Raw genomic sequence first — 72089 nt, 5'->3', positions numbered from 1 at the left:
CACTTCCTTGGATCGAGTCAAATTTTAAGAATATGAACTGAAAATACCTTAGATTGTATTCGAAATCACAGGTTATAGGTCAAACTTTGGTGAAACTTATGAAAGTGATCATTTTCCATCATAAAAATAACATTTAATGATCATTTTTCTAAAAGTACTTACACTTTGAGTTAAACCATGAAATTTTTATGTGTTAACATATTCATAAGAAATATCATTTTTCCATAATATGAACTTCCAATTCAAAGCTTAAGATGGTTTTTAATTATCCAACCCAAAACAGCCCCCGGTTGCACTCCGACGACGTAGATTCAGTTTTTAAGGTGTTCTTTGTAAAACCAAGTTATATCTTGTTAAGTTAGAATATCATTATGATATATTACAGGTCTTGAAGTATTTTAAAAGTCAAGTTAGAAGGATCTATTTAGTTTGCGAACAAGTTTGAAATCATTCAAACTATGTTCTTGTTGTTAAAATTTTATACCACAAAATAAGATAGCTATATGAATATGAATTGAATAAGAATATGAATAAGGTTACTACCTCAAGTTACTTGGACAAAGTTACTGTAAGAGATGAGAAAAATCCTAGAATCAAAAGAGTGGTGGAGTTGGATTGAAAGGTTGGAAGTAAACTTGTTTACTTGGAAGGATTTTTGAAGTGTTCTTGAATGGATTTTCTTATGATGATTAAGGGTTGTTTTTGAAGCTAGATCTTCATGGTTATTTGCCGAGATTGTGAAGCACACTTAAGGTTCCTAAGAGTGTGTTTTTGGTTAGAGAAAATGTGTAGTAAAAATGAAAATGGAATGGAGTATAAATGGTGGTGAAAAGATGTATAAATTTGTAATATTGTGCAAAAGTCTTGTAATATGCCAAATTGATTAATCATGCATGCTAAGATCCAAAATTGGCTGACTCATGGCTGCTAATAAAGTGATTGTGATGTGTATATACCAATAGTAAATACGTATAGAAGCTGGGTATGATACGGGTACATATACCCTAGATATGCGTATAAAAATCTTGAGAAAACGGAACGAGGATTCAAATATAGCTATCTTTTGTAAATATACTTATATTGTTTTATGTATATAAATCCTTTAAAAGTGATAAAATACATATCTATACGATACATGTATAAGCATTATAAGTTTTAAGTATTTAAGTCGAAGAACGTCACATATAGTTATCGTTATGAAAACTTAAGTTAGTAGTCTCAAAATATACTTATAACTCATTGTTATTAGTACACAATGAGATGTTAAAACATTCTTAGATCATGTTAAATATATAAAAATACATATATACACAAACGTATAATTATCGTATGTTATATAGTTCGTGATATCATCGGTCAAATTGGACGGTCAAACGTTGTGTAAAACTCTTTTCAAAAACATAAGTCTCAACAATTTAGATTGCTTATCATGTTGGTAAGGTTTAATTTATGTAAATATTAATCTTATAAGTGTAAAACGATCGGAAAAATTCTGGTCGTTACAGTATGGTCCACACACTCGGTTCATAAGGTCAATGAACACAGCTGGTGCATTAGTTAAACCAAACGGCATGACCATAAACTCGTAATGACCGTAACGTGTTCTGAAAGCAGTCTTTGGAATATCATCTTCTTTCACCCGCATTTGATGATACCCGGAACGTAAGTCAATCTTTGAATAAACAGACGAGCCTTGTAGTTGATCAAATAAGTCGTCGATTCTCGGTAGTGGGTAGCGGTTCTTGATGGTAAGTTTGTTCAACTCTCGGTAGTCGATACACAACCTGAATGTACCATCTTTCTTCTTGACAAACAAAACAGGAGCTCCCCACGGTGATGTGCTTGGTCGAATGAAACCACGCTCTAAAAGTTCTTGTAATTGGCTTTGCAGTTCTTTCATCTCGCTGGGTGCGAGTCTGTAAGGAGCACGAGCTATTGGTGCAGCTCCTGGTACAAGATCTATTTGAAATTCAACGGATCGATGTGGGGGTAATCCCGGTAATTCTTTCAAAAATACATCGGGAAATTCTTTTGCAATGGGAACATCATTGATGCTCTTTTCTTCAGTTTGTACTTTTTCGACGTGTGCTAGAACAGCATAGCAACCTTTTCTTATTAGTTTTTGTGCCTTCAAATTACTAATAAGATGTAGCTTCGTGTTGCCCATTTCTCCGTACACCATTAAGGGTTTTCCTTTTTCTCGTATAATGCGAATTGCATTTTTGTAACAAACGATCTCTGCTTTCACTTCTTTCAACCAGTCCATACCGATTATCACATCAAAACTCCCTAACTCTACTGGAATCAAATCAATCTTAAATGTTTCGCTAACCAGTTTAATTTCTCGATTCCGACATATATTATCTGCTGAAATTAATTTACCATTTGCTAATTCGAGTAAAAATTTACTATCCAAAGGCGTCAATGGACAACTTAATTTAGCACAAAAATCTCTACTCATATAGCTTCTATCCGCACCCGAATCAAATAAAACGTAAGCAGATTTATTGTCAATAAGAAACGTACCCGTAACAAGCTCCGGGTCTTCCTGTGCCTCTGCTGCATTAATATTGAAAACTCTTCCGCGGCCTTGTCCATTCGTGTTCTCCTGGTTCGGGCAATTTCTAATAATGTGGCCCGGTTTTCCACATTTATAACAAACTACATTGGCATAACTTGCTCCGACACTACTTGCTCCACCATTACTCGTTCCGACACCATTTGTTCCTTTCGTTCTATTAACCCCTGGTCCGTAGACCTCACACTTCACCGCGCTATGACCATTTCTTTTACACTTGTTGCAAAATTTGGTGCAGAACCCCGAGTGATACTTTTCACACCTTTGGCATAGCTGCTTATGATTGTTGTTGTTGTTGCGGTTATTATTGTTGTTGGGATGATTGTTGTAGTTGCTGTTGTTGTTGTTGTTGTTGTTGTTGTTGTTGGGCCGTTTGTTGTAGTTGCGATTGATGTTGCGATTGTTGGGATAATTGTTACGATTATTGGTGTAATTGCTGTTGTGGTTGTATTGGTGATTCTTATAACCGTTTTCCTCCCACTTTCTTTTGACTTGCTTTACATTGGCCTCTTCAGCAGTCTGTTCTTTAATTCTTTCTTCAATCTGGTTCACTAGTTTGTGAGCCATTCTACATGCCTGTTGTATGGAGGCGGGCTCGTGTGAACTTATATCTTCTTGGATTCTTTCCGGTAATCCTTTCACAAACGCGTCGATCTTCTCTTCCTCATCTTCGAATGCTCCCGGACACAATAGGCACAATTCTGTGAATCGTCTTTCGTACGTGGTAATATCAAATCCTTGGGTTCGTAACCCTCTAAGTTCTGTCTTGAGCTTATTGACCTCGGTTCTGGGACGGTATTTCTCGTTCATCAAGTGCTTGAATGCTGACCACGGTAGTGCGTACGCATCGTCTTGTCCCACTTGCTCTAGATAGGTATTCCACCATGTTAACGCAGAACCTGTAAAGGTATGCGTAGCGTACTTCACTTTGTCCTCTTCAGTACACTTACTTATGGCAAACACTGATTCGACCTTCTCGGTCCACCATTTCAATCCGATCGGTCCTTCGGTTCCATCAAATTCCAAAGGTTTGCAGGCAGTGAATTCTTTGTAGGTGCATCCTACACGATTTCATGTACTGCTAGATCCAAGGTTATTGTTGGTATGTAGCGCAGCCTGTACTGCGGCTATGTTTGAAGCTAGAAAAGTACGGAATTCTTCTTCATTCATATTCACGGTGTGTCGAGTAGTCGGTGCCATTTCCTTCAAAATAGTCAAATGGAACAAGTTAATCATACAGAATATTAAGAGTAGTTAATAGTATTTCGTAGCATAATATGAACTCATTTATAAAAGCTTTTTCTACATATTAGCGTTTTATAAGTTTAAATTCGGGTAGTATCTACCCGTTAAGTTCATACTTAGTAGCTAATATACAATTCAACTACTACAATTCTATATGAAAAACTGATTATAATAATATTTCGCGTTCAAACTTTTACACAATATTTTACAAACTTACAATACCGCTTATTTTACATATAGCATGAAATATAGCACACAATAAATTTGATACAAGATGGTTGTGAAGATAATTCTAACTAGTACACAAGTCGTTCAGCAAAGGCAATAAAGACACTTAATTCATACGTCCAGAAACAAGTCATGCATTCTGGTTTTACTAGGATTACTTTCCATCCTTGGTCTTGTGGAACATAACCGTTATGGCCGTTGATAAGACAGCGTGTTGTAACGTCGTCAAAGGGACGAGGGTTACGTAATGTCCAACAGTCCCGTAACAATCTAAAAACCTCATTTCTTACCCCAATTACCGACTCCGTCACTTGTGGGAACGTTTTGTTTAATAGTTGTAGCCCGATGTTCTTGTTCTCACTTTGGTGAGAAGCGAACATTACTAATCCGTAAGCATAACATGCTTCTTTATGTTGCATGTTAGCCGCTTTTTCTAAATCACGAAGTCCAATATTCTGATATATTGAGTCAAAATAATTTCTTAATCCATTGCGTAAAATAGCATTTGGGTTCCCCGAAATATATGCGTCAAAGTAAACACATCGTAACTTATGGATTTCCCAATGTGATATCCCCCATCTTTCGAATGAAAGCCTTTTATAAACTAAGGCATTCTTGGAACGTTCTTCGAATGTCTTACAAACTGATCTCGCCTTAAATAGTTGTGCCGAAGAATTCTGACCGACTCTAGACAAGATTTCATCAATCATGTCTCCGGGTAGGTCTCTTAAAATATTGGGTTGTCTATCCATTTTATGTTTTTATACTGTAAAATAGACAAGAGTTAGATTCATAAAAAAAATACTTATTAATACAAGCAATTTTTACATATATCATAAAGCATAAGCACACTATATTACATATATTACACCACACGAATACAACTATCTTATTCCGACTCGCTTGTTTCTTCTTCTTCGGTTTTGGTTCGTTTTGCCAAGTTTCTAGGGATATATGATGTTCCCCTAATACGAGCCGTCGTTTTCCACATTGGTTTAGAAAAACGTGGTGGTTTAGAGGTTCCCGGGTCATTGTTACAACTTAAGGACTTCGGGGGTTGACGATACATATAAAGTTCATCGGGGTTGGAATTAGATTTCTCTATTTTTATGCCCTTTCCCTTATTATTTTCTTTTGCCTTTTTAAATTCAGTTGGGGTAATTTCGATAACATCATCGGAATTCTCGTCGGAATCCGATTCATCGGAGAATTGGTAATCCTCCCAATATTTTGCTTCCTTGGCGGAAACACCATTGACCATAATTAACCTTGGTCGGTTGGTTGAGGATTTTCTTTTACTTAACCGTTTTATTATTTCCCCCACCGGTTCTATTTCTTCATCCGGTTCCTCCTCTTCCGGTTCTGATTCTTCTTCCGGTTCCGACTCTTCTTCCGGTTCCTCTTCGGGAACTTGTGAATCAGTCCACGAATCATTCCAATTTACATTTGACTCTTCATTATTATTAGGTGAGTCAATGGGACTTGTTCTAGAGGTAGACATCTATCACATAATATCAAACGCGTTAAGAGATTAATATATCACATAATATTCACATGTTAAAAATATATAGTTTCCAACAAAATTTGTTAAGCAATCATTTTTCAAGTAAACACGGTCGAAGTCCAGACTCACTAATGCATCCTAACAAACTCGATAAGACACACTAATGCAAAATTCTGGTTCTCTAAGACCAACGCTCTGATACCAACTGAAATGTCCCGTTCTTATTGATTAAAAACGTTCCATATTAATTGATTTCGTTGCGAGGTTTTGACCTCTATATGAGATGTTTTTCAAAGACTGCATTCATTTTAAAACAAACCATAACCTTTATTTAATCAATAAAGGTTTAAAAAGCTTTACGTAGATTATCAAATAATGATAATCTAAAATATCATGTTTACACACGACCATTACATAATGGTTTACAATACAAATATGTTACATCGAAATCAGTTTCTTGAATGCAATTTTTACACAATATCATACAAACATGGACTCCAAATCTTGTCCTTATTTTAGTATGCAACAGCGGAAGCTCTTAATATTCACCTGAGAATAAACATGCTTTAAACGTCAACAAAAATGTTGGTGAGTTATAGGTTTAACCTATATATATCAAATCATAATAATAGACCACAAGATTTCATATTTCAATACACATCCCATACATAGAGATAAAAATCATTCATATGGTGAACACCTGGTAACCGACATTAACAAGATGCATATATAAGAATATCCCCATCATTCCGGGACACCCTTCGGATATGATATAAATTTCGAAGTACTAAAGCATCCGGTACTTTGGATGGGGCTTGTTGGGCCCAATAGATCTATCTTTAGGATTCGCGTCAATTAGGGTGTCTGTTCCCTAATTCTTAGATTACCAGACTTAAAAAAAAGGGGCATATTCGATTTCAATAATTCAACCATAGAATGTAGTTTCACGTACTTGTGTCTATTTTGTAAATCATTTATAAAACCTGCATGTATTATCATCCCAAAAATATTAGATTTTAAAAGTGGGACTATAACTCACTTTCACAGATTTTTACTTCGTCGGGAAGTAAGACTTGGCCACTGGTTGATTCACGAACCTATAACAATATATACATATATATCAAAGTATGTTCGAAATATATTTACAACACTTTTAATATATTTTGATGTTTTAAGTTTATTAAGTCAGCTGTCCTCGTTAGTAACCTACAACTAGTTGTCCACAGTTAGATGTACAGAAATAAATCGATAAATATTATCTTGAATCAATCCACGACCCAGTGTATACGTATCTCAGTATTGATCACAACTCAAACTATATATATTTTGGAATCAACCTCAACCCTGTATAGCTAACTCCAACATTCACATATAGAGTGTCTATGGTTGTTCCGAAATATATATAGATGTGTCGACATGATAGGTCGAAACATTGTATACGTGTCTATGGTATCTCAATATTACATAATATACAATACAAGTTGATTAAGTTATGGTTGGAATAGATTTGTTACCAATTTTCACGTAGCTAAAATGAGAAAAATTATCCAATCTTGTTTTACCCATAACTTCTTCATTTTAAATCCGTTTTAAGTGAATCAAATTGCTATGGTTTCATATTGAACTCTATTTTATGAATCTAAACAGAAAAAGTATAGGTTTGTAGTCGGAAAAATAAGTTACAAGTCATTTTTGTAAAGGTAGTCATTTCAGTCGAAAGAACGACGTCTAGATGACCATTTTAGAAAACATACTTCCACTTTGAGTTTAACTATAATTTTTGGATATAGTTTCATGTTCATAATAAAAATCATTTTTTCAGAATAACAACTTTTAAATCAAAGTTTATCATAGTTTTTAATTAACTAACCCAAAACAGCCCGCGGTGTTACTACGACGGCGTAAATCCGGTTTTACGGTGTTTTTCGTGTCTCCAGGTTTTAAATCATTAAGTTAGCATATCATATATATATAGAACATGTGTTTAGTTGATTTTAAAAGTCAAGTTAGAAGGATTAACTTTTGTTTGCGAACAAGTTTAGAATTAACTAAACTATGTTCTAGTGATTACAAGTTTAAACCTTCGAATAAGATAGCTTTATATGTATGAATCGAATGATGTTATGAACATCATTACTACCTTAAGTTCCTTGGATAAACCTACTGAAAAAGAGATAAATGGATCTAGCTTCAACGGATCCTTGGATGGCTCGAAGTTCTTGAAGCAGAATCATGACACGAAAACAAGTTCAAGTAAGATCATCACTTGAAATAAGATTGTTATAGTTATAGAAATTGAACCAAAGTTTGAATATGATTATTACATTGTATTAGAATGATAACCTACTGTAAGAAACAAAGATTTCTTGAGGTTGGATGATCACCTTACAAGATTGGAAGTGAGCTAGCAAACTTGAAAGTATTCTTGATTTTATGTAACTAGAACTTGTAGAATATATGAAGAACACTTAGAACTTGAAGATAGAACTTGAGAGAGATCAATTAGATGAAGAAAATTGAAGAATGAAAGTGTTTGTAGGTGTTTTTGGTCGTTGGTGTATGGATTAGATATAAAGGATATGTAATTTTGTTTTCATGTAAATAAGTCATGAATGATTACTCATATTTTTGTAATTTTATGAGATATTTCATGCTAGTTGCCAAATGATGGTTCCCACATGTGTTAGGTGACTCACATGAGCTGCTAAGAGCTGATGATTGGAGTGTATATACCAATAGTACATACATCTAAAAGCTGTGTATTGTACGAGTACGAATACGGGTGCATACGAGTAGAATTGTTGATGAAACTGAACGAGGATGTAATTGTAAGCATTTTTGTTAAGTAGAAGTATTTTGATAAGTGTATTGAAGTCTTTCAAAAGTGTATAAATACATATTAAAACACTACATGTATATACATTTTAACTGAGTCGTTAAGTCATCGTTAGTCGTTACATGTAAGTGTTGTTTTGAAACCTTTAGGTTAACGATCTTGTTAAATGTTGTTAACCCAATGTTTATAATATCAAATGAGATTTTAAATTATTATATTATCATGATATTATCATGTATGAATATCTCTTAATATGATATATATACATTAAATGTCTTTACAACGATAATCGTTACATATATGTCTCGTTTAAAAATCATTAAGTTAGTAGTCTTGTTTTTACATATGTAGTTCATTGTTAATATACTTAATGATATGTTTACTTATCATAGTATCATGTTAACTATATATATATCCATATATATGTCATCATATAGTTTTTACAAGTTTTAACGTTCGTGAATCACCGGTCAACTTGGGTGGTCAATTGTCTATATGAAACATATTTCAATTAATCAAGTCTTAACAAGTTTGATTGCTTACCATGTTGGAAACATTTAATCATGTAAATATAAATCTCAATTAATATATATAAACAGGGAAAATTTCGGGTCACTACAGTACCTACCCGTTAAATAAATTTCGTCCCGAAATTTTAAGCTGTTGAAGGTGTTGACGAATCTTCTGGAAATAGATGCGGGAATTTCTTCTTCATCTGATCTTCACGCTCCCAGGTGAACTCGGGTCCTCTACGAGCATTCCATCGAACCTTAACAATTGGTATCTTATTTTGCTTAAGTCTTTTAACCTCACGATCCATTATTTCGACGGGTTCTTTGATGAATTGAAGTTTTTCGTTGATTTGGATTTCAACTATTACCCAAATAGTATCAAAACCACTTGCAGTCCTTGGCAATTTAGTGATGATATTGTGTAAAAACTGCATTCAAGAAACTTATTTTGTTGTAACATATTTGTATTGTAAACCATTATGTAATGGTCGTGTGTAAACAGGATATTTTAGATTATCATTATTTGATAATCTACGTAAAGCTTTTTAAACCTTTATTGATGAAATAAAGGTTATGGTTTGTTTTAAAATGAATGCAGTCTTTGAAAAACGTCTCATATAGAGGTCAAAACCTCGCAACGAAATCAATTAATATGGAACGTTTTTAATCAATAAGAACGGGACATTTCATTAGTCACCATGTGTAGAATTTGTCCTTTGATTTCATAATCTGGCGCATTAATGTCTGGATGAGTAATTGCGTGACCTTGGCCAATGCGTTTAGCTCTCATTCGGTCTTCCATACTTAAAGGTTCCAGATTCTCCATAATTGAATTTGTTGAATCGGAATCACTAGAGGATTCTGATTTAATGGTTCGTTCCTCAACAATCTCTGTTTGAATGATTGGTGGTTCCGGAGGAAAGTTTAGTGGTTCAGGATCTACGAATCGTTCCTGAATATTCTCCGGATTCTCAATTGTGAGGTCGGGTTCAAAAAATGGATTATCGGAAATTTGAACTGAAGTACTTGGTCGACTGGATGACGATTCTAAAGAAAAATCAACGGCGGTAATATTTGCTAAATGTCTTGATCTAGTTACAGGTGGTGAACGTACAAAAGGTGGTGAACGTCTTGCTCGGTGCATTCACTGAATATCCTATTAGTTTTTTAAAAGGAAAGAAAAATTATAATAAGTTATCCAATCAATAGACTTTTCTGATTTTGCCCACGTTTCGAATAGCCAAAAGATGCAGCAGAGGGGCAGGATTCGTTTGGTCTCAATATTATTGAGGACTGTTTGGCTCCAATAACCCGGTCCACGTACAAATCCAACTATTACTACGAACCAGAAAATTTTGATGTCTATCAATTTAACCACTTAAAATAAATTTTCGTAATTTTAAGAAATTTAGATAAGAAGTAGAATAAAAATCTATATCCTAAAAACTAGAATAGCGAGAAATAAGAAAGAAAAAGAGTTCGTCGGAAAAAAAAATCGAAAAAGAAAAATGGTTAAAACATAAAAGGTGACGGAAAAATAAAAGAAACTTATAAAACTTAAAAATACTTGACTAACCTAACCTTATTACTACAACTAACTTAAAATTATAATCGCAAATTGAGATTACTAATTGGAATGATAATTGATACATAGGTAAAAGTCATCTAAAATATTAAAGCTTACAGGAAAAACTAAATCCCAAATGGAAATAACTTAAAAAGAAACTAAAATAAAAAAGGCGTCACAAAATTCTAAAGCACCTAAATCTTAGTCTAAAGAAAAAGCACTTAAGGAATTCTACGGCAAAGCCTAAAAATCTAGAAGTAAAAATAACTATGGCAAAAACTAAGTTTAAAACTAAATATGAGCTAAAAATAAAAATATTATGCTAAAACAATTAAAAAGGGACAAAATATGAAAATATACAAAAAGTTGTAAAAAGTACAATTTTTATAAAAATATTATTTTTATATTATTTATTTATTAAAACTATTAATTTTACAATTTAATTAAACTAATTAAACAAAATATACAAATAATAAATAAAAAGTAAAACTAATTATAATAAAACTAATTATAATAATAATAATAATTATGGTTAAATAATAATAATAATAATTAATTACCCGTAATTAATGCCTGATTAGGGCTTCTGTCGGCGTGTCAGGTTAGCTCCGTGACTTGCGGTATTCCAAGCAGCAAACCCCGCGACTCGCGGGGTTCCAAAATTCAACTGACAGGTTTAAAATTCGACGCGTTTTTATTTTTTTTTTATATTTTCTGTTTTTAATTTTTCTGTTTATATAAAAAAAATATGTGTATAATAAAAACTTATATTTAAAACTTAAATAAAAATAGAATTACTTTATAATTTTATAAATAAAAATCTTAAAGCTAGATTTATATATATTAAAAAAAAATTATGTTTTAAATAAAAACAAAATACTTAAATAAAACTTATATAAAAATAAAGAAACTTTATAAAACTTAAATATTTAACAAAATCTTAAAAATATTTATATTTTTGTTTTTCTTTTTATATTTTCGAATATTTAAAACGTATTTTTATAAAAACGAATTTTAATAAAAGTAAACTAAAAATCTTTTTTTTATATTATATTAGCGTTGCGCTTCCGGCTTTTAAGAGGTCCCCGGCAGCGGCGCCAAAAATACTTGATGTTAAAGCTAAGGGGTATAAAATACTATTAAATTTTACAAGAAAATACTATTAAATACGATACAATTTTACACAAGATATTTATTTATTTAGAGAATGGATATACTTAAACCTTGCTACAACACTTATAGGCAGTGTACCTAATCGTACAGTAGTGTAGTTTTTAGTAAGTCCGGTTCGTTCCACGGGGAAATCTTTAAACAAAGCTTAACGCTTTATTAGTTTACTTTTATAAAAATACAAATATATATATATAAGTAATATTATTATTATAAAGGGGGGTTTTTACCGTTTAATGACCGGTTTGTCGATTTTAAAACTTTAGTCGCAATTAAAACCAAATGTAAAATAATAAATAAATACAAGACTTAATTTAAAGCGTAAAGTAAATAACGATAATAAAATTGCGAATAATAAAAATGCGATAAAATAAACTTGCGATAATTAAAAAATACGATAATTAAAAGTGCAATTAAATAAAATAACAATAAAAATGCGATAATTAGAAGTACAATTAAATATAAAATAAAGGAAATTAAATATGAAATAAAAGAATTATGCTTATTTAAACTTCCGTAATCATGATGTTTGACGTGTTGATTTTAGTTTTATGCCCATGGGTTAATTGTCCTTTGTCCTGGATTATTTAATATGTCCATACAGATTTGTCCATAATAGTCCATCAGTCATAAATATAAAGAGCGAAAGCCTTCGTCAAATTATTCTTATTCCCGAAGTAAAATATTCCAACTAATTGGGGATTCGAATTGTAACAAGGTTTTAATACTTTGTTTAATGAATACACCAGGTTATCGACTGCGTGTAAACCAAGGTTTTACTACTTTGTTAACAATTACACCAATTACCCTTTAATGTAATTCACCCCTGTTTCAACAAGTCTATTAACTATTAATCCAGTTCCGTGTCCGGTAAAATGAATAATTATTGGGATTTATAGATATCCCGCCCACCGTACCCAGTCAAGCGTATGTGGTTATATATAAATACGTCGAATTATAAGTTTTTATATTAAATTAACAAGGTATTGTTTAGTTAATATAAAACCCATTAATAGCCCATAGTCTAATTTCCACAAGTGTCGTTCTTTTGTCCAAACCCCAATTATGGTACAAAGCCCAATTATCCAATTTTAGTAATTAGCCCAACATCATGATTACTTCGGATTAAATAAGCATAATAATAAATTAGCTACGAGACATTAATATAAAAAGGTTGAACATAACTTACAGTGATTAAAAATAGCGTAGCGTTACACGGACAGAATTTCGACTTACACCCTTACAACATTCGCTAACATACCCTTATTATTAGAATTAAAATTAAAATTGAAATTAAAATTATAATATATATATATATATATATATATATATATATATATATATATATATATATATATATATATATATATATATATATATATATATATATATATATAATACGTTTATGAGAGAAGAAGAAAAAAGATGATAAAAATGATCAGGATTCGGTTGGCTTTATAGGGAGTTTTAAAACTTGGGGCTCCGCGACTCGCGGCCCTTTTGGCCTTCAAACTCCGCGAGTCGCGGAGTTTGTAAATACAGCTCACCAGCTTTTGGAGTCTTTCTTGCCGACGATTTATTTATAAATATAATATATATATAATTAATATAATTAATTATATATTATATTATATTTATATACATAGTTAACTTGTAATTTTTAGTCCGTTGCTTCGAGCGTTGAGAGTTGACTCTGGTCCCGGTTCCGGATTTTCGAACGTCCTTGCGTACAATTTTATATTTTGTACTTTATGTTTTGAATCTTGTACTCTTGTAATTTCGAGACGTTTCTTAACAATAATTGGAACCTCTTTGATTGTCTTTTGTACTTTTGACCTTTTTGGTCGTTTGCGTCTTCAATTCGTCGAATCTGTCTTTTGTCTTCACCTTTTATTATTTAAACGAATATCACTTGTAAATAGAACAATTGCAACTAAAAGCTTTTCTTTCTTGAGGAATAATGCTATGAAATATATGTTCGTTTTTAGCATTATCAGGATCCTTGGATAGCTTGAAAGTTCTTGAAGCAGAATCATGACACGAAAACAAGTTCAAGTAAGATTTCCACTTGAAATAAGATTGTTATAGTTATAGAAATTGAATCAAAGTTTGAATATGAGTATTACCTTGTATTAGAAAGATATATTACTGTAAATAAGAAAGATTTCTTGAGGTTGGATGATCACTTTACAAGATTGGAAGTAAGCTAGCAAACTTGGAAGTATTCTTGATTTTATGAAACTAGAACTTATAGAATTTATGAAGAACACTTAGAACTTGAAGATAGAACTAGAGAGAGATCAATTAGGTGAAGAAAATTGAAGAATGAAAATGTTTGTAGGTGTTTTTGGTCGTTGGTATATGGATTAGATATAAAGGATGTGTAATTTTGTTTACATGTAAATAAGTCATGAATGATTACTAATATTTTTGTAATTTTATGAGATATTTCATGCTAGTTGCCAAATGATGGTTCCCACATGTGTTAGGTGACTCACATGGGCTGCTAATAGCTAATCATTGGAGTGTATATACCAATAGTACCTACATCTAAAAGCTGTGTATTGTACGAGTACGAATACAGGTGCATACGAGTAGAATTATTGATGAAACTGAACGAGGATGTAATTGTAAGCATTTTTGTTAAGTAGAAGTATTTTGATAAGTGTCTTGAAGTCTTTCAAAAGTTTATGAATACATATTAAAATACTACATGTATATATATTTTAACTGGGTCGTTAAGTCATCGTTAGTCGTTACATGTAAATGTTGTTTTGAAACCTTTAGGTTAACGATCTTGTTAAATGTTGTTAACCCATTGTTTATTATATCTAATGAGATGTTAAATTATTACATTATCATAATATTATGATGTATGAATATATCTTAATATGATATATATATATATATATATATACATTAAAATGTCGTTACAACGATAATCGTTACATATATGCCTCGATTCAAAATTCTTAAGTTAGTAGTCTTGTTTTACATATGTAGTTCATTGTTAAAATACTTAATGATATATATAATTATCATTTTATCATGTTAAATATAGTGTAACAATATCTTAATATGATACATATGTATTTAGTAAGACGTTGTAATAACGATAATCGTTATATATATCGTTTCGAGTTTCTTAACTTAGTAGTTTCATTTTTATGTATATAACTCATTGTTAATATACATATGGAGATACTTAATTATCATAATCTCATGTTAACTATATGTATATCCATATATATATTGTCATGTCGTTTTTACAAGTTTTAACGTTCGTGAATCGCCGGTCCACTTGGGTGGTCAATTGTCTACATGAAACTCATTTCAAATAATCAAGTCTTAATAAGTTTGATTGCTTAACATGTTGAAAACATTTAATCATGTAAATAACAATTTCATTTAATATATATAAACATAGAAAAGTTCGGGTCACTACAGAAGTATGTTTTTCAAAATGGTCATCAAGACGTCGTTCTTTCGACTGAAATGACTACCTCTTACAAAAACGACTTGTAACTTATATTTCCGACTATAAACTTATACTTTTTCTGTTTAGATTCATAAATTTCAGTTCAATATGAAACCATAGCAACTTGAATCACTCAAAACGGATTTAAAACGAAGAAGTTATGGGTAAAACAAAATTGGATATTTTTACTTGTTGTAGCTACGTGAAATTTGTAACAAATCTATACAAATCATAACTTAACTAACTTATATTGTATTATACATGTATTCTAACATATATTATGTAATCTTGGGATACCATATACATCGTATACAATGTTTTGACATATCATATCGACCCATCTATATATATTATTTGGAAACAACCATAGACACTCTATATGCAGTAATGTTCGAGATAGCTATACAGGGTTGAGGTTGATTCCAAAATAATATATATACTTTGAGTTGTGATCTAGCCTGAGACTTGTATACACTAGGTCATGGATTGATTCGAGATAATATATATATTGATTTAATTCTGTATATCTAACTGTGAACAACTAGTTGTAGATTACTAACAACGTTGGACTGCTAACTTAACAAACTTAAATCGTTAAAACGTAATAAAACATATTGTGAATATATTTCGATCATACTTTGATATATATGTATATATTTGTTATAGGTTCGTGAATCGATCTGTGGCCAAGTCTAATTCTCAACGAATTAAGATTCTGTGAAAGTGAGTTATAGTCCCACTTTTAAAATCTAATATTTTAGGATGAGAATACATGCAGTTTTATAAATGTTTTACAATATAGACACAAGTATGCGAAACTACATTCTATGGTTAAATTATTATTACCGAATATCACCCTTTTTAGTCTGGTAATCTAAGAATTAGGGAACAGAAACCCTAATTGACGCGAATCCTAAAGATAGATCTATTGGGCCTAACAAACCTCATCCGGGTTACGGATGCTTTAGTACTTCGATTTTATCATGTCCGATGAGAGTCCTGGAATGATGGGGATATTCTAGACGCGTTCTGTTAATGTCGGTTACCAAGTGTTTACCATATGAATGATTTTTATCTCTATGCAGTTTATGCGAAATGCCTGATGATATAAGATGGATGTTTATGAAAAATGAAATCTTGTGGTCTATTATTACAATTTGATATATATAGGTTAAACCTATAACTCACCAACATTTTTTTTGACATTTTTAAGCATGTTTATTCTCAGGTGATTATTAAGAGCTTCCGCTGTTGCATGCTAATTAAGGACAAGAAATGGAGTTAGCATGCTTGTAATATATTGTTTAAAAACTGCATTCGGAGATTTAAATCGATGTGTAATATTATTGTAAACCATTATGTAATGGTCTTGTGAAAAATGTTATCTTTTAGATTATCATTACTGGATAATCTACGTTATGATTTTAAAACCTTTAACAATAAATTAAAGGTTATGGTTTGTTTTAAAAACGAATACAGTCTTTGAAAAACGTCTCATATAGAGGTCAATACCTCGCAAGAAAATCAATTAATATGAAACGTTTATAATCGATATGAACGGGACATTTCAGTTGGTATCCGAGCGTTGGTCTTAGAGAACCAGAAATTTGCCTTAGTGTGTCTAACTGAGTTTGTTAGGATGCATTAGTGAGTCTGGACTTCGACCGTGTTTACTTGAAAATCGATTGCTTAACATATTTTTGTCGAAAACTATATATTATTAACATGTAAATATTATGTGATATATTAATCTCTTAATGTGTTTGATATTGTGTGATAGATGTCTACCTCTAGTACAAATCCCATTGACTCACCTAATAATAATGAAGAGTCGAATATATATTGGGAAGACTCACAAATTCCCAAAGAGGAACCGAAAGAAGAGGAACCGGAAGAAGAGGAACCGGAAGAAGAAATATTAGAAACCACTGAAAAACAGATAAATAAAAGAAAACCCTCAACCAATGGACCAAAATTAATAATGGTCAATGGTGTTTCCTCCAAGGGAGCAAAATATTGGGAAGACTACCAATTTTCAGATGAATCGGATGTCAATGAGGATTCCGATGATGTTATAGAAATTACCCCGACCCAATTTGAAAAGGCAAAAGAAAATAATAAGGGAAAAGGCATCAAAAAAGAGAAACCTAATTCCAACCCCGATGACCTCTATGTTAACATGAAATAACCCGATGGGAAATACCGTCAACACCCGTATTTCTTAAGTTTTAGCTATAACCCGGGAACATCTAAGCCACCATGTTTTTCTAGACCATTTGTGTAGTGACCCGAACTTTTCCATGTTTATATATATTAATTGAGATTGATGTTTACATGATTAAATGTTTCCAACATGTTAAGCAATCAAACTTGTTAAGACTTGATTAATTGAAATAGGTTTCATATAGACAATTGACCACCCAAGTTGACCGGTGATTCACGAACGTTAAAACTTGTAAAAAAAAACTATATGATGACATATATATGGTTATATATATAGTTAACATGATATTATGATAAGTAAACATATCATTAATTATATTAACAATGAACTACATATGTAAAAACAAGACTACTAACTTAATGATTTTGAAACGAGACATATATGTAACGTTTATCGTTGTAACGACATTTAATGTATATATATCATATTAAGAGATATTCGTACATCATAATATCATGATAATATAATAATTTAAAATCTCTTTTGATATTATAAACATTGGGTTAACAACATTTAACAAGATCGTTAACCTAAAGGTTTCAAAACAACACTTACATGTAACGACTAACGATGACTTAACGACTCAGTTAAAATGTATATACATGTAGTGTTTTAATATGTATTTATACACTTTTGAAAGACTTCAATACACTTATCAAAATACTTCTACTTAACAAAAATTCTTACAATTACATTCTCGTTCAGTTTCATCAACAATTCTACTCGTATGCACCCGTATTCGTACTCGTACAATACACAGCTTTTAGATGTATGTACTATTGGTATATACACTCCAATGATCAGCTCTTAGCAGCCCATGTGAGTCACCTAACACATGTGGGAACCATCATTTGGCAACTAGCATGAAATATCTCATAAGATTACAAAAATATGAGTAATCATTCATGACTTATTTACATGAAAACAAAATTACATATCCTTTATATCTAATCCATACACCAACGACCAAAAACACCTACAAACACTTTCATTCTTCAATTTTATTCATCTAATTGATCTCTCTCAAGTTCTATCTTCAAGTTCTAAGTGTTCTTCATAAATTCCAAAAGTTCTAGTTTCATAAAATCAAGAATACTTTCAAGTTTGCTAGCTCACTTCCAATCTTGTAAGGTGATCATCCAACCTCAAGAAATCTTTGTTTCTTAAAGTAGGTTATCATTCTAATACAAGGTAATAATCATATTCAAACTTTGGTTCAATTTCTATAACTATAACAATCTTATTTCAAGTGATGATCTTACTTGAACTTGTTTTCGTGTCATGATTCTGCTTCAAGAACTTCGAGCCATCCAAGGATCCATTGAAGCTAGATCCATTTTTCTCTTTTCCAGTAGGTTTATCCAAGGAAATTAAGGTAGTAATGATGTTCATAACATCATTCGATTCATACATATAAAGCTATCTTATTCGAAGGTTTAAACTTGTAATCACTAGAACATAGTTTAGTTAATTCTAAACTTGTTCGCAAACAAAAGTTAATCCTTCTAACTTGACTTTTAAAATCAACTAAACACATGTTCTATATCTATATGATATGCTAACTTAATGATTTAAAACCTGGAAACACGAAAAACACCGTAAAACCGGATTTACGCCGTCGTAGTAACACCGCGGGCTGTTTTGGGTTAGTTAATTAAAAACTATGATTAACTTTGATTTAAAAGTTGTTATTCTGAGAAAATGATTTTTATTATGAACATGAAACTATATCCAAAAATTATGGTTAAACTCAAAGTGGAAGTATGTTTTCTAAAATGGTCATCTAGACGTCGTTCTTTCGACTGAAATGACTACCTTTACAAAAACGACTTGTAACTTATTTTTCCGACTATAAACCTATACTTTTTCTGTTTAGATTCATAAAATAGAGTTCAATATGAAACCATAGCAATTTGATTCACTCAAAACGGATTTAAAATGAAGAAGTTATGGGTAAAACAAGATTGGATAATTTTTCTCATTTTAGCTACGTGAAAATTGGTAACAAATCTATTCCAACCATAACTTAATCAACTTGTATTGTATATTATGTAATCTTGAGATACCATAGACACGTATACAATGTTTCGACCTATCATGTCGACACATCTATATATATTTCGGAACAACCATAGACACTCTATATGTGAATGTTGGAGTTAGCTATACAGGGTTGAGGTTGATTCCAAAATATATATAGTTTGAGTTGTGATCAATACTGAGATACGTATACACTGGGTCGTGGATTGATTCAAGATAATATTTATCGATTTATTTCTGTACATCTAACTGTGGACAACTAGTTATAGGTTACTAACGAGGACAGCTAACTTAATAAACTTAAAACATCAAAATATATTAAAAGTGTTGTAAATATATTTTGAACATACTTTAATATATATGTATATATTGTTATAGGTTCGTGAATCAACAGTGGCCAAGTCTTACTTCCCGACGAAGTAAAAATCTGTGAAAGTGAGTTATAGTCCCACTTTTAAAATCTAATATTTTTGGGATGAGAATACATGCAGGTTTTATAAATGATTTACAAAATAGACACAAGTACGTGAAACTACATTCTATGGTTGAATTATCGAAATCGAATATGCCCCCTTTTTATTAAGTCTGGTAATCTAAGAATTAGGGAACAGACACCCTAATTGACGCGAATCCTAAAGATAGATCTATTGGGCCTAACAAACCCCATCCAAAGTACCGGATGCTTTAGTACTTCGAAATTTATATCATATCCGAAGGGTGTCCCGGAATGATGGGGATATTCTTATATATGCATCTTGTTATTGTCGGTTACCAGGTGTTCACCATATGAATGATTTTTATCTCTATGTATGGGATGTGTATTGAAATATGAAATCTTGTGGTCTATTGTTACGATTTGATATATATAGGTTAAACCTATAACTCACCAACATTTTTGTTGACGTTTTAAGCATGTTTATTCTCAGGTGATTATTAAGAGCTTCCGCTGTCGCATACTTAAATAAGGACAAGATTTGGAGTCCATGCTTGTATGATATTGTGTAAAAACTGCATTCAAGAAACTTATTTTGTTGTAACATATTTGTATTGTAAACCATTATGTAATGGTCGTGTGTAAACAGGATATTTTAGATTATCATTATTTGATAATCTACGTAAAGCTTTTTAAACCTTTATTGATGAAATAAAGGTTATGGTTTGTTTAAAAATGAATGCAGTCTTTGAAAAACGTCTCATATAGAGGTCAAAACCTCGCAACGAAATCAATTAATATGGAACGTTTTTAATCAATAAGAACGGGACATTTCAATTTGTGAAAAGAACGGCTCGTATTAGGGGAGCACCATATATTCCTAGGAAATTAGCAAAACAAACCAAGTTCGAAGAAGAAGAAACAAGTGAGTCGGAATAAAGAGTTGTAATCTTGCGATGTAATATATGTAATATTGTGTACTTGTGCTTTTATGATATATGTAAAAATTGCTTGTATTGTTTGTTAAGTATCTTTTATGAATCTAACCCTCGTCTATTTTTACAGTATAAAAACACAAAATGGATGTTAAGGATAGACAACCAAAAATTTTAGAAGACCTACCCGGGGATATGATTGATGAAATCTTGTCTAGAGTCGGTCAGAATTCGTCGGCACAATTATTTACGGCAAAGTTAGTTTGTAAAACATTTGAAGAACGTTCCAGGCATGCCTTTGTTTATAAAAGGCTTTTTTTTTAAAGATAGGGTATATCACATTGGGGAGACCTTAAGTTACGCCGTGTTTTCTTTAAAGGGTTAAATGCGGGAACCCAAGTGCAATTTTACGCTACGGGTTAAGAACCTATTTTGACTCAACATATCCCAACATAGGACTTCGTGCTTTAGAAAGAGCTTCTAACATGCAACATACAGAAGCATGTTATGCTTACGGGTTAGTGATTTTCGCTTCTCACCAAAGTGAGAAAAAGAACATCGGATTACAACTTTTAAATAAAACCTTCCCACAAGTGACGGATTCGGTAGTTGGGGTGAGAAACAAGGTTTTTAGATTGTTACGGGGCTGTTGGGCATTACGAAACCCTCGTCCTTTTGATGACGTTACAACATGCTACCTAGCCAATGGTCACACTGGTTATCTTCCACATAACCAAGGATGGGAAATAATATTAGTACAACCAGAATGCATGACTTGTTTCTGGACCTATGAATTACGTATCTTTATTGCTTTAGCGGAACGACTTGCGTTAAACTAGAATTGTCTTCGCAATTGCCTTGTATCAATGTTATTGTTTGCTATAATGCTATATGTAAAATAGCGGTATTGTAAGTTTGTAAAATATTGTATAAAAGTTTGAACGTGAAATATTATTGTAATCAGTTTCTCATATAGAATTGTAGTAGTTGAATTGTGTTTTAGCTATTAAGTATGAACTTAAAGGGTAGGTACTACCCGAATTAAAACTTATAAAACGCTAATATGAAGAAAAAGCTTTTATAAATAAGTTCATATTATGCTACAAAATACTATTGACTACTCTTAATATTCTATATGATTAACTCATTTCTTTTGGCTATTTTTGAAGGAAATGGCACAGACTACTCGACACACCATGAATATGAGTGATGAAGAATTCCGTACCTTTCTTGCTGCAAACATAGCCGCAGTGCAGGCCGTAATGCAAAATAACAACAATAACTCTGGTTCTAGCAGTGGAATTAATTCCACAAGAAATCGTGTAGGATGCTCCTACAAAGAATTCACTGCCTGTAAACCTCTAGAATTCGATGGAACCGAAGGACCAATCGGATTGAAACGGTGGACCGAGAAGGTCGAATCGGTGTTTGCCATAAGTAAGTGCACTGAAGAAGACAAAGTAAAGTACGCTACGCATACCTTCACAGGTACTGCGTTAACATGGTGGAACACCTATCTCGAGAAGGTGGGACAAGATGCTGCTTACGCACTACCGTAGTCAACATTCAAACACTTAATGAACGAGCAGTACCGTCCCAAAAACAAGGTCAATAAGCTCAAGGTAGAGCTTAGAGGGTTACGAACACAAGGGTTTGATATTACCACGTACGAACGACGATTCACATAATTGTGCCTATTGTGTCCGGGAGCGTTTGAAGATGAAGAAGAGAATATCGACGCACTTGTAAAAGGGTTACCAAAAAGAATTCAAGAAGATGTGAGTTCACACGAGCCCGCCTCCATACAAAAGGCAAGTAGAATGGCTCATAAATTAAATTGAGGGAAGAATTAAAGAGCAGGCGGCCGAAGAAGCCAACACGAAACAAGTCAAGAGGAAGTGGGAAGAAAACAGTGACAAAAGTCACCAACACAACAGCAGTAACTATCGCTTCAACAATCAACACAACAATCACAACTAGAATCGCACCAATTTTCGCAACAACAAACGCAACAACAATAATTTCAACAACAACAACCACTACAACCACCGTCCCAACAATAATAACAATCACAACAACAACCATCCGGATATTTATTGTTCGGTAACATGTACCAAGTGTAATAGAATGGGGCATAGTGCAGCAAAGTGTGAAGTTTACGGACCAGGGAATAAAGCAACAAAAAATGCCAACATTATTTGTTTCGGATGCGAAAAGAATGGCCACTACAAAACTAGGTGCCCAAATCAGGAAAATAAAAATGGTCAAGGACGAGGAAGAGTCTTCAACATTAATGCGATAGAAGCTCAAGAAGACCCGGAGCTTGTTACGGGTACGTTTCTTATTGACGATAAACCTGCTTATGTTTTATTTGATTTGGGTGCGGATAGAAGCTATATGAGTAGAGATTTTTGTGCCAAATTAAGTTGTCCATTAACGCCTTTGGATAATAAGTTTTTACTCAAATTAGCAAACGGTAAGTTTATTACGGCGGATAAAATATGTCAAAATTGAGAAATTAAACTGGTTGGCGAAACGTTTAAGATTAATTTGATATCAGTAGAGTTAGGAAGTTTTGATGTGATAATTGGCATGGACTAGTTGAAAAAGGAGAGAGCAGAGGTTGTATGTTACAAAAATGCGATTCGCATTGTACGCGAAAAAGGAAAAGCTTTAATGGTGTACAGAGAAAAGAGCAACGCGAAGTTAAATCTTATTAGTAGTTTGAAGGCGCAAAAACTAATAAGAAATGGTTGCTATATCATTCTAGCACACATCGAGGAAGTCAAACCGGAAGAAAAGGATATAAGTGATGTTCCCATTGTAAAAGAATTTTTCGATGTATTTCTGAAAGAATTACCGGGACTACCTCCACATCGATCCGTTGAATTCCAAATAGATCTTGTACCCGGGGCTGCACCGATAGCTCGTACGCCATACAGACTCGCACCCAGCGAAATGAATGAGCTCCAGAGCCAATTACAAGAACTTTTAGAGCGTGGTATCATTCGACCAAGTATATCACCGTGGGGAGCTCCTGTTTTGTTTGTCAAAAAGAAGGATGGTACATTCAGGTTGTGTATCGACTACAGAGAGTTGAACAAACTTACCATCAAAAACCGTTATCCACTACCGAGAATCGATGACTTATTTGATCAACTACAAGGCTCGTCGGTTTATTCGAAGATCGATTTACATTCCGGGTATCATCAAATGTGGGTGAAGGAAGATGATATTCCAAAGACTGCTTTTAGGACGCGTTACGATCATTATGAGTTTATGGTTATGCCGTTTGGATTGCCTAACGCACCAGTCGTGTTCATGGATCTCATGAACTGAGTGTGTGGGCCATATCTTGATAAGTTTGTTATTGTTTTCATCGATGACATCCTTATCTACTCGAAGAATGAGAAAGAGCACGAACAATATTTAAGAAAAGTGCTAGAATTATTAAGGAATGAGAAACTTTATGCTAAATTTTCAAAGTGTGCATTTTGGTTGAAAGAAGTTCAATTCCTCGGTCACATAGTGAGCAAAGAAGGTATTCAAGTTGATCCGGAAAAGATTGAAACCGTTGAGAAATGGGAAACCCCGAAAACTCCGACGCAGATACGCCAATTTTTAGGATTGGCCGGTTACTACAGAATGTTCATCCAAGATTTTTCCAAAATAGCAAAATCCTTGACTGCATTAACGCATAAAGGGAAGATATTTGAATGGAAGGATGAGCAGGAGAAAGTGAAAGGACCCGTTCATATACATTATAAACGATTCACAATAGTTGATTACATCGCGAGGTATTTTGACCTCTATATGATACATTTTATAAACATTGCATTCGTTTTTAAAAGACAAACTTTCTTTACAACGAAAGTTGACGGCATGCACACCATTTCATAATACATCCAACTATAATTGACATAATAATAATCTTGATGAACTCAATGACTCGAATGCAACGTCTTTCAAAATATGCCATGAATGACTCCAAGTAATATCCTTAAAATGAGCTAATGCACAGCGAAAGATTTCTTTAATACCTGAGAATAAACATGCTTTAAAGTGTCAACCAAAAGGTTGGTGAGTTCATAGGTTTATCATAACAATCATTTCAATATATTAATAGACCACAAGATTTCCGTTTATAAATATATGTACACTCGCAAGTGTATAAAAGTATTCTATAAATTGTAGGTACCCGGTAACAAGCCTTAACGTTCATGTTTTACCCTCTAAAGTACACCAGATCAGGTGTGTTTAAAATAACCTCGAAGTACTAAAGCATCCCATAGTCAGGATGGGGTTTATCAGGCCCAATAGATCTATCTTTAGGATTCGCGCCTACCGTACATAGATAAGTAGTTTAATGTTACCAAGCTAAGGGTATATTTCTGGTTTAAACCCACGTAGAATTAGTTTTAGTACTTGTGCCTATTTCGTAAAACATTTATAAAAACAGCGCATGTATTCTCAGTCCCAAAAATATATATAAAAGGGAGCAAATGAAACTCACAATACTGTATTTCGTAGCAATTATCTATATGACGGCACTGAAAATGATAAACGTTAAGTTGACCTCACGAGCAATACCCTCGATCAATACCCATAACCTCCATAGCTATAATCCATAATTTCCTTAGCTCTATCCCGTTTGAAAACTTATTTTGAAATCGTCCGAGTATAACTCCGTCGTAGTATTTTATGTATACTAATAATATCTTGAAATAATACAAAAAAAAAAAATATATATATATATATATATATATATATATATATATATATATATATATATATATATATATGTAATTCGATTGAGAGAGTTTAGAGAAATATATTTTCAAGTTTCTATGAAATAATGAAACCTATTGAATTCTATTTATAATAGATTTTTGAATTATTAAAGTGAATTATTAAAGTATGAATTATTAAAGTGAATTATTAAAGTATGAATTATTAAAGTGAATTATTAAAGTGAATTATTAAAGTATGAATTATTAAAGTGAATTATTAAAGTATGAATTATTAAAGTGAATTATTAAAGTGAATTATTAAAGTATGAATTATTAAAGTGAATTATTAAAGTATGAATTATTAAAGTGAATTATTAAAGTATGAATTATTAAAGTTAAAGTAAAATAAAAATAAAGTAAAGGTAAAGTTAAAGTATAGTAAAAGTATAAAACTATATACATATAATACGCGTATAAATATATATAATATTAATTTAAATCGTTATATATATTTAATAAAATAAAATATAAATATCGTTATCTTTATCATACTAGTTAAGTAATGAGTTGTCAAAAGTGGTTCTAGATATTTATAAAAGATATATACGTTTTAATAATAAAGTTCTTTTTAAACTGAAAACGTTTTTTGTACTTTTGAAACTAAATCAAATAAATATGATAATTTTTTTTTCCAAAACTAAATATATTTAAGAATCATATTGTTAAAAGGTTAAAATAATGGAAATCGTTATACCACAAAACATTTTAGAAAAGTAGAATTATATATATTCATAATAGGTTTCAAGTTTTTAAATTACAGTCTGTTGGTGAAGCATGGGATAAAGTCCAAAGGTTAAATAAACGTATGAAATCATCTTAATGAAAAATATCGAGTTACTTAACTTGTCGATATCCAACATCTAAGTTATTTACACTCCACGTTCTTATTTTCATATTAAATAAAATGAAAGTTAACATAGTTATCTTATCAAGGTCACGAGGAAAATATTATAAAACAAGCCTTGGAAATTAAACAGGAATTTCCACTAACCCTTGTCTAGTTCCCGTTAATTGACACATTTGTTCTTATTTATAAATCACTTTACCATTTTCCGAATTTTGTCAAAAAGAATAGATTTCTTAAATCACAGTGGACCTCATAACATAGGCCCGTAATCATATCATAATGTATCTGATAATTCAATCATTTGATATTATCTCTTAATTCTGACGATAAATATATCGAAACAAATACGTTCATGTAAAGTATCATATATCTAATACTTTGTTAATGTTTTCAGTTAATATTATATATTATATATACATATCTATATACTCATAATTGTTCGTGAATCGTCGAACACGGTCAAAGGGTAATTGATTACATGAATGTAGTTCCAAACTTTTTGAGATTCAACATTACAAATTCTGCTTATCGTGTCAGAAACATATAAAGGTTAAGTTTAAATTTGGTCGGAAATTTTCGGGTCGTCACAGAAAGTGTTTCAATTGTTGAAGAAAAAGTTACCTACGGCACCTATATTGTCATTGCCTGAAGGGAATGATGATTTTGTGATATATTGTGATGCCTCAAAACAAGGCCTTGGTTGTGTATTAATGCAACGAACGAAAGTAATTGATTATGCGTCCAGACAATTGAAGATTCACGAGCAGAATTATACGACACATGATTTGGAATTAGGCGCGGTTGCTTTTGCATTAAAGACTTGGAGACATTACTTATATAGGGTTAAAAGTATCATATACATCGACCACAAAAGTCTCCAACATATATTTGATCAGAAACAGCTGAACATGAGGCAACGTAGGTGGATTGAACTATTGAACGATTATGACTTTGAGATTCGATACCACCCGGGGAAGGCGAATGTGGTAGCCGACGCTTTGAGTAGGAAGGATAGAGAACCTATGCGGGTAAAAGCTATGAATATAATTATCCGTACTAACCTTACTACTCAAATAAAAGAGGCGCAGCATGGAGTTTTAAAAGAAGGAAATTTGAAGAATGAAATACCCAAAGGATCGGAGAAACATCTTAATATTCGGAAGACGGAACCCGATATAGGGCTGAAAGAATTTGGGTACCAAAGTTTGGAGATGTGAGAGAAATGGTACTTAAGGAAGCACATAAGACCAGATATTCAATACATCCCGGAGCGGGGAAGATGTACAAAGATCTCAAGAAACACTTTTGGTGGCCGGGTAAGAAAGCTGATATTGCTAAATACGTAGGAGAATGTTTGACGTGGTCTAAGGTCAAAGTTGAACATAAGAAACCATCAGGTCTACTTCAACAACCTGAAATCCCGGAATAGAAATAGGAAAACATTACCATGGATTTCATTACTAAATTGCCAAGGACTATAAGTGGTTATGATACTATTTGGGTAATAGTCGATCATCTCACCAAGTTAGCACACTTTCTGCCAATGAGAGAAGATGATAAAATGGAGAAGTTAGCACGACTATACTTGAAGGAATTTGTCTCCAGACATTGAATACCAATCTCTATTATCTCTGATAGGGATGGCAGATTTGTCTCAAGGTTTTGGCAAACGTTACAACAAGTATTGGGGACTCGTCTAGACATGAGTACTGCCTATCATCCACAAACTGATGGGCAAAGTAAAAGGATGATACAGACCCTTGAAGACATGCTACGAGCATGTGTTATTGATTTTGGAAACAGTTGGGATCGACATCTACCGTTAGCAGAATTTTCCTACAACAACAGTTACCACTCGAGTATTGAGATGGCACCGTTTGAGGCACTTTATGGTAGAAAGTGTAGGTCTCCGATTTGTTGGAGTGAAGTGGGGGATAGACAAATTACGGGTCCAGAAATTATCCAAGAAACTACGGAGAAAATAATTCAAATTCAACAACGGTTGAAAACCGCCCAAAGTCGACAAAAGAGCTACGCGGACAGTAAAAGAAAAGATATAGAATTTGAAATTGGTGATATGGTGTGATGCCCCGTAAAAATTGACGTGCATGGAGCATCAACAACAGGATCATTACAAAGTCAAACACTATATGCTGTTTTAAAATAAGTTTGCATTCATAAGAAAAGGTGACGTCATAACCAACGTCAAATGTTTAACATACGAAAGTAGGCTTCTACGAATAGAAGCAATTAACAATAGTACGTGACCCAAGTCATTACAAATCCATTGTTTCAAAAGTAACATAGTTGAATGCAAAATAAATGTTTCATGCTGAGACATCTCTAATAGAAGCAGCGGGTGTCTACACAGCAATACTACAATAGCGGAAGCAATCAAGCCTCTAAGCACCTGAGAAAACATGCTTAAAAACATCAACATGAATGTTGGAGAGCTATAGTTTAAGTATAACAGTAATGTAAGTGTCATGACCTGGATTTTTCCATGATTATATATTGAACAATATTAATATTTACATGATTAAATGTTTCCAACATATTAAGCAATCAAACTTTTTAAGACTTGATTAATTGAAATGAATTTTATGTAAATGTGTGACCACCCAACTTGTCCGATGATTCACAAACGTTATAACTTGTAAATAACATGATAATATATATATATATATATATATATATATATATTTATGAACTTATATATATATATATATATATATATATATATATATATATATATATTTAACATGATGAAATGATAATTAAGTATCTCATTAAGTATATTAACAATGAACTATATACATAAAATGAGACTACTAACTTAAGGATTTCGAAACGATATATATACGTAACGATTATCGTTGTAATAACGTCTTAATATTTATATATCATATTAAGATATATTAACACACTATGTTATCATGATAATATAATAATTTAACATCCCATTAGATATAATAACAATGGGGTTAATTACATTTAACGCAGCGACGTGGCACGACCCTAGCACGATGAGTTGATCCTGGAAGCCTTGTATCGAGATGTATTGTCTTAGAATTTATCAAAACGTATTGTATACTTATTGTCATGGAATGTACTAAGATTATTATATATATATATATATATATATATATATATATATATATATACAATCTCGGAATTAACTAAGATTATAATATTTTGTTATACTAATGATAAAATGTCCAAATATATAAAGGAAAAGTTAGCAAGGATATGGCTAATATAGTTTTTACAATATAAATTTCATCCATACAACGTTAATTTTAGCAGATTTTGTTTTGCTCGCCAAATATTCATTGTTTAAAGTGAATCAAATTGCTATGGTTTCATAATGAACTGTAGTATTTAGAACTAAACTGAAAAAGTAGTGGTTTATAGTCAAAGTTACAGGGTAAAAATCATATTTGAAAGAGGTAGTCATTTCCGTCGAAAAACAACATCTTGATGACCATTTTGAAAAACATACTTCTACTTTGAGTTTAACCATGATTTTTGGATATAGTTTCATGTTCATAAGAAATATCATTTTCTCAGAAGAACAACTTTTAAATCAAAGTTTATCATAGTTTTTAATTATCCAACCCAAAACAGCCCCCGATTTTACTACGACGGCGTATGTTTGGTTTTACGGTGTTCTTCGTGTTTACAGGTTTTAAATCATTAAACTATATTAGAAGTTATGTTAGAAGGATTAACTTTGTTTGCGAACAAGTTTAGAATTAACTAAACTATATTCTAGTGATTACAAGCTTAAATCTTCGAATAAGATAGTTATATATATATATATATATATATATATATATATATATATATATGAATCGAATGATGTTATGAACATTATTACTACCTCAAGTATAGTAGGTAAACCTACTGGAAATGATGAGAAAATAACTTGATCTTCAAAGGATCTTTGATTGCTTGGAAGTTCTTGAAGCGGAATAATGACACGAAAACAAGTTCAAGTAAGATTACTACTTGATTTAAGATAGTTATGTTTATAGGAATTAAACTAAAGCTTGGATATGATTATTACCTTGATTAAGAATGAAAAGTTACTGAGATTAGATGGAAGTTCTTGATCTTTGATGAGTTGTTGGATTGGATTAAAAAGATTGGAAGTAATCTTGCAACTTCTTGATTCTAGGTTGTTTTTATGATGATTAAAGCTTGTAATTGAAGCTAAATGATGGGGAAAATACTTAGAGATGATCAAGTATGAAGTTAGGAGTATTTTGAGAGATAATTGGGAGTGTAAGTATGAGAAAATGGAATGAAGAAATGGTGTGTATGCATAAAAACGTTTTTAGTTTATAAAGAAAGAAAAGATTCCTAATTTTGTTTTCTTGCTAAATAATTCATGCTACTTGACAAATGGTTGGTTCCACATGTTTCTTAATCATTTAAGGCTGCTAAGGAGCAGATTTTTATTGGTATATACCAATAGTAAATACATCTAGAAGCTGGGTATAATACGAGTGCAAATACCGAGCGAATACGAGTAGAATTCTTGATGAAAACAAATGGGAATACAATTGTGATTATTTTTGTTAAGAGTATTTTGATATATGTATTGAAGTCCTTCAAATGTGTATTAATACATCTTAATACACTATATATATACATTTTAACCGAGTCTTCTTAAAACGGTCTTAAAGATGAGTTGAAATATGATGTAAGGATTCACAAGCCACGTACAGTGTATAATACAAATGAGCTTGGCTTTGGAGTTCGAATCTAAACTCTCGTCTCACCGTCCAGAGAAAAAGTACTCCTTGGTCCTCGAGTGTGAAAAATCTTCAGTCAGGCGACAAACCAACACCATACACACCTCCGTTCCAGTATCCAACCAATAATTCTAAGATTATATATATACCGATTATTGGACTGTTGGATATTTCGGACTATTTTGGACTACTAACAAAGGACTACTAACATAAAAATGTTAAAAATTAATATATATAAGTATTCTATGAACTTGTTTTATTTTATTCACATGTCGTATTATTATCTGAATCATTATTATTGTTATAAGTTCGTGAATCCATGGACGACGGCCATATTTTTAATAAGCTGAAAATTTATTACTAATATACTTTTACTACTGTGAGTATATAGTTCCATTTTTAAACTCTAAAAATATTTTGGGATGAGAATACATGCATTTTATGTTTTACGCCATGGACGCAAGTACTTAAAATATATTCTACATTGAGTTGTACCACATTGCATATCTTCCCTAATAACTTGGTAACTAATATTTACATGTTGTAAGAACATGTAAGCGCGAACCCTATTGATAGATCTATCGGGTTTGACAACCCCAACCGGGCTAGTCGCTCTAGTATCGTAAACGGTTGCATAGTACTTCGTTTTTACTACACTTGGTACAGTGTAGGGAGATTTCATAATAAAGGGAATATGCTACATTTATGGTTAAGTATGGTTACCGAAGCGCTCAACAACTTATAGAATATCTTTATTGAAATATTTATAACTATGAAATCTTGTGGTCTATATTTATATCGGTGCTAGCTTTAAACCTATATATCTCACCAACCTTTGTGTTGACTGTTTAAGCATGTTTATTTTCAGGTCCTTAAGAAAGTCTTCCGCTGTTGCATTATCTAAGCAAGCTGTGCATGGAGTCTCGTGCTTTTGTTTAAATGAAGTGTTGCATTCAATAAAACCTTTGTCATGTATTATATTTGATTGTTATGTCATGTGTGTAGTATTTGGAAACCGATGTATTATGGGGATTATTTCTTAAATAATCGCCCACTTGTTTAAAAAATGCATTATGTATAATAAGGGTGTGTCTTTTTATGAAACAAATGCAATATTTTCTAAAAAAGTATCAAATAGAGGTCAAATACCTCGCTATGGGACCAATGAATAATGTACCGCGTTTATAGTAATATGAACGAGTCGTTTCAGTTGGTATCAGAGCAGAGGTCTTAGCGAACCAGAAATTGCATTAGTCTGTCTGACCGGTATTTGTTAGGATGCATTAGTGAGTCTGGACTTTGACCGAACTTGTTTTTGAAAACCATTACTTATCATTTTTGGTCAAAAATTAAATATTATAACATGTAAACATTATGTGGTATATTACTAATGTGGTAGTTAATGTGTGATAGATGTCTACTTCTAGCACCAATCTCATTATCACATTCAGCGACTTCGAAGTTGAATCTTCAGCAAAAGTACCAATCATCGACTTATCTGATAACGACGATGACCCGAAGGAAGGTGTATCAATCATCTATATAACTGATGATGATGATGACCTGGAGTCGGATGCATTTTTGGAAGAATCACAATTCCCATAGGAACCTATAATCAACAACCCAGAAATTCCAAAAGCAGAAACTAATAAAACAATTATTGTACCAAGTGCTCCCGATACTACCACACCTAGTCAACCATGTCTTACCAATACTACAGAAATGTCATCTACTGAACCCCAACCAAAACCTAGACTTACCGCTGAAATACGCACTCTGACAGTAGGGAAGCGAAAATTCTATGATTTTCCAGATTTCTTTGAATTCCCAAGGAAGCCTCGTCGTTTCTAATATGTCTTTGCAGCTATTCGACTTCACGCCTTATATAATAATATATCATGTGCTATATTTCATCTTACATATGTTTTATGTAAATAGTGGTATTGAATTATTGTAAAATATTGTACCAAAAGAATAAGCGTGAAGTATTAATGCATTAAGTTTTTCATGATAGAATATTATCATGATTGTAGTAGTTAATTTGTGTACTAGCTATTAAGTATGAACTTTAACGGGTAGGTACTACCCGAGCTACAATTATAAAACGCTAATAAGAAGAAAATGCTTTTATAATAATTGGTTCATATTATTAATATACCAAGATGTACCATTAATTACTTGCTACATCTATAATATTCTATGTGATTAATTATCCTATATGTTTATTGAAGAAACATGGCTCGATTAAATCGAATGACAGAACAAGAAATTGAGGAGCTTATCAACCAACGCGTAAATGACCGAATGCTTTGGGTCGAAGCGGCAAGAGCAGCAGCAAAGAACACAAACCCTCGTGTTGGATGCTCATATAAAGCATTTCAAGGTTGCAAACCTTCATCATTCAGTGGAACAGAAGGACCAGTCGGTTTAACCCGATGGTTCGAAAAACTGGAGTCCGTATTTAAAATCAGTGGTTGTGCGGAAGGGGATCGGACAAAGTATGCTTCATGCACATTACAGGATGGTGCACTTACATGGTGGAAAAACTATGTAAAAGTTGTAGGGGGCGATGAAGCATATGATACTCCTTGGGAGGAATTGAAAAATATGCTAATCAACGAATACTGCCCAAGGAACGAGGTTAGGAAGATGGAAGCCAAGTTATGAAATCTGAAACTTGTCGGAACGGAACTTACCAACTATAACAGGCGATTCATGGAATTAGCCCTGTTATGTCCTGAATTGGTACCAACGGAAGAGCGAAAGATGGAATTGTACAAAGATGGTCTGCCAAAGAACATCAAGGCCAATGTTACAGCATCCAAACCCAAAACAATTCATGAAGCTATCACCATGGCAAACGAGCTAATGGATCAGATCATCCTGGATAAGAACGCATCAAATACCGATGCCAAGGTATCGGATAATAAAAGAAAGTGGGATGAAAACCGTGATCGAGGTCACCAGCAACAATCTCTCAAGAAACAGGAAACCACGCAAGGTGCGGGTAGTGGTTCAAGCTCGGGTTACAAAGGGGGTAATCCCTTATATATGCCACAAACATCACACTGGTTTTTGCAATGTGGTGTGCAATAAATGTAATCGAAGGGGTCATCTTGCTGAAGATTGTTGGGTTCCTGTTACAAATACAAATGGCACAAAGACTCCTGCACCAATGCAAATAGAACTGCCCTGGCTACTGTTACTTGTTACGGGTGTGGGAAACAGGGTCATATTAAGAGCCAGTGCCCGAATCCAGAGAAGAATAACGGACCTGCACGGGGAAGAGCATTTGTTATTAATGCTAGATAGGCATGTGAAGACCTGGAGCTTCTTACGGGTACGTTTACCATTAATGACTTATCAGCATCTATTATATTTGATACTGGTGCCGATAGAAGTTACATGTGTAGAGACTTTTACGCTAAATTGAATTGTTCATCATTACCTCTAGATGCTAAGTACATGATTGAGTTAGCTAATGGTAAACTAATTAAAGCCGATAAAATTTTCCGTGACTGTAAAATAAAGTTAGCCGGAGAAACATTTAAAATTGATTTGATACCCGTAGAATTAGGAAGTTTTGATGTAATAGTCGGCATGGACTGGATGTCCAAAATAGGAGCTGAGGTTGTGTGTGCCAAGAAGGCAATTCGCATTCCTCGTAAGGATAAAACGGCAGTAATGATATATGGAGAGAAGGGTAACTCAAAGCTAAAACTCATTAGCTGCTTGAAAGTCCAAAAGTGTCATAACCCGTCCTTAACCATAAGAACAAGTTAGATAACGTATGATTTCATTGCGAGGTATTGACCTCTATATGCGACATTTTTAAAAGAACAACTGCATTTATTTTACATTACAAACCATAACTCTTAGGATAATACAAGCTTTAGACAATATAAAGATGATTATCGTTTAGCGATAATCTTAGACTTACAAACTTTACATGTGATGATAACAATACGATTTCTAGCATATTTTACATTACAACTCCTCGGATATGCAGTTTTGTTTTTGACACAAATATGCATACACAAGATCTTGCTTAAATTCAACATGTTGCAGCGGAAGCTTTTAGTTATCACCTGAGAATAGACATGTTTAAAACGTCAACATAAAGTTGGTGAGATATAGGTTTAATGCCGGCAGCGATATAAATATAGACCACAAGATTTCATATGTAAACATTTTAATAAAAATATTCTAAGTGGTTGAGCACTTGGTAACCATACTTAACATTTAATCACGTCGCATATTCCCTTTATTATGAAATCTTACTACACTGTACCAAGTGTAGTCACGAAACGAAGTACTGTGCAACCGTTGAATACTGGTCGTCCAGTCCGGTTGGGGTTGTCAAGCCCAATAGATCTATCAACAGGATTCGCGTTTACAATACCGCTGTAAATAGTTGTTACCAAGCTACAGGGAAGTATGCCAGTGGTACAACTCAACGTAGAATATATTTTTCAGTTACTTGTGTCCATAATATAAAACATAAAATACATGTATTCTCATCCCGAAATACTTAGAGTTTAAAAGTGGGACTATATACTCACTTTGCCTTGAAGATATATATATATTTTGACTTGGTCTCCGGTTGATATCACGAACCTATCCATATATAATATATCAATATATTTTCATTTTAAACAATCGTCACATATATATACTTATAATACTTTTAATGTCTTCTTAGTCCGTAGTTAGCAATTCAATTTTAATGGTTCATATTTAGGTGTTTAATAAATAAATAAAACCCCCATAAAACCCCCATCGTATTCGTATTGGTCGGGATTAATCTTGACCCACGATACCGTGTTGTCAAATGACGTGTTGCGTACATAAAGTACCGGTGTTGTCAAATGACGTGTTGCGTACGTACATGAGGTCATATGATTAATCTTCTCGTGTTGTTTACGGGTGATCCTGAAATATATAAAATTAAATTATGAGTACATATATATAAAATATCATGTTATTTTAGAAAGATGTGATTTATTTAATTTTTCTCCAATTATTTTCGTGGCTAAACTAGTTTTGGATATCCGATCTTGTTTTAGTCATAGTTTCTTCGTTACAACTCCGTTTTCGTTGATTCAACTTGCCACTTCCTTGGATCGAGTCCTTCTTTAAGAATATGAACTGTAAATACCTTAGTTTGTATTCGAAATCACAGGTCATAGGTCAAATTTTGGTGAAACTTATGAAGTTAATCATTTTCCCTTATGTAAACAACATTAAATGATTATTTTTCTAAAAATACTTATACTTTGAGTTAAATCATGAAATTTTTATGTGTTAATATATTCATAAGAAATATCATTTTTCCAGAATATAAACCTCCAATTCAAAGTTCAAGATGGTTTTTAATTATCCAACCCAAAACAGCCCCCGGTTGCACTCCGACGTCGTAAATTCAGTTTTTAAGGTGTTCTTTGAAAAACCAAGTTATACCTTGTTAAATTAGCATATATTTATGATATATTACAGGTCTTGAAGTATTTTAAAATTTAAGTTAGAAGGATCTATTTAGTTTGCAAACAAGTTTGAAATCATTCAAACTATGTTCTTGTTGTTAAAATTGTATACCATAAAATAAGATAGCTATATATATATGAATCGAATAAGGTTATGAACAAAGTTACTACCTCAAGTTACTTGGACAAGATTGCTGTAAAAGAGGAGTAAAAACCTAGAACCAAAAGAGTGGTGGAGTTGGATCAAAAGGTTGGAAGTAAACTTGTAAATTTGGAAGGATTTTTGAAGTGTTTTTGGAAGGATTTTCTTATGGTATTTAAGTGTTGTTTTTATGGCTAGATCTTCATGGATACTAGCTGAATGGTTATGGGTTCCTTATGACTTGTGAGTAGGTGTTTTTAGAGAGTAATTTGGAAGTGAGATGATGAGCTAAAAATGAAATGATGGAGAGCCTTTAAAAACATGAATGGTAAAAACAAGGACAAATTTTTATGTTGTAATCTTGTGAAATTAGTCAACAAACTTCCAAATTCCAATTACCTTATACATAAGGCAATAACATGGCTGATTAAAAAGGTTGATTTGATGTGTATATACCAATAGTAAATACATCTAGAAGATGGGTATGATACGGGTACCTATACCCTAGGTGTACGTATAGAAATCTTTGAGAAAACGGAACGAGGATTCAAATATAGCTATCTTTTGTAAATATACTTATATTGTTTTATGTATGTAAGCCCTTTAAAAGTGATAAAATACATATCTATACAATGCATGTATAAATATTATAGGTTATAAGTATTTATTTCGAAAAACGTTACGTATAGTTATCATTTTGAAAACTTAAGTTAGTAGTTTCAAAATATACTTATAACTCATTGTTATTAATACACAATGGGATGTTAAAACATTCTTAGATCATGTTGAATATATATAAATACATATATACACAAACGTATAATTATCGTATGTTATATAGTTCGTGATATCATCGGTCAAATTGGACGGTCAAACGTTGTGTAAAACTCTTTTCAAAAACATAAATCTCAACAATTTAGATTGCTTATCATGTTGGTAAGGTTTAATTTATGTAAATATTAATCTTATAAGTGTAAAACAATCGGAAAAATCCGGGTCGTTACATTACCTACCCGTTAAATAAATTTCGTCCCGAAATTTTAAAATTGTACCTATTGTGCGTCATCGGAAAACAGATGTGGGTACTTTTGTTTCATTTGATCCTCTCGTTCCCAAGTAAACTCGGGACCCCTTCGAGCATTCCAACGAACCTTGATGATTGGTATGTTGCTCTGCTTAAGCCGTTTAACCTCACGGTCCATGATTTCGACTGGTTCTTCTATGAATTGTAGTTTCTCGTTGACTTGAATTTCTTCAAGAGGAATGGTGAGATCTTTCTTTGCAAGAAATTTCTTAAGGTTTGAGATGTGAAATGTATTATGTACTCCGGCGAGTTGTTGTGGTAATTCGAGTCGATAAGCTACCGGTCCAATGCGTTCGATGATCTTGAACGGGCCTATATACCTTGGGTTCAGTTTACCTCTTTTTCCAAAACGTATTACACCTTTCCAAGGTGACACCTTTAACATAACCATGTCACCGATCTGAAACTCTAATGGTTTCCTTCGGACATCGGCGTAGCTCTTTTGGCGACTACGGGCTGTTTTCAATTTCTCCTTGATTTGCACTATCTTCTCAGTAGTTTCATGGATGATCTCGGGTCCAGTTAATTGTCGATCTCCTACTTCGTTCCAACAGATAGGGGATCTACACTTCCTTCCATACAGTGCTTCGAATGGTGCAGCTTTAATGCTCGCATGATAACTATTATTATACGAGAATTCTGCTAATGGTAGATATTTATCCCATCCGTTTCCAAAATCGATCACACATGCCCTAAGCATGTCTTCAAGAGTCTGAATTGTTCTTTCACTCTGCCCGTCAGTTTGCGGATGATATGCAGTACTCATATCCAAACGAGTTCCTAGGGCCTCCTGTAGTGTTTGCCAGAACTTTGATGTAAATCTACTATCACGATCGGATATAATAGAAATAGGTATTCCATGCCTTGAAACAATTTCCTTTATGTATAATCGTAATAGTTTCTCCATTCTATCCGTTTCCTTTATAGGCAAGAAATGTGCAGATTTGGTGAGACGATCAACTATTACCCAAATGGTGTCATAACCCCAGGCAGTCTTAGGTAATTTTGTGATGAAATCCATGGTAATACCATCCCATTTCCATTCTGGGATTTCTGGTTGTTGAAGTAATCCTGACGGCTTCTGGTGTTCTGCTTTGACTTTGGAACAAGTTAAACATTCCCCAACATATGTTGCAACGTCTGTCTTCAAATTAGGCCACCAATAATGCGTCTTAAGATCTTGATACATCTTTCCAACTCCAGGATGTATCGAGTATCTTGTCTTATGTGCCTCATTCAATATTAACTTCCTTAATCCACCCAACTTTGGTACCCAAATACGGTTTGCAAAATATCGAATTCCATCTTCCCGCATAATGAGTTGTTTCCCATACTTCTTCATTATTTCATTTCCTATGTTTTCTTTAGTAAGAGCTTCTCGTTGAGCCTCTTTGATTTGTGAGTTGAGATTCATGCGAATTTTTATGTTCATTGCTCGTACTCGAATTGGTTCTCGTTCCTTTCTGCTTAAAGCGTCGGCCACTACATTCGCTTTTCAGGGATGATAGCGAATCTCACAATCGTAGTCGTTTATCAGCTCGACCCACCTACGTTGCCTCATGTTCAGCTGTTTCTGATCGAAAATATGTTGAAGGCTTTTATGATCAGTAAACACAGTGCATTTAACTCCATATAAATAGTGTCTCCATATCTTCAATGCAAACACTACTGCCCCCAATTCTAGATCATGCGTCGTATAATTCCGCTCGTGAATCTTCAATTGTCGGGATGCGTATGCAATAACTTTCTTTCGTTGCATAAGGACGCAACCAAAACCTTGTCGCGAGGCGTCACAATATATCTCAAAATCATCGTTCCCTTCAGGTAACGATAAAATAGGTGCCATGGTCAACTTCTTTTTCAGTAATTGAAATGCACTCTCCTGCTCAGAGGTCCATTCATATTTCTTCCCTTTTTGCGTTAACGCTGTCAACGGCTTAGCTATTCGGGAAAAATCTTGAATAAACCTTCTATAATAACCGGCTAAACCCAAAAATTGGCGTATCTGCATTGGTGTTTTAGGAGTCTCCCATTTTTCAATGGCCTCAATTTTAGCTGGATCAACCTGAATTCCTTTGCTACTAACAACGTGACCAAGAAATTGCACTTCTTTCAACCAGAAAGAACACTTAGAAAATTTAGCGTATAGCTGTTCTTTTCTCAATAACTCTAATATTAACCTTAAATGCTGCTCATGCTCTTGCTCACTCTTGGAATAGATAAGAATGTCATCAATGAAAACAATAACAAACTTATCTAAATATGGACTACAAACTCGATTCATGAGGTCCATGAATACAGCTGGCGCATTCGTCAATCCAAACGGCATGACCAAAAATTCGTAATGACCGTAACGTGTCCGAAAAGCAGTTTTCGGTATATCTTCTTCTTTGACGCGTAATTGATGATAGCCCGATCTTAGGTCAATTTTCGAGTACACACATGATCCTTGCAGTTGATCAAATAAGTCGTCAATTCTCGGTAGTGGATACCGATTCTTGATAGTTAACTTATTTAATTCACGATAATCTATACACATCCTAAAAGATCCATCTTTCTTTTTAACAAATAGAATCGGAGCTCCCCACGGTGAAGTACTTGGTCGTATGAATCCACGATCCAGTAATTCTTTTAACTGACTCTGAAGTTCTTTTAACTCGGACGGTGCAAGTCTATATGGAGCACGGGCAACTGGTGCAGCTCCTGGTACTAAATCTATTTGAAATTCTACAGATCTAAATGGTGGTAATCCCGGCAACTCTTCCGGAAAAACTTCAGGAAAATCTCTTGCCACAGGCACGTCGTTGATGCACTTCTCTTTTTCTTTCTTTTCGACTTTATTAACATGTGCTAGAATAGCATAACATCCCTTTTCTAAACACTTCTTGGCTTTCAAACAGCTAATGAGTTTTAGCTTTGAGTTACCCTTCTCTCCATAAATCATCACCGGCATTTTATCCTTACAAGGAATGCGAATTGCCTTCTTGGCACACACAACTTCAGCTCCTACTTTGGACATCCAGTCCATGCCGACCATTACATCAAAACTTCCTAATTCTACGGGTATCAAGTCAATTTTAAACGTTTCACCGGCTAAATTTATTTTACAATCACGACAAATTTTATCGGCTTTAATTAGTTTACCATTAGCTAACTCAATCATGTACTTAGCATCTAGAGGTAATGATGAACAATTCAATTTAGTGTAAAAATTTCTACACACGTAACTTCTATCGGCACCAGTATCAAATATAATAGATGCTGATAAGTTATTAATGGTAAACGTACCCGTAACAAGCTCCGGGTCTTCACATGCCTCTCTAGCATTAATAATAAATGCTCTCCCACGTGCAGGTCCGATATTCTTCTCTGGATTCAGGCACTGGCTCTTATAGTGACCTTGTTTTCCACACCCATAACAAGTAATGGTAGCCAAAGCAGTTCTATTTGCATTGGTGGCAGGAGTCTTGGTACCATTTGTATTTGTAACGAGAGCCCTACAATCTTCAGCAAGATGACCCTTTCGATTACATTTGTTGCATACCACATTACAGTAGCTAGAGTGATGTTTGTGGCATCGGTTACATAAAGGATTTTGTCCTTTGTAACCAAAGCTTAAACCACTACCCGCACCTTGCGTGATTTCTTGTTTCTTAAAAGATTGTTGTTGGTTACCTCGATCATAATTTCCATTCCACTTTCTTTTGTTACCTGATACCTTCACATCAGTATTGGATACTTTCTTATCCATGATGACCTGATCCATTAGCTCGTTTGCCATGGTTACAGCTTCATGAATTGTCTTAGGTTTCGATGCTGTAACATTTGCCTTGACCTTTTTGGGCAAACCATCTTTGTACATTTCAATCTTCCGTTCTTCGGTTGGAACCAATTCAGGACATAGCAAAACTAATTCCATGAATCGCTGATTGTAGTTGGTGATTTCAGTACCAACAACCTTCAGGCTTCGTAATTCATCTTCCAGCTTCCTAACCTCGTTCCTTGGACAATACTCGTTGATTAACATTATTTTGAATTCTTCCCATGGAGTATCATAAGCTACATCTCCTCCTACAGCCTTCACATAATTTTTCCACCACGTGAGTGCACTATCTTGTAAAGTGCACGATGCATACTTGGTCATGTCCTTTTCAACACAACCACTAATTTTAAACACAGTCTCCATCTTTTCTATCCACCGGGTTAAGCCGATCGGTCCTTCTGTTCCACTGAATGATGAGGGCTTGCAAGCTTGAAAAGTTTTGTAGGTGCACCCCACACGAGGATTTGGGTTAACTGCAGCACCTCTTGTAGCCTCGACCCATAACATTCTGTCGTTCACTCGCTGATTGATGAGTTCCTGGATTTCTTGTTCCGTCATTCGGTTCAATCGCGCCATAATCTTCAATAAGAATGAAAAAAAAAATTATTCACATGGAATATTATAGATGTAGTATGTATTTACAGTACATCGTAGCTTATTAATAATATGAACCAGTTATTATTATAAAAGCCTTTTCTTCTTATTAGCGTTTTATAATTATATCTAGGGTAGTACCTACCCGTTAAAGTTCATACTTAATAGCTTAGTACGAAAATCATTTACTACCACCCAAATAATACTTAACCATGGAAAATTATTGCATTTCACACTTCACTATTTTACATATGCTTATCTTACATCAAACATTAAGCAAACCACACTAGTAATATTATACACAACATTATATGATCCCATGGTTTAAAACAACAGCGCATCATTTAACCCAAAGCGTTTGTGTTCAAAGAAATCGCTTAAAGGTTATCCTGGTTGTCTCCCTGCGTTTTGGCTGAGGAACCGAAGAACTGGATGTCGGGATAGAACTAATAGGAATAGCGGGAATAGGTGTGGAAGTATCTGGTGGAGTTGGTGCCACAACATCCTCTCTAGACTCGGGATTTTGATTTTCCATTTCAGTAGCCTTTCGTTTCCTTCCTCGTTCGAACTTGTCTTTCGTAATTTCCTGTATTTCTTCCTCCTCAGGATCACTTTCCGTTTCCTCTTCAATTGATTCATCCGGAACTTGTGAGTCTTCCCCAAAGGTGTCGTTTTCATCATCGGATAGGTTAATGACTGGAACACCATCTGAAGATTCTGGTTCGGAGTCGCTGAATGTGATAACAAGTTCTAAGCCAGACATCTATCACATAACAACTAGTAAATTAGTATCACATAATATTTACATATTAATTTTTAACCAACAATGATAAGCAATATTTTTTTTTCAAAATCAAACACGGTCAAAGTCCAGACTCACTAATGCATCCTAACAAACTCGATAAGACACACTAATGCAAATTTTCTGGTTCTCTAAGACCAACGCTCTGATACCACATGTCATAATCCGTCCTTAACCATAAGAACAAGTTAGATAACGTATGATTTCATTGCGAGGTATTGACCTCTATATGCGACATTTTTAAAAGAACAACTGCATTTATTTTACATTACAAACCATAACTCTTAGGATAATACAAGCTTTAGACAATATAAAGATGATTATCGTTTAGAGATAATCTTAGACTTACAAACTTTACATGTGATGATAACAATACGATTTCTAGCATATTTTACATTACAACTCCTCGGATATGCAGTTTTGTTTTTGACACAAATATGCATACACAAGATCTTGCTTAAATTCAACATGTTGCAGCGGAAGCTTTTAGTTATCACCTGAGAATAGACATGTTTAAAACGTCAACATAAAGTTGGTGAGATATAGGTTTAATGCCGGCAGCGATATAAATATAGACCACAAGATTTCATATGTAAACATTTTAATAAAAATATTCTAAGTGGTTGAGCACTTGGTAACCATACTTAACATTTAATCACGTCGCATATTCCCTTTATTATGAAATCTTACTACACTGTACCAAGTGTAGTCACGAAACGAAGTACTGTGCAACCGTTGAATACTGGTCGTCCAGTCCGGTTGGGGTTGTCAAGCCCAATAGATCTATCAACAGGATTCGCGTTTACAATACCGCTGTAAATAGTAGTTACCAAGCTACAGGGAAGTATGCCAGTGGTACAACTCAACGTAGAATATATTTTTCAGTTACTTGTGTCCATAATGTAAAACATAAAATACATGTATTCTCATCCCGAAATACTTAGAGTTTAAAAGTGAGACTATATACTCACTTTGCCTTGAAGATATATATATATTTTGACTTGGTCTCCGGTTGATATCACGAACCTATCCATATATAATATATCAATATATTTTCATTTTAAACAATCGTCACATATATATACTTATAATACTTTTAATGTCTTCTTAGCCCGTAGTTAGCAATTCAATTTTAATGGTTCATATTTAGGTGTTTAATAAATAAATAAAACCCCCATAAAACCCCCATCGTATTCGTATTGGTCAGGATTAATCTTGACCCACGGTACCGTGTTGTCAAATGACGTGTTGCGTACATAAAGTACCGGTGTTGTCAAATGACGTGTTGCGTACGTACATGAGGTCTTATGATTAATCTTCTCGTGTTGTTTACGGGTGATCCTGAAATATATAAAATTAAATTATGAGTACATATATATAAAATATCATGTTATTTTAGAAAGATGTGATTTATTTAATTTTTCTCCAATTATTTTCGTGGCTAAACTAGTTTTGGATATCCGATCTTGTTTTAGTCATAGTTTCTTCGTTACAACTCCGTTTTCGTTGATTCAACTTGCCACTTCCTTGGATCGAGTCCTTCTTTAAGAATATGAACTGTAAATACCTTAGTTTGTAATCGAAATCACAGGTCATAGGTCAAATTTTGGTGAAACTTATGAAGTTAATCATTTTCCCTTATGTAAACAACATTAAATGATTATTTTTCTAAAAATACTTATACTTTGAGTTAAATCATGAAATTTTTATGTGTTAACATATTCATAAGAAATATCATTTTTCCAGAATATAAACCTCCAATTCAAAGTTCAAGATGGTTTTTAATTATCCAACCCAAAACAGCCCCCGGTTGCACTCCGACGTCGTAAATTCAGTTTTTAAGGTGTTCTTTGAAAAACCAAGTTATACCTTGTTAAATTAGCATATATTTATGATATATTACAGGTCTTGAAGTATTTTAAAAGTTAAGTTAGAAGGATCTATTTAGTTTGCAAACAAGTTTGAAATCATTCAAACTATGTTCTTGTTGTTAAAATTGTATACCATAAAATAAGATAGCTATATATATATGAATCGAATAAGGTTATGAACAAAGTTACTACCTCAAGTTACTTGGACAAGATTTCTGTAAAAGAGGAGTAAAAACCTAGAACCAAAAGAGTGGTGGAGTTGGATCAAAAGGTTGGAAGTAAACTTGTAAATTTGGAAGGATTTTTGAAGTGTTTTTGGAAGGATTTTCTTATGGTATTTAAGTGTTGTTTTTATGGCTAGATCTTCATGGATACTAGCTGAATGGTTATGGGTTCCTTATGACTTGTGAGTAGGTGTTTTTAGAGAGTAATTTGGAAGTGAGATGATGAGCTAAAAATGAAATGATGGAGAGCCTTTAAAAACATGAATGGTAAAAATAAGGACAAATTTTTATGTTGTAATCTTGTGAAATTAGTCAACAAACTTCCAAATTCCAATTACCTTATACATAAGGCAATAACATGGCTGATTAAAAAGGTTGATTTGATGTGTATATACCAATAGTAAATACATCTAGAAGATGGGTATGATACGGGTACCTATACCCTAGGTGTACGTATAGAAATCTTTGAGAAAACGGAACGAGGATTCAAATATAGCTATCTTTTGTAAATATACTTATATTGTTTTATGTATGTAAGCCCTTTAAAAGTGATAAAATACATATCTATACAATGCATGTATAAATATTATAGGTTATAAGTATTTATTTCGAAAAACGTTACGTATAGTTATCATTTTGAAAACTTAAGTTAGTAGTTTCAAAATATACTTATAACTCATTGTTATTAATACACAATGGGATTTTAAAACATTCTTAGATCATGTTGAATATATATAAATACATATATACACAAACGTATAATTATCGTATGTTATATAGTTCGTGATATCATCGGTCAAATTGGACGGTCAAACGTTGTGTAAAACTCTTTTCAAAAACATAAATCTCAACAATTTATATTGCTTATCATGTTGGTAAGGTTTAATTTATGTAAATATTAATCTTATAAGTGTAAAACGATCGGAAAAATCCGGGTCGTTACAAAAAGTGCTTGAAGAAAGGGTGCTATGTTATCCTAGCACATGTTAATAAAGTCGAAACGAAGGAAAAAGAGAAGAGCATCAACGACGTGCCTGTGGCAAGAGATTTTCCTGAAGTATTTCCAGAAGAGTTGCCGGGATTACCTCCATTTAGATCTGTAGAATTTCAAATAGATCTAGTACCAGGAGCTGCACCAGTGGCTCGTGCTCCATACAGACTTGCACCGTCTGAGATGAAAGAGTTACAAAGCCAGTTACAAGAATTACTGGACCGTGGATTCATTCGACCGAGTACTTCACCATGGGGAGCTCCAATTTTTTTCGTCAAGAAGAAAGATGGATCCTTCCGAATGTGTATAGATTACCGCGAATTAAACAAGTTAACTATCAAGAATCGGTACCCATTACCGAGAATTGATGACTTGTTTGATCAGCTGTAAGGATCACGTGTTTACTCCAAAATCGATCTAAGATCGGGATATCATCAGTTGTGTGTCAAAGAAGAAGATATTCCGAAAACCGCATTTCGAACACGCTACGGTCATTATGAATTTTTAGTCATGCCGTTCGGGCTGACAAACGCACCAGCTGTATTCATGGACCTCATGAATCGGGTATGCAGTCCGTATTTGGATAATTTTGTTATCGTCTTTATTGATGATATTCTTATTTATTCCAAAAATGAACAAGAACATGAGCAACATTTAAGGTTGGTGTTGGAACTGTTGAAGAATGAACAGTTATACGCAAAGTTTTCTAAGTGCGCCTTTGGGTTAAAGGAAGTACAATTCCTTGGTCACATCGTGAGCAGTCAAGGAATTCAGGTCGATCCTGCGAAGGTTGAAGCCATTGAAAAATGGGAAACCCCAAAGACTCCGATGCAAATACGCCAATTTTTGGGTCTTGCTGGCTATTACAGAAGGTTTATTCAAGATTTTTCCCGGATAGCCAAACCATTGACAGCATTAACACATAAAGGGAAAAAGTACGAATGGACTTCTGAGCAGGAAGCCGCATTTCAATTATTGAAGAAGTTAACTACATCGCCTATTCTATCATTACCTGAAGGAAGCGATGATTTTGTAATTTATTGTGACGCTTCGCGACAAGGTTTTGGTTATGTCCTCATGCAACGAAAGAAGGTTATTGCATATGCATCTCGACAACTGAAGATTCATTAACAAAATTATACGATTCATGATCTAGAATTGGGAGCAGTGGTGTTTGCATTAAAGATTTGGAGACACTACTTGTACGGGGTTAAATGTACTATGTATACCGACCATAAAAGCCTTCAACATATCTTCAACCAAAAACAACTGAACATGAGGCAACGTAGGTGGGTCGAGCTGATAAACGACTATGATTGTGAAATTCGCTATCATCCCGGGAAAGCAAATGTAGTAGCAGATGCTTTAAGCAGGAAGGAAAGAGAGCCGATTCGAGTACGGGCAATGAATATGAAGATTTATACAAACCTGACTACACAAATAAAGGAGGCTCAATGAGGAGCTCTTACTGAAGAAAACTTTGGAAATGAGATGTTCAAGGGTTTAGTCAAGCAACTTGAGATACAAGAAGACTAAACCCGGTATTATAATGGACGTATTTGGGTACCGAAGTTTAAAGGGTTAAGAAAATTGGTTTTGGATGAGGCACATAAGATGAGATACTCGATACATCCCGGAGCTGGAAAGATGTATCAAGATCTTAAGGCACACTTTTGGTGGCCAAATTTGAAAGCTGATATTGCAACATACATTTGAGAATGTTTGACTTGCTCCAAAGTCAAGGCGGAACATCAGAAATCATCAGGTTTGCTTCAATAACCAGAAATCCCTGAATGGAAATGAGAATGTATTACTATGGATTTCATCACAAAGCTACCAAAGACTGCATGGGGTTATGACACCATTTGGGTAATTGTCGATCGTCTCACCAAATTTGCACATTTCCTACCTATGAAGAAAATGGATAAGATGGAGAAATTGGTACGATTATACATGAAGGAAGTTTTTTCAAGACATGGAGTACCTATTTCCATTATATCTGATCGCGACAGTAGGTTTACGTCAAGGTTTTGGCAATCACTACATGAAGCTCTAGGGACTCGTCTGGATATGAGCACTGCATATCATCCTCAGACCGATGGGCAAAGTGAAAGGACCATTCAGACTCTTGAAGACATGCTTAGAGCATGTGTGATCGATTTCGAAAACAGATGGGATAAATATTTACCATTGGCAGAATTCTCGTATAACAACAGTTATCATACGAGTATTAATGTTGCACCATTCGAAGCACTTTATGGAAGAAAGTGTAGATCCCCTATCTGTTGGAACGAAGTAGGTGACAGACAACTGACTGGTCCCGAGATCATAAAGGAGACTACTGAAAAGATTGTGCAAATCAAGGAGAGATTGAAGACCGCCCAAAGTAGTCAAAAGAGCTATCCTGATGTTCGAAGGAAGCCGTTAGAATTTCAGGTTGATGACATGGTTATGTTAAAGGTGTCACCTTGGAAAGGTGTGATACACTTTGGTAAGAGGGGTAAATTGAACCCAAGATACGTAGGACCATTCAAGATCATCGAACGTATTGGACCGGTGGCTTATCGACTTAAGCTACCACAACAACTTGTCGGAGTAAACAATACCTTTTACGTCTAGAACCTAAGGAAATGCCTTGCAAAAGAAGACCTCACTGTTCCTCTTGAAGAAATCCAAATTGACGAGAAACTGCATTTTATAGAAGAGTCTGTCGAAATCATGGATCGTGAAGTCAAACGGCTCAAGTAAAGCAACATACCTATAGTTAGGGTTCGTTGGAATGCTCGAAGAGGTCCTGAGTTCACTTGAGAAAGAGAGGACCAGATGAAACAGAAATATCCATAGCTGTTTACAAACAGCGCCCATTGAATAGGTATTACTTCAAATTTCGGGATGAAATTTCTTTAACGGGTAGGTACTGTCATGACCCGGATTTTTCCATGATTATATATTGAACAATATTAATATTTACATGATTAAATATTTCCAACATATTAAGTAATCAAACTTTTTAAGACTTGATTAATTGAAATGAATTTTATGTAAACGTGTGACCACCTAACTTGTCCGATGATTCACGAACGTTATAACTTGTAAATAATATGATAATATATATATGAACTTATATATATATATATTTAACATGATGAAATTATAATTAAGTATCTCATTAAGTATATTAACAATGAACTATATACATAAAATGAGACTACTAACTTAAGGATTTCGAAACGATATATATACGTAACGATTATCGTTGTAATAACGTCTTAATATTTATATATCGTATTAAGATATATTAACACACTATGTTATCATGATAATATAACAATTTAACATCCCATTAGATATAATAACAATGGGATTAATTACATTTAACAAGGTCGTTAACTTAAAGGTTTCGAAACAACACTTACATGTAACGACTAACGATGATTTAACGACTCAGTTAAAATGTATATATATATATATATAGTGTATTAAGATGTATTAATACACATTTGAAGGACTTCAATACATACATCAAAACACTCTTACTTAACAAAAATAATCACAATTGTATTCCCATTTGTTTTCATCAAGAATTCTACTCGTATTCGCTCGGTATTTGCACTCGTATTATACCCAGCTTCTAGATGTATTTACTATTGGTATATACCAATACAAATCTGCTCCTTAGCAGCCTTAAGTGATTAAGAAACATGTGGAACCAACCATTTGTCAAGTAGCATGAATTATTTAGCAAGAAAACAAAATTAAGAATCTTTTCTTTCTTTATAAACTAAAAACGTCTTTATGCATACACACCATTTCTTCATTCCATTTTCTCATACTTACACTCCCAATTCTCTTTCAAAATACTTCTAACTTCATACTTGATCATCTCCAAGTATTTTTCCCATCATTTAGCTTCAATTACAAGCTTTAATCATCATAAAAACAACCTAGAATCAAGAAGTTGCAAGATTACTTTCAATCTTTTTAATCCAATCCAACAAATCATCAAAGATCAAGAACTTCCATCTAATATCAGTAACTTTTCATTCTTAATCAAGGAAATAATTATATCCAAGCTTTGGTTTAATTCCTATAAACATAACTACCTTAAATCAAGTAGTAATCTTACTTGAACTTGTTTTCGTGTCATGATTCTGCTTCAAGAACTTCCAAGCCATCAAAGATCCTTTGAAGCTCAAGTTATTTTCTCATCATTTCCAGTAGGTTTACCTACTATACTTGAGGTAGTAATGATGTTCATAACATCATTCGATTCATATATATATAACTATCGTATTCGAAGATTTAAACTTGTAATCACTAGAACATAGTTTAGTTATTTCTAAACTTGTTCGCAAACAAAGTTAATCCTTCTAACATAACTTTTAAAATCTACTAAACACATGTTCTATATCTATATGATATGCTAACTTAATGATTTAAAACCTGTAAACACGAAGAACAACGTAAAACCGAACATACTCCGTCGTAGTAAAATCGGGGGCTGTTTTGGGTTGGATAATTAAAAACTATGATAAACTTTGATTTAAAAGTTGTTCTTCTGAGAAAATGATATTTCTTATGAACATGAAACTATATCCCAAAATCTTGGTTAAACTCAAAGTGGAAGTATGTTTTTCAAAATGGTCATCAAGATGTCGTTTTTCGACGGAAATGACTACCTCTTTCAAATATGATTTGTAACCTATAACTCTGACTATAAACCACTATTTTTTCAGTTTAGTTCTAAATACTACAGTTCATTATGAAACCATAGCAATTTGATTCACTTTAAACGGAGTTGTAATGAATATTTGGCGAGCAAAACAAAATCTGCTAAAATTAACGTTGTATGGACAAAATTTATATTGTAAAAACTATATTAGCCATATCCTTTCTAACTTTTCCTATATATATTTGGACATGTTATCATTAGTATAACAAAATATTAAAATCTTAGTTAATTCCGAGATTGTGTATATATATAATAATCTTGGTACATTCCATGACAATAAGTATACAATACGTTTTGATAAATTCTAAGATTATATATATACCGATTATTGGACTGTTGGACATTTCGGACTATACCGCAAATTATATATATACCACCATCATCTTCATCCTGCAAAAGGTGGTGTCCTGTATTTATTACTGTTTCAATATTATGTTAATATTAATTAATAATTAATAATAATAATGTAACAATATTGCATAAGATGCTATTAATTATCATGATAAATAAAATGATAAGAACCATGTACATCTTTACCGAAAAGAAAATGAAAAGTTCATAAGAAATGAAGCTCCAAAAGAAAATAAGATAAACAAAACAATAAATAAATGACGTCTTAACATTTGCCCATAGTATTGTCTAGATTTCTCACGACACCATATGCAAGCTACAAACATAGATATAGCTCCCCAGGCCGATATGTCTTCCATCGTCAAAGCAAAAACAAATAACCACATGTTATATGCCTAACTTCAGTCAATCGGTGGACGAATCATTCACACTTAAATGTTACATTATTTTAGTATTGAATCTCGGTGTGGTATTTTGGGCGGGTCTGAATAAAGTAAAGGGCAAATTGTCCAGAAATGTAACATAACAACCACTTTTTTTTAATAAAGGATATATTAATTTTTTGCTTTGCTCATAAAGGAGTCTGATTTCAATTTAGTACGTAAAAACGTGGCTTTTATGTTACCTTTCTGGGCAATTTACCCTAAAGTAAATTATTCAATATTACCGCGCAGGTTGCCCATCTGATGTTGAGCAACTATAGTCCAACTCCAACATACTACAAGGTTCAATAACAATACATTAAGGTAATCTGATGTTATTTTTTGGCATTCACTATAGCATTTTTGAGGAGTTTTTTTTTGTAAGCTCATATGGATCGGATCTCTTTAAAACTAAATGTTCTCATTGATTGATATTATAAGTGAAACATGTCATTCCGACCCATTAAATGATACTTCTTTTGTAAGTAAATTTTGAATATGCCATGATTAACAAAATCATTACATGTTAAAACTCCCTCTAAAGGGATAAACCACATTAGATTATGGACTAAAAGTTTTAAGAAGTTCTACCAATTTCGTTACAATTAAAGATTAATGAGACTATCCGACTATGGGTCAAGCCGTGCAACGCACGGGCTTTGGCCACTAGTATGTATAAAGTACCAAAAATATTCGATATTATTAGTATGTAATTAATATTCACAGATTTTTATAATGCACACATATACAGGGGCGGTAATATTAAGGGGCAGAGGGGGGCAGCCGCCCCCAGTGGATTCGCAATTTTTAGTGTTAAAATTTTGAATTTTTCGATTTTGCCCCTGGTGGATTTTTTATTTTGCCCATAACTCTCCCATAATTTGCCCCAAAACCTCAACATTTTGCCCCAAAACCTCTAAATTTTGCCAAAAAAACCCTCCAAATTTTGCTCCAAAATCTCCATATTTTGTCCAAAAAAATTGCTACGCTCTAAAAAAAAAAATTCGCCCTCGGTGAAAAAATTTCCTGCTTCCGCCACTGCATATGTATTCATATAGGTATCGGTTAATATACTGTATGATATTTTTTATTTGATCTTTGAACAAGAAAATTTACGGGTTTTAATTAATCTTATAAAATTCTTTAATGTTATATATATATATATATATATATATATATATATATATATATATATATATATATATATATATATATATATATATATATATATATATATATATTATGTTTTAATATATATATATATATATATATATATATATATATTATGTTTTAATATAAATTAATATTAACCTACATGTACAATGATTTTATTAAGTTGTTCAATTTAATTAGTTACTACGTACATGTTACGACTTTACTATTATATTCAGTGGCAGTGGTAAAAATTTTGTTTACCGGAGGAGAAATTCTTTTTGAAGGCGTAGCAATTTTTTGGCAAAATTTGAAAGTTTTGGGGTAAAATATAGAGATTTTTGGGAAAAATTTGAAAGTTTTCGGACAAAATTTAAAGATTTTTGGGATTGGTGCGGGTTTCCCGTATGGATTGGTGCGGATTTTCTCCTAGGCACGCAGTTGAGAATAGGTATGACTGTGTAGGAGATGAACGCGTGAGTGGTTAAGTCCTCCTAGTGATCCTAACAGCTAACAGCTGTCCAAAAAAAGAAAGGGGAGTTCAACGATCAAAAAACATGAGATTTCTAATTCGTAATTAATAATGCAGGTACCATGATCTTTAAAAGTAAAGTAAAATAAAAGAAGATAAAAATAGGTGTTATTTATATAAATTATATAAAAAAAACATTATATAGATCTGTCGTAGAGTCACATAGTGAACGTATACAGGTGGTCACGAGTTCGAATTACAAGAGATCCATTAATTATTGTTCTGCTCTTGCATGTTTGAGCGTAACCGAGCTATGTATGCTCGGTGTTGCTCGACTCGACATCGTTTGAATATAAACGATTTTACGAACTATTCGAGCCATGTATACTGAATTACTCGTCCGACTATTACACGAGTCTTCAAGCAACTCAAATCGAATATTAATTTGTTTGGACTCGACTCTTGAAATTAATCGAACAGTATTTTTTGTTTTTTGTTCGAATTCGACTTGTCCTTTGAAATCGTTAAAGCTCGGATACGATCATTTATCATTATACATTTTCCAGATTCTAAATTTGTTCGGACTCGACTTTTGAAATTAATCGAACAATATTCTTTGTTCGAACTCGACTCGTCCTTTGAAATCGATAAAACTCGGACACGATCATTTATCATTATACACTTTCCAGATTCTAAGATTGCTAATATGCATATAGCAACAACAACTGTTTCAAGAAATATACAATCTAACATTGAGTTGTATACAGGAGTTAGGTGAATTAATCAGTGAATTCAAATAACTGTATCAAATCAAATACCATAAGATAAAACCAGCTCAAATGAACATATGATCGTGAATTAAATTACGGCATGAATTCGTAAAATGGATAAAATTCAACTAAGGAAACTGATTACAACTAATAACAAACACATTGCATTCGCATTCAACAAGTATCAAAAACCAAAAAACTTTTACCATGCTCTTTAAACAATCGAAATTTTAGCTCCAGCTTCTTCAAGCTGTTTCTTCGCGTCTTCAGCTTCATCTTTCGAAACACCTTCTTTAAATTTCTTCGGAAGACCTTCAATCAGCTCTTTAGCTTCCTTAAGTGCTAAGCTCGTTAAAGCCCTAACTGCTTTAATCGTCGCAATTCTCGCGTTACTCGGAACATCATCAATAACAACATCGAATTCCGTCTTCTCTTCAACAGCTTCCGGCGCATCGGCTCCGGCGCCACCAGGTGCGGCGACGACGGCAGCCGGAGCGAACGAAGCAGCGGTGACTCCGAGCTTATCCTGTAAGTATTCAACCAGTGTTTGTGCTTGAGCTAGGGTTAGGTTTGATATTTCATCTCCTAATTGAACGACTTTCTCCTCGGCGGCAACGGCGGAGACTGGACGGAGGAAAGTTGAGCGGTGGGAGAGTTTGGTGGTACGGATGGGGAATTCTAAGGTTTGTTTGGGGGAAATGTGTGACGGAAGTGCGGTGGCGCGTGGAGTGTAGGAGAAGGAGCGTAGAGTGACTGTAGAGAGTGTTGAAGATGCCATTACAACAACTGAAGATTTGGAGAAACTGTGCGTAGATGTTGAAGGGGGAAGATGATAGGATAAGAGGATTGGGAGGTTTGGCTAGATTTTAATATGTCAATTTTAATTTAGTTTTATTTACATTAAGCACCCTGATCTTTCAACTCATTGCTAAAAACATCTTTTATTATCTTTTAACTTAATATGAGTATTTGAGTACGCTAACCACAACTTTAAAAATTGAGCATATGATTACCGGAACATTGTATCACCGACACGGTTGTAAAGGGAGCAAGAGTCACCTTGCGTCCTTGCTCCCAGGTGGAAGCAAGGGAGCAAGAGGCACCTTGCTTTCAGGTGAAAGCAAAGGAGCAAGAGGCACCTTGCGTCCTTGCTCTCAGGTAGAAGCAAGGGAGCAAGAGGCACCTTGCTCCTTGCTTCCAGGTGAAACCAAGGTCGCAAGGACGCAATGCGCAAGGGAGCAAGGCACCTTGCTCCTTGCGAGGGCAAATTGACAATTTTTTTTTTGGGCTCTCATGCAAGAAAGGTAAAAAAAAATGGACTTTTTGGTGATAATCCCTATTTAAAAAAAGATTTTTTTAAAGAAAGTCCTTAGGACTATGCTTAAGGTGTTGAGACATGCAATATATATTTGTACTTTGTTTAAAACTACTTCAAATAAGTACTTCCCTAACTTCAATGTACCATTCTTAATGCTTAAATTATTCTTTTAAGCATAGCTCTTGGAGCAAATTCTTAAAGAAAATTTAACTTTGAGAACATACAACATTTTCAGAAGTTAAAATTCGTAACACGTTTGAAAACCGATTCAAAGAGATTCGATTTGACTAGTTACCCTAGTATCCAAGCTCATCTTAAACGGAAACCATTTGACATCATTTAGATTAGTAAGAAACGGTTCAAAACGAGTACCTAAAGATTTAGGCAAAATTTTAATGATGTAATCTAGAACTTTAGAAGCAAATATGTAATGAAAAAGCCGTGAACTTGCCCATTTCGCGTAATGCCACCCTTATGACCTCTTTATAGTTAGTTCACATGTCGAACTCGGAACTCCATTAACCAATACTGAAGTTCTAGCCGACTCGAGGCACATAGCAATTCACCCACGCCACTTGATACCAAATAGTCCAAACCCAAGAGTCATTAGCATAGGATTCAAATATTTTCAATTAACATAATCATATGATATGTCTTTTCATAGTCAACTTTAAAATTATAAGAAATCGAAACATTAAAATCATAAATAGGTCACATAAATCAACACAAAAGCACATCAGGTTAAGATAATTTTCAGGTTACTAAAAGGAACATTAAAATCAAACATGAACATTAAAATCAAACATGTAGACTAAAGAAATCCAAAAAGAAGATGATGGCTAGGTTTTTAACACACATGCTATACATAATAGAATATTGATTATGTTAAGTAGTTTATAAGTAATCATGTTCTTAAATCCACCTAAATAGATTGCACAACAAAGGTGTAGGTATCAAATAGTTGAATCAATGGAAATAAAATTCCCCACCCATAATTCTCACCATCGACGGCGTCTTCTTCCATACCAATAAGCAAATGCAGCTATCGACGCCGCAACCACAACCCCAGCCGCCGCATGCCAAGGGTACACCGGTTTATCCAAAACAAGTATCGAACCCGAACCACTCACATCCATTACTGGCACCACCAGCTGTTGCTGGCTCAATTCCACCACGTAACCCAGACCCAGTCGTTCGAGCTCACTCAAATCCTCAACAGCTGGTTTAAGCCTTGTCACCTTAGCCATAGCCTCATACTCTTCTTTACTTCCACCTTCAAGAAACGACCCGACCAGATGACCACTGTGGACCCAATAAGCACCAAAACTAGACCCTGAAAAATCACCAAAATATACAACTTCCCCTACATTGTCTCCATAAAATTGCCATGACAATGAGAAAACTCTAGAGTAGAAGAACGGTAAATAATCGAATTCTGGTGTTTTGTCTGGCTCCATTATTGCGGAAACGGCGTGGCGAGCGGACTTTCTGGCCGCGTCAACGTGCTCGAGTCGTCGGATTTCGCCGAAAATCTTGACTGGAAATGATGCGACGTCGCCAACTGCATAGACCGAGCTGTTACTTGATTGAAATCGGCCGTTAACTTTAATCCCACCTTTTTCTAAAGTAAGTAGGCCTTCAAATAGGCTCGTGTTTGGACGGATTCCGATTGCTACGACCACCAAGTCGGCTGGAAGGTAGCTTCCATCCTTGAGATTAACTCCAGTAACCTGTATATGAAGAGAAAGAAGATTAGTTTAAAAAAATTTGTAGATAAGTTGAAGAGAAAGAAGATTAGTTTAAAAGAATATCGGGCGGTTTGACGCCAAATGTATGTTAAATGCATCATATCTCCAAAATTCATTCTATACAAAAAAAAAAAAAAAAAAAAAAAAAAAAAAAAAAAAAAAAAAAAAACACTCGATCAGTAATCATAGGTGACGCGCTGAACGTTTATTAATTTTTTGAAATATATTGAACAAGGAAGTATTTCAGCGCAGCCAGACAATGGCAGCTTTGACCCACTTCCAGACCCAGCCACTTTGCCACCTCCGGTGGCAGTTTAAAAGGATATCGGCGGGTTGAATGGCATACAGTGTATGTTGAATGCATAATATCTACAAATTCCTTTTATGTACAAAAGCACTAGAATAGTATAATAATAGTAATTGAAATAATATATACTTAGTAATCATATTTGACACAATAATCCATATTTGTATTTTATTAAGAAAAAGAATTGTACCAAAAGGTATTTCAACTCAACTAAACCACAGAAGTTTTGACCTATCGCCCGACCCGGCCATATTGTCAACACCAATTCAATTAATATGGGCATTTTGGAGACAATTACTTATTACTGAGTCAAATATGGTTATATTTTTATCGCAAATCCCATAAAATGGTACTTTATAAAAATTTAGTTCGAATAATGAAACACGTTGTTAGTCGCCCCTCGCAATGCGAGTTGGACACCCATATATACCAAAAAATGAAACATGTGGTCGAAAGGAGCCTAAAATAGACCTTGTACTTATGCATAATATTTGGCCCCCTGATCATTTATTGAAAACTTAAAATCTTGTACATATAATGTTTCAGGTCAACCCAGCTTGTTTTGACCCGTTACCCGACATACCCAATTTGCCACCTCCAGTTTTAATGATCCAAAGACCCATGTAAATAATTGAGCTTTACCTTTCCCTCTGGATCAAAAACAAATGATGACAGAACTGTGCCTTTGACAAAATTTACACCCTTTGATTTGTAAAACTCTTCATAGTAACTTGCGATCTTGGGGGTGAATAAACGGCCCACTACAAAAATAATAATAATAAAAAGAAGATGGTAAAGTATTTTAACGCCCGCCATCAGGCATTATTTTCCAAGATTTTAAGAAGACAAACTTTACTGTTCAGAAATTAGAGTGCTTACTGCAATGTGGCTCAGGGAACACCATTGAAACACTAATCTTATTTATCACCAAAGAAGCAGCACACTCCATTCCGATGTAACCACCACCAATGACCACCGCATTTCCGCCAGTAGAAGTTTGCATTACGTCTGCAAGCCTAGTTGCGTCAGCCACATCACGTAGATAACACACATTTTCGGCATCTGATCCACTTACACCAAACTCTTCAAGCTTCAAAGCCTATAACAAATCCATCCATACATATTACATATCATTCATAAAAATAAAGCAACATACTCTACCTTGGCTAGCATATGTTTGAGCCGAAGAAAAAATCCAAATCGTCATTCTTAAATAGATACTGTTTACAGATATAAGAAATTGTTTACGTAATTTTCGTTACCTATAAATTGATGTTTCTTTCTAGAAGTTCATTATTTATTATATTGGAACCCTGATTTTGGGCTCCTATCCTTAAGAAATGAGATCTTTGGTGGGGAAATTTTGTATAATATAGATTCTATTTTTTTATTATTATTATTATTTGAGGTTTAAAATGCACCATATGCTTAGTCCCCATTGAAATGAAAGAACAAACTTAGCAATGTTTGAGAACCAGTTTCAGTACCCGAGCACCTGTTGCTATGATAAGAATTTTGTAGCTGATCGTTTCCCCTGTTGCAGTCAAAAGTGTCTTACGTCTCACGTCAGCAGACTTCACTCGAGTACCAAGAATCAGCTCAATCCCTGAATATATTAATAACACAATATATGAGCAATAAAACGACAGAAAAACATTAACATCCGGTAACTTTCGATAAGGTAATCATTATTAATCATATGATGGAAATATGTATAACCTCGAGAATAATCCATTCCATATACAAAACAGCCATATTATAATAAACTTCGATAACAAAAACAAATTTTTAATTTGCTTATGGATAAAACATACCATGTTCCTTGTACCACTTTGGTGTTAACCTCTCTTCATTTGCACCTACACAAGTGTGAAATGCAGGGAGTCTTGCAGGAGCTATGCAGAACAATCATGAAACACAGTTTTCATCAATTTAATCAATGAACATTAACATAAGTATTAAGTTCAAGTGTTCAACAATTCAACAATAAATATATGTAAAAATAACAGTTAGCAAGCAGATACCTTCTGGAAGTAGAAAGCCTTTGCTGAGTGCAGGTCTCTCATAAGGAGCCACCTACACGAATTATGTATCAAGAAAAATCAATATGAATACACAGATCAAACTTCTCTAATCATACAGTGTCGTTACAACACCAATACATTCTGCATGTTACAACTTTCAAGTGAGTTCTACAAAATTTAAGATATGCTTCAGTTTTTACACTTTGAGCAATGAATCACCATAACTGCAATATTTTGCCTTAGCTATTGATTAGTACAATTCATACAAAGAGCACTTCATGCTCACTTTTAACGGAAATATTACCACTGACGTTAATTCAGACTAGGTCTATTTCAGTACTTTCAAACACTTTCTAGAGCACCTATTATATAACTACAACACTAACAAAACTTCTGTTAACATCTAGCACCTCAAGTCATAGACAAACAGACAAAATGAAACTTCTATGGCGGTAAATCAATCAAAATAAAGTAAGGATTTCAACCATATCAGAACCTTTACATATGCGAAACCAATTACTGTACAAAATATGAAGAATAATATATCAGTTACAACTGCGCAACTCATGGTACAATAAACAATTAGATTTCTTACGGATAATTATTGCATAAATTCGAGGTACGATACCTAATTTATAGTTTAATCTGTTGAATTGCAGTTAGATGTGATGAAATTAAGTTCCTAAAGGAATCAAATCATTCACAGTTCGTAAAACACACGCAAGCAAAACATCGAACACTTGGAGTGCAATAGAGTAAAACGAACATCAACGACGAAATTCAACAAAACACGATGATCAATTATACAATTAATCATCAACGAATTGAATAAATAGTAGATGAAAACGAGAGGAGATTACGTACAGGTTCATCGGAGATGATGCAAAGTTCACCGGGAGAAACACCTTTTTTGGTGAATTCAAGAGCAGCGTAACCAGCTGCAACTCCACCACCAAGTATTACATACACAAACGCTCTTCCCATTTCTCTCTCAATCTCTACCTCCCGCCCACTAGCCCCTCAAATTATTTATCTATTTCCGTTCGTTTTTCTATCTCTGTATTCCCTATAAAATAAATAAATTTAAATATTTTAAATATTAAATAAAATAAAAAATAAAATATTAAAAGGAGTAATAAATTGTCCTATTATCTCTCTTTGTAAAAAATAAAAATAAATAAATAAAATTTCCTTGATGTTTTTTTCTTACACGAAAGTAGAGTTGAGTAGAAGATTATTTTACTACCAATGATAATAGTTGTGTTGATATGTGTTTATATACGTAATTGTATTAGATAACTATCACATACATATATTTTATGAATCAATCAAAATTAAATTTAGGGCTCATGGTTAACCACTAAGACCATGGTCGGGAGATACTAATTAGTCGCAACTCTAAACTTATAAGGGACCAATACTTTCAATATGTAGCCGATGTGAGACGGACTGTTACAAACTCCTCCACTTAAATTTTTGACGTCCTCGTCAGGCCGAAACATTCTTAATACCCAAGATCCATACCCCATGAGATGTACGAGCATCTTTTACTTTGTTCTTTATAATGACATTTAATGGTGAAGTTATGGCTGTATTTTAATTTATGTTCATCTTTTACGAGAGGCAGAAACACTAGACTAGGTGAGATGTAATTTATGGTCGCAATTAGGATCAACAAAGTGCATGATCGCAAGCAGCAAGTATTTTATAACACATACAATTATGTACGAATATTAGTGTATTATTATATCAACGTTTTAAACCATCTTGCAACGCACGGCTATTAGACCAGTTGTAACGGAGCCCTCTTCACGCCGTGGGGGATGAGGTGGCAACCGGCCACGCCTTAGCCGGAGGAGTATCGACGCGTGGAGAAGGGGCGGGGAGAGGGGCGGCGAGTTCAAGCGTGGGCTGGCAACGGGGTGGAAGACGGGAGTGGGAGGATTTGATTGGGCAGCAGCTTTTTTTTATTTTTTATTAATTTAAAATATTATTTTATACCACTTTTAATACTTAACCCAATTATATTTTAACACTTCATCACAATACTCCCAATCCACACCAAAAACCCACACAACCAATACTCCACAAAAACAACTCACACGTCCTAGTCATCAAAAAGCAACTCACGCCCCTAACTCACGCCCCCTACCGTTACGAATTGTCTTAAAGGTACTATATCAATATTCAATAAGAAATTTAATTATAGGGATCTCTTGTCCTGATTCAAATTTACAGGTCAACCAAATATGCACCGACTCAAATTTTACCGGTCAACCAAATGTGCAAAGCTAATTAATTTTAATTTGTATTTGTAAATACATACTCCGTATTTTTACAGGATATGATAAACATTTATTTTTAATAAATATATAATAATTATAAGATTGGTCCGTAGTTGTATGTCTAGCAGGATTGGAGCGACAAATGGGTTATCCAGAAGGAGTGGGCAAATGAATTTTGATATAACAAGATAAGAGTGGGGTCAACGATGTAGTATCAAGTAGCAATATACGGAGTAGTATAGAAATAGAAATAGATTTATAGATAGAGATAGCTCAACTATCCTTGGGAATTGTGAATAATTGGATATATTTTTACCAAAAATATGAAGATGAGATTGGATCCTAAATCGTGCGAAATTGCGAAGTATTATTTGTCTGTTGATGTTTTCTTATTTCTTACCGTATATTTTTGTCCCATCTATAGAGTATTTGCTTAAATCTTTTTTAGCCTCGAATAAAAATACAGTATTTCGAGCCGCAAACTATGTGGGTGTAGATAATGAACTAATGATAATCTCCTTTTCAAAAAGCCTCATGTTCGAATCTTGTGATGTTAGAGAAGATTAAAAACAGCAGGAGAATAATTTCGATGGACTACATGATAAATTTTTTGAACCATTACAAGGTAGTCCAATGCTTAGAGTCCTAACATCCATGCAAAGATGTTCAGGTTCAAATTTTACGGTGGTCAGAGAAGGGTTGCAAACAGTGATAACTTTGATGGGCCGCATTCAGTATGAAAGAACCCGTCCTAATCCATCTGGATGAAGTCACCAACAACTGGTTCCATTGCGATGATCGACTCCAAAAAAACTGTCTTTAAAATGAGCAAATGCACAGCGGAATGTTTCTTTCATACCTGAGAATAAACATGCTTTAAAGTGTCAACCAAAAGGTGAAAGGACCAGTTCATATACATTATAAACGATTCACAATAGTTGATTACATCGCGAGGTATTTGACATCTATATGATACATTTTACAAACATTGCATTCGTTTTTAAAAGACAAACTTTCTTTACAACGAAAGTTGACGGCATGCACACCATTTCATAATACATCCAATTATAATTGGCTTAATAATAATCTTGATGAACTCAATGACTCGAATGCAACGTCTTTCAAAATATGCCATGAATGACTCCAAGTAATATCCTTAAAATGAGCTAATGCACAGCGAAAGATTTCTTTAATACCTGAGAATAAACATGCTTTAAAGTGTCAACCAAAAGGTTGGTGAGTTCATAGATTTATCATAACAATCATTTCAATATATTAATAGACCACAAGATTTCCGTTTATAAATATATGTACCCTCGCAAGTGTATAAAATTATTCTATAAGTTGTAGGCACCCGGTAACAAGCCTTAACGTTCATGTTTTACCCTCTGAAGTACACCAGATCAGGTGTGTTTAAAATAACCTCGAAGTACTAAAGCATCCCATAGTCAGGATGGGGTTTGTCAGGCCCAATAGATCTATCTTTAGGATTCGCGCCTACCGTACATAGACAAGTAGTTTAATGTTACCAAGCTAAGGGTATATTTCTGGTTTAAACCCACGTAGAATTAGTTTTAGTACTTGTGCCTATTTCGTAAAACATTTATAAAAACAGCGCATGTATTCTCAGTCCCAAAAATATATATAAAAGGGAGCAAATGAAACTCACCATACTGTATTTCGTAGTAAAAATACATATAACGTCATTTAACAAGTGCAAGGTTGGCCTCGGATTCACGAACCTATATTAATTATATATATTTATATGTTGGTCAATATTTGTCTAACAATTTTTGGTCAAGTCATAGTGTACCACAATCCTAATGCTCGAGACTAATATGCAAAAGTCAACAAAAGTCAACTTGACCCAAAATGACTTCTAAAATTTATACGTGTTTATTATATAACTTAACTATAGTCGTTTTATATATTTAAATATATTTATTAGATTTTATAATAATAAAAGTCATTTATTAATAAAAATTTATATTAACGTTTATATATGATAAAATATACTTTTATATATCTTAAGTAGTAAAATTTATAAAGTTCACTTAATATCGTAAAACTATAGTGGTAAGTATTATTAATGTAATTATATTACGCGTGGTGAAAAATATCTTTGTATCCCCTATTTATTTGATAAAATAATATTGATCATAATAATAATAAGTAAAAGTTGTATTATTTTGTAATAATAATTATTATTATTCTATAAAAAAATAACAATGTTTATATTTACTAAAAATGGTATTATGATAAAATGATAATACTAACATAATAGTAATAATGATATTTTATAATAACAATGATATTTCTATTAAAATAATAACGACGATAGTAATAATAATCATTTTAACAATAATACTAATATTTAGTTGACTATAACTTCTAATCCGTTCATCGAAACCATTCGATATCTAAATGAAAAGTTCTTAATTTTTCGCTAGCTTTCCAATGACATGCATATCATATACCCTATCTCAGTAGCATATGTATCTAATTCAGGATTCAACAAACCTATCTAAGGACAATATCGAATGTACAAGCATGCATAATCCTATATACTCGAGCACTAGTCAGGGATACACTATTGATATATAAAAGTTAAGTTATGAGTGCTCACGTATCAATATAGAGATTCAATATTGCAGAAAAGTACGTAGACGCAATAGAGATGATAAACACTAGATTGACCTCACGAGCATACCCATGAACCATACCCATCACCTCCATAGCTATAACCCATAATTTCCTTAGCTTCGACTCATTCAAAAAAAACCATTTTGAAATCACTCGGACAGTACTCCGTCGTAATATTTTATTTATGCTAATAATATCTTGAAATAATACAGAGCAAATATATATATATATATATATATATATATATATATATATATATATATATATATATATATATATATATATAAATCGATTGAGAGAGTTTAGAGAAATATATTTTCAAGTTTCTATGAAATAATGAAACCTATTGAATTCTATTTATAATAGATTTTTAAATTATTAAAGTGAATTATTAAAGTATGAATTATTAAAGTGAATTATTAAAGTGAATTATTAAAGTTTGAATTATTAAAGTAAATTATTAAAGTATGAATTATTAAAGTGAATTATTAAAGTATGAATTATTAAAGTGAATTATTAAAGTTAAAGTAAAGTAAAAGTAAAGTAAAAGTAAAGTTAAAGTATAGTAAAAGTATAAAAACTATGTATGTATAATACGCGTATAAATATATATAATATTAATTTAAATCGTTATATATATTTAATGAAATAAAATATAAATATCGTTATATTTATTATACTGGTTAAGTAATGAGTTGTCAAAAGTGATTCTAGATATTTATAAAAGTTATATACGTTTTAATAATAAAGTTCTTTTTAAAAGTTATATCATTCATATGGATTGAACACCTGGTAACCGACATTCACAATATACATTCAAGAATATTCACATCATTCCGGGATCCTCCTTCGGACATGATATAAATTTCAAAGTACTAAAGCATCTGGTACTTTGGATGGGGCTTGTTGGGCCCGATAGATCTATCTTTAGGATTCGCGTCAATTAGGGTGTCTGTTCCCTAATTCTTAGATTATCAGACTAAAAAGGGGCATATTCAATTTCAATCATTCAACCATATAATGTAGTTTCAATTACTTGTGTCTATTTCGTAAAACAGTTATAAAAGTTGCGCATGTATTCTCAGCCCAAAGATATAAAGGGTAAAAAGGCAAATGAAACTCACCATACTGTATTTTGTAGTAAAAATACATATTACGATATTGAACAATGCAGGGTTGGCCTCGAATTCACGAACCTATAACATTTGTATATATATAAATACACATAATCGTAATCGAACAAGTTTATTTATTATATCTTAAGTTATATATTATATATTTAATTTTTATGTATAAATTCATAATGGTTAATATTTATATAGTTATATTAATATATCCATATTTGTATATATAATTGTTTAATGTTATATTTAAAAATCGATGGTTTGTTATTTGTATATATATTTATATAAGTAATATTAATAGGTTTGATAGATATAGTTTTGTGAAATTTTAATATAATTATAGTATATGTAACTAATATATTTTATGTACAAAATATTTATCTGCTTAAAAATGATATTTTGATATTAATGATTTTACTAATGATAATAAGAATAGTTATAATAGTAAAGAAAATCTTATTATAAATGATAATTTTAATACAAATGCTAATTTTAATACTTTAATAATAAGGATGATAATAATAATAATAATAGTAATAATAATAACTATGATATCTATATAAAAAAAATACTTTTACTAATAATGATATTAATAATGATAATAATAGTGATACTTGAGTTATATACATATATTTATATTTTTATCTTTGTCACTTGTAACATAATTAAAATTTTTAGGCATTTTTAATATAATATTCGCTTTCATGAACTATCTTTTACTATACTTATTTTTTATTTCATACAATAAATTTAGTCATACATTTGTTAAATTTACTTTCTTATAGTCACAAGGATATATCCCTAATGCTTCAATATTTAATTCATAATCATACTCATAGTCAAAATAATAATGTTTAAGGATAATACTATTAATTCTAAAAATAATAACAATAATCATGATAATAACAACTACAACAATAATAATAATAACCATAATAATAATAACAATCCTAATGATAATAATATTAATATTTATAATCATAATAATCATAACACTAATAATAATAATTATAGTAATTTACTAGTAATAATAATAGTAATAGAAATAAAGTTAAGAGGATATACCCTTAAGAGCTTTAAGTAAAAAGAAATGTTCCCGACAGGACTCGAACCCATGACCTCTCGAACACCCTCATCATACCAATCCACTGGACCAATTCGTTTCTCTGGTTAAACTCCCATATCATTTATTTTTAACTCCTTATTAGTCTGTTTCTTTCACTCTTCTTATTCAAAAAAAGAAAAATGACATGGACGAGGATTGAACCCGCGACCACTCGCTACTCTGACACCCTCATAAACCATTCTGCTGCTCCTTACTTCTCTGAATTATTCTAACAATTAAATTATATAACCCGAAATCACTGCTCTTCTTCTTCATAAAATTTTTAATCGACCAAAGGCTAGTTTCCAATCATCATATCCATTTTTTTTAAACTACAATTAATTATAACAGTTAACATTGGTTACATGTATTACTTTAGAAAACGAAAAAAAAAAAATAAAAAAAATGAAGATAATATCGCTGTTGTTCGTGACTGTCAAAAAAAAAAAAATTTGCATTATTGATTTTTATTAAGTAAACGTATATGGTCATAATATGAATTAGTTCCTAAATTATTAATAGGAACTATTGAAATCAAACATGTAAATCGAATCATCCCCAAAACTTTTTAATTTGAACTTAGAACAAATTTTGACTTTTAATTTTTAAAAGTTTGACTCCTAAATTCGAAATCGCTTTGAGGAATTAAAAGCTGAAACTTTTCAGAAAGATTCACTAAGAGATTCCTAACACATTTGTATTTTTAGAATTTGAAAATTTATTCAAAACTGAGCAATTGATTTTTCTTAGTTCAAGAACACAAACTCGATTATTGATTAAGAAATTTGAAATGTTTTAGACTAAAATTATAACATGAATTACATAGTAAATACTTCCTAGAAACTATATGAATCGTTAATTGATCCAAAAACTTCAACTAGAACTTAAATTTCCTAATGAACAAAACCTTTGACTTTTTGAATTTAAGCTTTGACTTTAAAATTCGAAGTAAATAGAAAGGATTGGAGCATGAAAACTTACAGTTAGATTACTTGGATCATTCCTAACCACTCTGCATTTCTAGATTTTGTTAGTTCATTTGAAATTAAAGTTTTGTGAAATGGGGTTCACGAGCAGAGGAAGAACGAGCACTCTTCAGTTTTTTTTTTTTTTTTTTTAACGATATTTGCAGTAATCAGTATATGGCCAATGATTTCATATTTAAATTGTGAATGAAAAAGACTTGTAACTAATCCCGACAATTCCAAAAATTAATCACAATCCATAGATTTGCATATCAAATGCGTGCCTTTTATATATTTTTTTTTTTATAAGTTATATAATTAACATTGATAATTAATAAATATTTTAGTAATTATAATAATACTGATTAATAATATTTATATTAACACTAGTAATAATATTGCTAAAGATACTAATAATAATAATTGATAATGTTATAAAGATATGAATAATAATAGTAGTAATAATAATAATAAGTATTATGATAAAAGTATTAATAATATACCAGTATAATAATAATTTTAGTGACATTGCCAGTAATAAGATTATTAATGATATTTATAGTACTAGTTATTGATAATAATCCTAGTAAAAATAATGTATCACTTTATATATCACAAATTTCATATCTAATACTACTAGTAGTGATATTAGTATTGAAAGAAATAACAATATTATTTTTATAACAACTATATAATTTACTTGTAATTACATTTAGTAATTTACAATGTACTAATTCTTAATAACATTCCGATATATATATATATATATATTTACACATAAATGTTCGTGAATCGTCGAGAGCAGTCGAAAGTCAAATGAATATATGAATTAGTTCAAAATTTTTGAGACTCAATTAAATAGACTTTGCTTACCGTGTCAGAACTATATAAAGAATAAGTTTAAATTTGGTCGAAAATTCCCGGGTCATCACAGTACCTACCCGTTAAAGAAATTTCGTCCTGAAATTTGAGTAAGGTCGTCATGGCTAGCAATAAATATGTTTTCCTGACGAATATGAGCTGATAAATAGAGTTTTATCATTATTGAATAATACAGATAAAATAATTCGATTATTCGAAGAGCACGAATGAAGCTAACACAAAAGAGTAAAATGAATAAATGAAGTTTCATTTTAACTTTTGACGTTGTCTTGGTTGAATTTAGAAAATAGGGTGCGTCTTAACCTTTGACGTGGTCACGTTTGAATTTAGGAAAACAAGGTTCGTATTAACTTTTGACGTTGTCTCAATTGAATTCCGGAATTCAAGGAATTTAAAAGAAAATCTTGAAGATCTATAAGATCTGATTCTTCGGGATTTAGGAAAATTAAGATCTCTTTAATTAAATACGGTGATCTGCCTCGATTTCTCTGTCTGATATTTCCATTATAAATTAAACTCTTCCCGTTCCATAATTTTCATCATTCTTATCCTTTCCTTCTTGTTTCATACATCCATAATATTGTGAAATGCTTAATCCCGTTCTAATCCTTGTTCTCATTCTGACTATCGTAATGTTCGTTCTTCTTTCCAACTTCCACCAGAAGAATCTGTTTATTTCTACTATGCTCTAGTGATTATTGTATTTATAATCCTCCCGTGTCTTTATATTGCTATACGCACTGATATTCATGGTTTGTAATTTATGTGTTGTTATTGGGCTTTATATCTTCCCTGATATTTCGAAGGCCCTTTTTCTATCTTCTATAATCATTGTCATCCCCAGTTAATACTTCCCCCCCTAATTGCTGCGATCTATACTCCAATTTCTACTTTGGAGCTTTGTCCCTTCATTTCTTCTTCTTCTTGCGATTGGGCATCTCTTGTAATGGTCCAGAATTCGCAGATATATGTTTCAGAATAAACATTGTCAATGTCCTGAGAAAGAAACGGTAATAGCACAATTTAACTTGTCAAATTACCAGAATCGCTGAGAATAGAACTATCAAGAATATATTTTCTTGATATATTCAGAAGTTAATCAGAATGAAAGAGTTATGTAACATGACACATGATGACGTTATAATCTGTGAATCATCATGTTCCATTTAAAAACTCAGCATGTCTTACTGTAATATAATCACGTTGATCAAGTGTCATTATATTATACTAACTCATGCATCAGTTCCCAACATTACTTCAATAACATTCATATTTTTAAGCTCGAAAGTTTACAGAATATAGAAACTAACAGTTTCTATATGATGTAACACTGATAGCACGATGAGATTAATGATTTCAGATAAGAACAGTTATGAAAATATCTTCAGAAATATGGAGGATATTTATAATGAAAGATACGATAATATCTCGGAATATCTAAGATCAGAGGATGATAGAAACTATTGTCTGCAAGGGTTTAGAGTAAGGAGCAAGATATTCACTAAAGACTTTAGCAGACATTGAATCATTTGGATTCTTTGAAGTCTAACTTATTCTTTGTGATTTGTCCACGGATTTCTTCATAGTTTCGCATAATCTGCTTTTCGGTACTAAATTTTCTATTGAATGTTTCCAATGATACACAGGAAGCACGAGGAGGTATATAATTTCGGACGAGAATATTTATGAAAATATCCTCAGAAATATCGAAGATATTGATGATGATATTTTGGAATTTCTAAGTTCGATGGTTGATGGAGAAAGATTTTTCCGCAAGATTTTAACATGACTTCGGGGCAAGATATTCTTTAAAGATTTCAACGGATCCAGAATTATCTGGATTCCTTGAATATAGGGTATGGTCCTTGTATTTGTCCTTGGTTTCCTTCATGGTTAACTCTATCCGTTTTCTAGTTCCAACGTTTCTGAGCTTTTATAACATATTATTCTTTATCATCAAAATTCCGACGACTAAGGTCGTTTACAGTTGCCTACAGTTTCTGCTGCTTCATTCAGCTTTTTCAACATTCAGAGTATCGATTCGTAAACTGGGTGCCTTTTCAAAATTTCAGAATTGAAGGTCGTAATTCTAGGAGATAATTGTTATATGTATACATATAACTATTGATGTAGAAATGCTACGAGATTCGAAATACTGATTGCTGATTCCCAGTAGTTGGTATGGCAATTATTGTTACATGGTATAGATGAATACAAGATGGGGTTTCAATGAATATAATGATTTTTTCGAAAAGTCTAAATTCATTGAAGTTGCTGGTAATTTTACTGCTAATGTGGTGAAATATAAACGGTTCTCCGGTAACGATGACGACAGGTAAACTTATATATCGAGGTTATAATAAGGCTAATTCGAATGAAAATTGAAGTTGATTTGTTGGAGCTGTGACAAAATTGGCTAATTTGGAAAGGAATTGTAAAATTATTTTGGATAATAATAATGCTAAAGGAGCTAACACATATACGTGTTAAACGTTTGCTCAGGTTCCGGGTGTTTTCAAGTGCATAACTATATGCATCAATCTTTTCTTTCGTAGATGAAATGCGGTTGGTTCCTCCTCTCAATTGAGATGTTTTCAAAATCATGAAAGGTTTGAACGTAGAATGTAATTGTGAAGTTTAAATGAGGTTTAAGATGAAGTCAAGTGGCAAACTTAAAGAATTGTTTAGTTTCATATGTTATAATTAATATTTTAATTCATTTTTAATTGTCCAATCTTATTAGTCCACAGTCGATAGTCCACAGTTGACAGTCCAATAATTCATATATATAGTTTAATATATATAATATTCGAATTAATTAATACGTGTCGTGACCCGTATACGTCTCAGACTCGATCACAACTCAAAGAATATATATTATTATAGAATCCACCTCAACCCTGTATAGAGAACTCGATCATTACTGCATATAGAGTGTCTATGGTGATTCCAAATAATATATATAGATGTGTCGATATGATATGTCAAAACTTTGTATACGTGTCCCGATATTTAAAGTGCGTAAAATAAATAACAGAAATTAAATGACGTTAAATAAAGTGCGTAAAGTAAATAACAGAAATTAAATGACAATAAATAAAATTGCGAGAATATAAATTGCGATAAAATAAATTTCGATAAATAAAATGTAATACGGAATTAACAGTTAGCTAGGAACAGTTAGCTAGGATTTTGTTAGCGTGGTTTCTTAATAAAATTTAATATTGTTAATTAGTCTGTTTCTAATCAATTTTTATTGTGTCTATTATTTCTTCATTATGCCACTTGTTGGATTCTGATAGATCAAAATCCAAATATGAAATTGAATGAAAATTGTTATTCTGCGGTGGACGAATTTGTATATTGGTGGATGTAAGTAGGATAGTATATAACTGTTGAACAGATTCGAAGAACGTACAATGTAACTTATTAATGTGAAATTTAAATATTTTTCAGGTGTTACCTACCCGTTAAAATATTTTCACCATTAACAGTTTGTACAAGAGAATTTTTAATTACAATCTTTATGAAAACATATATACATATATATTTTCTTCAGATGTATTCATGGATTTAATGAGTTAACATAATATTAAACTCATTTGCTTTTCGGTTGGAACTAGAATAA

General features: G+C 32.8%; 2 protein-coding genes across 2 annotated transcripts; both read right to left on the bottom strand.

Moving 5' to 3' along the window:
* Positions 1–54091: 54091 nt before the first annotated feature.
* On the bottom strand, positions 54092–54896 carry LOC139862196 (large ribosomal subunit protein bL12c-like). The gene has a single exon (XM_071850755.1). It carries the CDS (start codon positions 54836–54838, stop codon positions 54275–54277), a length of 564 nt encoding a protein of 187 aa, XP_071706856.1. The 5' UTR covers positions 54839–54896; the 3' UTR covers positions 54092–54274.
* A 1274-nt stretch (positions 54897–56170) lies between these two features.
* On the bottom strand, positions 56171–60517 carry LOC139861235 (monodehydroascorbate reductase 4, peroxisomal). Its single transcript, XM_071849551.1, has 7 exons — positions 60322–60517; positions 59458–59509; positions 59248–59328; positions 58921–59039; positions 58313–58532; positions 58076–58194; positions 56171–57108 (listed from the first exon to the last, which is right to left on the bottom strand). The coding sequence occupies exons 1-7, from the start codon at positions 60439–60441 to the stop codon at positions 56377–56379; spliced, it is 1443 nt and encodes a 480-aa protein (XP_071705652.1). The 5' UTR covers positions 60442–60517; the 3' UTR covers positions 56171–56376.
* Between the last annotated feature and the right edge of the window lie 11572 nt (positions 60518–72089).

This window comes from Rutidosis leptorrhynchoides, chromosome 8 (assembly GCF_046630445.1).
Source record: "Rutidosis leptorrhynchoides isolate AG116_Rl617_1_P2 chromosome 8, CSIRO_AGI_Rlap_v1, whole genome shotgun sequence".
Lineage (NCBI taxonomy): Eukaryota > Viridiplantae > Streptophyta > Magnoliopsida > Asterales > Asteraceae > Rutidosis > Rutidosis leptorrhynchoides.
Note: the sequence above shows the minus strand (reverse complement) of the source record. Positions and strands in the feature narration are given on the sequence as shown.

Bases quoted from the DNA above. Each gene is read 5' to 3' on its own strand.
- LOC139862196 (XM_071850755.1), bottom strand. From the start codon at position 54,838: ATGGCATCTTCAACACTCTCTACAGTCACTCTACGCTCCTTCTCCTAC.
- LOC139861235 (XM_071849551.1), bottom strand. From the start codon at position 60,441: ATGGGAAGAGCGTTTGTGTATGTAATACTTGGTGGTGGAGTTGCAGCT. The intron at 59,329-59,457 runs GTATCTGCTTGC...TGTTCTGCATAG, and splicing joins AGGCTTTCTACTTCCAGAAG to CTCCTGCAAGACTCCCTGCA. The intron at 57,109-58,075 runs GTAAAGCTCAAT...CTTCATATACAG, and splicing joins TTTTTGATCCAGAGGGAAAG to GTTACTGGAGTTAATCTCAA.